This window comes from Lissotriton helveticus, chromosome 7 (assembly GCF_964261635.1).
Source record: "Lissotriton helveticus chromosome 7, aLisHel1.1, whole genome shotgun sequence".
NCBI lineage: Eukaryota > Metazoa > Chordata > Amphibia > Caudata > Salamandridae > Lissotriton > Lissotriton helveticus.
Window position 1 is genome coordinate 1,913,788,070 of NC_136068.1, and position 72,089 is coordinate 1,913,860,158.

The window sequence follows — 72,089 nt, forward strand, 5'->3', positions numbered from 1 at the left end:
TCGCTGAAAAGTCCGCGATATTCATGCATTACTGAGCTAATGCTCTTAGCCATGTTATCCACCTCCCATTGGATAACATGGCTAAGAACTGCTCAGGGCAGGTGTTAGTTTTTGGAGATATTCGCGCTTAGCGCGAATATCTCCAAAAGTTGGTAATAGGAGATAGCGATGTTAGCGACTGTTTCCAGTCGCTAACATCTTGGCACGCCCACTTTGCATGTCATTAGTGATAAATATCACTGACATGCAAAGTGGGGCCCAAGATGGTCGCTATCTCCTACTAGCTGTCGCTAACTGGTGTTAGCGACAGCTAGGTAATAGGGAGATAATTTTATCTCCGCTTTCTTGGCTTTTAAAGCAAAAAAAGCGGAGATAAACCCCCTTGATATGATGCCCCATGTTTTGTTACCTTCAGCGGGAATATTTATTGTAATTTAAACTTTATATCAAATATATATTTCAAAGTCAATAGTGTTTTTCCTTTTGCTCTACATTTAAATATAATTAATTTACATTAATATTTAACATAAAAAAATGTAATTAACTTTTCCAAATGTAAACACCTTTTTAATTATTTCCCCTAACTTACCATAAGGAGGTCTCCACACTGAAAGTGGAGTCTCCCTATGGTAAAGTACAGGGACAATTAAAGAAAAAGCATATTTAACTAAAACAAAATTGTAAAACTATTTTATAGCTAACTAGTAGCCCGTCCGATGTTGTCCAGGTATGAATTGCTGCCGGCCAGTAGTATATTGTTTTGTAGGATTTCGTTTTAATAGCATTTCTTATCTGTGACAGGCCTGTGAAACGCTCCGATTCACAGTGCACTGCTGATGCACTTAAGAGTGCGCGTTCAGTAGTGTGTGAACTCGAGTTTCCCTACTTTATTTTTCCTTGCAATTTTATATAGCGCAAACTCAACAACATGGCATGAGCACAATTTACATTACAGAAGAACACATTCATTTGTGGTAGGCACGGGGAGACAAAGCAATTTGCCTGGAATCAAAGGATGTTGATCTGATGCCGAGATTCGAAAGTAGCTCCCCAGCTCTAAACTTCGCAATGACAGAATTATATTCCCCTCAAACTTAAGTGGGTCCCAACAGATGTTAATTTCTTTGCCCACCTTTAAGTTTAGGGAATAAAAACAGTCCTCTGGGATGATTTTGCTCCATTTAACCCGTCTCCCCTGGTCCTTAACAATTAAGTCTGTAAATGTTTCTGCATTTGTTCCTTTGTTAAATAAAAACAAGTTGTTATTATCTACTTCTAACACTACAGGGTTATGGTCACTAAATGTAGTGTGTACAGCATTATAAAAGATTACATTTTGTAGCATGCCTGGCGAGATGAATATATAATCAATAATAGTATTGCTGTCCCTAGCACTGTAAGTTGGCACCCTCTCATTAATGTCGAAGAACTCTGGTTCATATAAATCGTTCTCTAGGAGAAGTTCTTCTAGGGCAGACCCCTTTACAGAGTGTTCAAAGTGTGAAAATGGCAGCATATCAATGTTTATAGTATCTCTAAACTTGCAATTCTGCTGACATAAATGTATATTAAAATCCCCCATCAGGATAAAATATACAAAAGTGGTTTGACCCTCCTTATATTTACATAAAAACTCAGTCAAGGAGTTAATGTTGTCATTTAGTGTTTGTTCTTTATAGATAAATATATTCAGATGTTTTTAAATCCAATAATCACAATAATTCTTTTAGCCAACACATTTTGTCTCTAGCGAGACTTCTTCAGGGCTAAAGCAGAACATATACACTTCTTAAAAACTGTACATATATACATATATACAACAAACATTACATCATTGACTTTTTCAGTCAAGCCTAGAGTATTACCGAATTTGCTAATCTACATGTTACAATTTTATATAAGGGGATCTGCTGAGGGCTTTTTCACGAGGGGTTTAACCATTTAACCATGGCATGTTTCCATGCCATAGGAACCACGCCACTTTGTAGTGAGTGGTTAAATATATCCGTCAGAACAGACAAAATTGTTTCCTGAGAATATCAGGGGGGCTAGGTCTGGCGGTGACCCTGATTTTACAGTCCTGAGAATTTCCTCTATGGCTTCTTTGTTAATTAGTGGGAAGGCTGACAGTGTGATTTCAGACATGATTGCTGCTACTGGTGTTGAATTTAGGGAGGTGTTTTTGCACAGGGCTAGCAGGATATTTTTCTGTTCTCCTAGGAAAAGGTTTGTAGGCATGTTTCAGAGCTCTTCTGAGTGTGCTGGACCTTCCAGACTATTAACTGCTTTCATAAGACTCGGTGGCGGCTCCTCCATAGGTGCATGGGGGCTTCACCCCTCTGCTTTAACACAGTGTGAGAAGCAGAAAAATAAAATCGTAAAACGACCACTTTATGTTTCTGCTTCATGCACTGCGAGAAAGCAGACGTGCCTGGGAGAAAAGGGAGAGTGCGCATGTCTAGGTTGGTCGGTCCTGGGGCCGACCAAACAGTCAGTACCCACAACAGTGGGCAAGACACTCCCCCCCCTGACCTCGAGCAGGACCGCCCACCCCCTATAACCTGATTTAGCCAGATGTCCATGTAAGGTGATTGTGATAACTGGTTGGTGTGTCAAGAAAAACTAGAATCATTCATCAGCTGATGCCATTATAGGAGGAAGGGTCATTGGAATAGTAAGCTTTTCCATTCAGTTTTGAGTTTTTTGGAAGAACTTGACTGCCTGCTATCTGGTAGAATTGGGTTTCCGAATTTCGGTCCACTGATTGTTTTAGAGTTCTTTTCTTTGTTGAATGTAGGAGAATCCAGCCTGAGGGAGACCACACTGTGGTGAGGGTTGACACCTCTCATGATTATACTGAACAAGTGGCTGCCTACGTAATTATCATATTAAATCTCTACTATTGATGTCATAATGCTTTTGCAAGTGCTTTATTAACCTTCCTGCTTCATAAAATTTGCTTGAAAATGCTCCATTTATCCACTCTTTTTTCAAAATTTTCTTGGGTGGAAAACGCCCCGACCCCCCTGTAGGTTGCTCGGGCTCGCTCGGTAGGCTTGCTCGCCTCAGTGCAACACCACGATATCTTTACGCCTCACCACTTTCAAATGTCACCAGCTGTCACTGATGAGACTATTTACTAGTTTGAATAATTCTTTGAAGATTTGGTGGACATTTTCTATTTTGGGACTGAGTAAGAGATTCTTGCTTCTATAATCGAGCATTGGTATTTTGTCGTTGATTTCTTGTATAATGCCGTGCTGGGCAATTTATATGTTTTTCTTCACACTCTTTACATTTGTTTTGCTTACTTTTTCAAAGGATTTGCTGAGAACCACAGAGTGCATCCTACCAGACGACTTGGCCCCCAGGGCTTCATAGGGACCAGGGCATCCAGGGAGCTTCTGAGCCAGTCCTCAAATCCATTACATCTTTCTCCAATTTCCCCTTCCATACTAGGGATTGAATCCACTAGGAAGCTTTTCTCAACAAATGGTATCTAGTTTCAACCAGCTTTGACTTGCTTAGTGGGGAGGGGCAATTTATCATTTATGCATTTTTGTGTACAAGGAAAAGGGCACTAAGTGGTGGTCCATCCAATATATTGGGATAGGAGCATCCGCTGTGACCTCAGTGATATAACACAGAAGATCGGATCCAGTAGGTGGCCCAATTTGTGGGTTGGTTGTTTTACGAACTGAATCATCTGGGTGGCTGCCATATTATTAATAAGGTTTTTTATGCTTTTACTGCTATTATATAATTTTTTTAATGTAGATTAAGATCAACCAGTAATGTTAAATTGGACTTCTGTAGGCTAAGTTGAGCTAATAACTCTGGGAGAGCTTGGCTAAATTCTGAAGTGGGACCTGGGGAGTGATACATCAATATTACTGAAAAGGGGAAGGTGGCAGAGAGCTCAAGATAGAAGAGCAGACTTTCATTTTGGGGAACTTTTATGGTAGTAAATTGTCATTTTAGTTTGTTTTGAAAGATTATGGACACCCCTCTATGAACTTTAGGGTAGGTGCTTTTGGCACAGCAGATATATCAGTTACAGTGAGTGCATTCCCCTGACCAAGTTTCCTGCAAGATAAACACTGGAAAAATGATCAGTCAGACTAGAGTTAAATAAATTCAGAAAATTCTTGTAGCCATGGATGTTTCATGAGAGGGGCTAGGTTCAAAAATTTGTGTCGAACTTAGCCGTGGCCTGTTGAGAAGGGTAGAACCCGAGCCCGAGTTAGCACTTTTAGGTTTATTAAAATAGAGCCATACCAAGCCAATAACCAGAGGGGGGACATGTTTTTAACAATTTCTTCCTTGGTGGCACTTTCATTGATCCTCCAGAATTGGAAAACAACCAAAGTACCGACCTTTTTAGAATGGTATATAAAAATGAGTTGAGTAAAAGAATATGAAGAAGCTTCTGCGAAAAGGATTGGAGCAAGTAAAAGATTTATCTCAGTATGGAAGTATTTGGATCAGATGAAAAAACATCTCCAAGAGTAAATACACCCAGCTGACTCTATAGTAATGTAGTTAAGCACATCTGCAATTTGGAAAAGTACTGGATAAAAGATAAGTCAATATACTAGATTAATGTATTGTAAAGTATATATGGACAATTTAGTGGAGAGGAAGGGCCCGATTCACAGAACAAACTTAAGACAAAATCCTAAACTTACTACAATTTTGGTATTCACAGAAGGCACTTACTCATTTTGGTATTCACAGAAGGCACTTACTCATTTCGGTATTCACAGAAGGCACTTACTCATTTCGGTATTCACAGAAGTTAGGAGTCCTAACTTTAGGACTCCTAAATGCCTTCTGTGAATACCGAACGTCCTAAAGTTAGGGTTTTTCTTAATTTAAGATTAGTAAAGTTAGGACTCCTAACTTTAGGACTGAGCATTTAGGAGACCTAAAGTTAGGAGTCCTAACTTTACTACTCCTAAACTGAGAAACATCCTAACTTTAAGACTTTCGGTATTCACAGAAGGCATTTAGGAGTCCTAAAGTTAGGACTCCTAACCTCTGTGAATACCGAAATGAGTAAGTGCCTTCTGTGAATACCAAAATGGTAGTAAGTATAGGATTTTGTCTTAAGTTAGTTCTCTGAATCGGGCCCCTTATTTGGGAAAATCTGCACTTTAGCACCTGCACTTTACTATCTAAGAAATGGTTTTGATAATGTCATAATGTCTTTTGGGAGAATATTTTCTAATGGTAATGATTGCAGAAGTATACTTTTTGTTGTCTGTATCAGTATTCCTTCTTAATATACTTTTTTTCTTTGTTTACTCTGCTCAATACATTTTTTATAAAAAAAGAGGTTTCACGAGAGGTGCATGGTTCACATAGGTTGCCCTTTGTCCTCATAACAATCACTCATAAAACATGAACCGCTCCGAATTCTTGTGGGGATTTGTTGAAAAGCAGACAAGGTTGGTGAGCGCAAAGCATTATTGTGAAATAGGTACAGATACCATAATCACCCTCACAAAGTTATCTTAAACTCCTTTGTTATTTTGCTTAATGTGTTTGGAAAGAAAAAATTCCGGATGAGGAAATTCCACTTGGTTTGCAGCAAATCCTCTGTGGCAAGTCAAGACCGATGCTTGAGATCAACTTGACGGCCCTAACAACGTCTTCTAAGTGACCCACAAAAAAATCAATACCTTGGGCACGGAGCTCCTGGTCTACTACCTGAATAATGTGAGAGGAAAGATTCGATTGAAATTTAACCCAAGTTTCATCACTACTCTCCGACATGACAATTAACACTTGTTAATGCATTCTAAAAATATGGGGGCATATTACCAACGTTAAGCAATATTTATCGGTAACGATGCTTAGCAAAGAATTTTTTAACGCTAAGCATCGTCAGAAATTATCGCAGATAAACCTTGCTATTATCAAGGTTTATCGCAAATGCGATAAAAAACGGCCGCAATGCATGAATATCGCTGAAAAGTCCGCGATATTCATGCATTACTGAGCTAATGCTCTTAGCCATGTTATCCACCTCCCATTGGATAACATGGCTAAGAACTGCTCAGGGCAGGTGTTAGTTTTTGGAGATATTCGCGCTTAGCGCGAATATCTCCAAAAGTTGGTAATAGGAGATAGCGATGTTAGCGACTGTTTCCAGTCGCTAACATCTTGGCACGCCCACTTTGCATGTCATTAGTGATAAATATCACTGACATGCAAAGTGGGGCCCAAGATGGTCGCTATCTCCTACTAGCTGACAGCTAGGTAATAGGGAGATAATTTTATCTCCGCTTTCTTGGCTTTTAAAGCAAAAAAAGCGGAGATAAACCGCCTTGATATGATGCCCCATGTTTTGTTACCTTCAGCGGGAATATTTTTTGTAATTTAAACTTTATATCAAATATATATTTCAAAGTCAATAGTGTTTTTCCTTTTGCTCTACATTTAAATATAATTAATTTACATTAATATTTAACATAAAAAAATCTAATTAACTTTTCCAAATGTAAACACCTTTTTAATTATTTCCCCTAACTTACCATAAGGAGGTCTCCACACTGAAAGTGGAGTCTCCCTATGGTAAAGTACAGGGACAATTAAAGAAAAAGCATATTTAACTAAAACAAAATTGTAAAACTATTTTATAGCTAACTAGTAGCCCGTCCGATGTTGTCCAGGTATGAATTGCTGCCGGCCAGTAGTATATTGTTTTGTAGGATTTCGTTTTAATAGCATTTCTTATCTGTGACAGGCCTGTGAAACGCTCCGATTCACAGTGCACTGCTGATGCACTTAAGAGTGCGCGTTCAGTAGTGTGTGAACTCGAGTTTCCCTACTTTATTTTTCCTTGCAATTTTATATAGCGCGAACTCAACAACATGGCATGGAGCACAATTTACATTACAGAAGAACACATTCATTTGTGGTAGGCACGGGGAGACAAAGCAATTTGCCTGGAATCAAAGGATGTTGATCTGATGCCGAGATTCGAAAGTAGCTCCCCAGCTCTAAACTTCGCAATTCTAGAACTTGTGGCAGGAGGTGTGTCTAAAAGTGTATGTCGGTGCTGGCCATCAATGAGAGAGACCTGTGCATTTTTCAAATGGGTGGTGAAAAAATATGAGTATGTTGCTGGAGATGTGGGCCGCCGTGCCACCAATGTACTTACCGGTGGAGGGTAAACACCCATTATTCCACAACTTTCTTTCTGCATACCATCACTCGGCATACTTTCATTACGAAAGTACCATGACTCCGAAATGCCATTATAACGCATGGCATTAAATTTTATATGCTTTTACCACGCATACATTTACAACGAAATTCGTTGTAAATGCATGAATGGTAAAAGCGTGTTTTTTTTTTAAATGTTTGGATAAGGTAAGTATGGGTATAGGGGTATATGTTTTTGGGGTATTTGGGTATTTTAAGGGTTCAGATATAGTTTTGGGTTATGGGATACAGGGGTAGTTTTAGGGTTTAGGGATAGGTATGGGATTGGGGGCACAGGGGTATTTTTAGGGTTCAGGGCTAGGTTTGGGTTTTGGGGTACAGGGGTATTTTTAGGGTTCAGGGCTAGGTTTGGGTTTTGGGGTACAGGGGTATTTAAGGGTTCAGGGGTAGGTTTGGGTTTTGGGTTACGGGGTTATTTTTAGGGCTCAGGGGTAGGTTTGGTGTTTGGGGTATAGGGGTATTTTTAGGGTTCAGGGGTAGGTTTGGGTTTTGGAGTTCAGGGGTATTTTAAGGGTTCAGGGCTAGGTTTGGGTGTTGGGGTACAGGGTTATTTTAGGGTTCAGGGGTAGGTTTGGGTTTTGGGTTACAGGGTTATTTTTAGGGTTCAGGGGTAGGTTTGGGTTTTGGGGTACAGGGTTATTTTTAGGGTTCAGGGGTAGGTTTGGGTTTTGGGGTACAGGGGTATTTTTAGGATTCAGGGCTAGGATTGGGCTTTGGGGTACAGGGTATTTATAGGGTTCAGGGCTAGGTTTGGATTTTGGGGTACAGGGGTATTTTTAGGGTTTAGGGATAGGTTTGGGTTTTGGGGTACAGGGTATATTTATAGGGTTAAGATGGGTTAGTGTTTAAGGGTTTTCGGGAATTTTAAGGAGTAAGGGTGGGTTATGATTATGGGGTGCAGGGGTATTTAAAGGGAGCAGGGTGGGATTCGTTTTTAGGGTGTAAAGGGTAATAAAATAAAATAATAAATAAAAATAATATAAATAATGCAATTTAAAAGAATAAATGTTTTAAATAAACAAAATGTGTATATATATATATATATATATATATACACATCTATATAAATTATATAAATACACATATATACAAACATATATTTGATGTTTTAATAATGTACTTTTACAATGTATATGACTTTACCACACATGCATTTGCGTTATAATGGCATGCGTGATAAAGTCATATGCGTTGTAAATGTTTTAGAAATGGTGTCTTTGCGGAGTAATAGTCCCGCGTTATAAAAATTGCGGATTGATGGTATGCGGAATGTTGGTTTGCGGAATATCATCACATATTCCCGGGGAAGGGATAGTCCCTTTCTTGCTATTTCCGTGGAGGCGGGCCTTGTGTCCGGATGTGCGTGGCGCGAGGCCTGTCCGCAACAGAAGTGGAAAATCTCCAGTGTGCGCTTCAGGCGTCACCGGAAGTTAAGGCGAGATTACATTTCCTGCACAATGGCCCCTGTTTGCGCTCCTTCCGGCCCTTGGGAATAGCGCCATGCCTGACCTCCATACATTAAAGCAGGTGCACGTCACTGGGAGCGCGGGGCAAGCACACCCGGAGCTGGAATGTACAGAACCTGGGAAGAAAAAACAATGAAATATTAGAAACAACGCTCACTTTTTTTTCCGTAATCCCGCGCCCCTCACTCACCCACACCCCCAGCAGACACCCACAGCACAAGATATGAAACATGGCATGAAGGGTGGAACGTACCACACGCCCCCAGCGTTTGTCACACCCCCAGCACATGCCCACAGCACAACGCAGACACGCCCACAAGGCACTACTTTGCTGGCACGGTTCTTTTACCTTTTAAATGTATATGTTGGGCGTCTGCATAGCCTATATTCCTTCTGCTGCAACTGCCCTTTCCAACGCTGTATTGGGTGTTGTGATTGGTGCTGTGGTTCCTGAGATTACCCGCCTGAAAGGTTTGGGCTCTCTCTTTATTATATTGGTATAGATTTGAATGCAATTTAATTGTATATATTTATTTTAAACATACAACATAGGAAACAATTCTAAAGCACTACTAACTCAATATTGCATGTTTTTGTTATTAATTTAAACATATTAAGTTCAGAAAGAAGTTTACTAGGATAAAGGATTACAATAATATGCAGAGTGTAAGAACAGTGAAAGCAATAGGATCATACACAATGTACCAGTTGGATTGAAAAAAACAAATAACCAGGGTATAAAACAAAACAATCAAAGAGTACATATACAGTCAAAATAATCATATTATATACTATACTGCATAGAATGAAATACAAATAGAACTATAGGTTAACATAAAGGATGTCATGGAGGTTTAGTAACTTCTTGCTGCAGAGGATTAGGGGTAGCAGAGTATTTAGCACTAGCGTCAATGAATAAAATAACTGGTGCCCACAAGTCTAAACGTTTGGATGCCAAATGTGATGGGCAAACAAATGTGGTGTCTAGCCTATGCTTATAGCAGACCGCATACCACCATGCTTGATATGAGAGTTTAGTGAAATCTTTCCAGTTCTTTGTAATTTGTTGGAAAACTACTGCTAACAATAGGTCAATTATCTTCAAAACAGAAGATAAGCTACCTAAAAATATATGCAAAATAGAAAAAGGATGATTGGAGTGAAAAATCAGATTTAGTTGTGTCCACACCTTTTCCCAAAAAGTTCGAACAAACTTGCAGGTGAAAAGCAAATGACAAGCATAAGGGATGCCATTTTGTTGTTAAAGAAGATAGATTAATTTAAATATATTAAACAAAAATTATTTTGATGAAGGGAACGTGGGCGGAGAAGGAATTACTGCTCTCACTCACCAGGAACTTCAAAAATACTCCTGCAGGGTGGGAGTAGACTTTTTCTCACTCAGGGGAACTCAAGTTGCTCCTATCCAGCAGTAGGAAACAAAAACAGCTGCTCCCGCCAGGAGGGAATAATGCTGGCTCCTGCAGCACCTAGGATGGGTGCAAATGGGGAGCCGGGTGGGGACGCACTGGCTCCCTCTATTGGCCCCAGCTTCCTGCTTAGTGAGTGCCCCGGTGGGCAAAGAGGCACCCACCTAGAAGACAGACAGCCTTTAGGATGGTGGCCTGGAGCCACTATAGGCTCGATCATTGGGCTGTGTGCCACATCCCCCCGTAAGCGATGTGCAAAGTGGGGCCTGGCCTATTAGAGCTCAGGAAGGAAGGCTGCATTAACCCCTCCTCTTTTGATTGGTGTTCCACCACGGGGGATGGGATCCCTGCGGCCGATTAAGGCTCTAGAGGGGTGCAACTCTCACCCTAACATTTACGTTTTGGCCCCAGTGGATGGTGTCCCCCAAAACACTGTTGCCTTGGGAAGGGGGCCTTGTCCCCTCCCCTTAATTGAAAAAAGTCTTAATGGGATGTGGTCCCCGGGGCCCAAAGAGGCTTGGGGAGGGGTGGTGCGCGCTCCTCTCCCCTTACATAAATGCCCTGGGGATGAGGTCCCTGTTGCCCGAAGTGGCTTAACGGGGGGGTTGCATCGATGTATTAGAGACAGGGCTTGACCAAGTTTTTGACAAAAGAGTATTCTGAGTTCCAAGAGGAGACCAGGGCCTTCCTGCTTGTCGATCCTCCCAAGGTGCATCGCCGGACAGCCTAACATCACAGCAGCTCTCACTGCATTCTTTGCAGCAGCAAATCCTGATCAGCAGATCCTTACAGATGGAATATCCTTGCTTGTAAAGCCCTCATCGGCTACAGTCTGCAGCCTCAGCCAGCTGGAGATTTTTAACTAAGAAGAGACTGAGTCCGAACAATGGAATCTTCACTGTAACTTCGACCAGCAGCTCCAGATGACAATGGTGCCCCATTAGACACTTCCAGCTGTTTTGTCCCGATGTACTTTAACTTCTCTGCCATTTTTCTTTAAAACATTTCTAAGGCTGGAGGAGATTCAAGACTAGGCCCAGTCCACCGCTTGTATCTGAACTGCGCTCCATCGTGGTTGACCGTTAAATTTGGACTTTTCCCTTGTCTCACGCAACCAGATATCCACAGTTGGTGATTTGTTATTTTTGAGAAATTTTTCACTTTAAACTTTAGAAACTCATAGCTCCTGTTTTCCTCGTTGGATTTATGTTATTTTGGTGGCAAATAATGTATTCTTGTCTTTTACTTTCACTGTATTACTGTTTAAGTGTTGCATAAATGCCTTACACATTGCTAGTTCGCTAAGCCTGACTGCTTTTGTGCCAAACTACTAGAGGGTTAAGCACATATCAAGTTAGTGCCTTTTTGTGGTTCACCCTGACAAGGATTGTGGCTGTTGATTGAGTGGTTTTTCAGCCTCCTCAACCAACAACTCAATTTCTCACACCTAACCACTGTGGTACATTTTAAATCCTGAGTTTGTGCTTCTCTATACCAAGCACACTAAAACTGTACTCCCTACCAGTTTGGAAGACATGTGATTCCTACACTTTGTAATCCTCAGTTTTATGTACCAATTTCTATAGATTTATTTACACGTTTGATTTGTTGTCTCTGTACAATGTATATATTTCGTAAAGTGCTCCGACACCCTACTCTTGTATGAGCTGCACTATAAAACAAATAGAATGTATGCGAGAGAGGGGCTATAGAGAGATGGGGAACAAGTTGGAGGGTTGTTGTAAGGGAATCTGAGGAGAAGGGGCATTGGGGACGACAAGCACTAAAACCATCCCTTCAAGTAGCTTACAGACCTTCCAACATGTGAACAGTTTGTGAGGCGGAGGTAGGAAAGTAAGGTCTGCTTTTATGGTTACTTCTTTTACTGGTGTTATGCTGTTTTTGACTAGTCTGGCTGGGATCCTTCCAAACAGGACACCAGGCTCTGTGGTGTTGCCCCTAAATTGAACATGGTGCGTACACTCCAGATTGGCTACTGGTGTACTCTTCTATGTCCCTTGAATGGGGGACCCAGGTACCCAGGGCACAGTTACACCAGGGGTATCCCATGGGCTGAAGCATGTATTATGCCACCCATGAGAGACCATTCAAATTGTGACTGGCGGCATGCTATTGTAGCCTGTGTAAGGAGGTGCCGGCACCACTTACGAAAGATATAGGTTTCCCCTATATCTAAGGTCACTGCACTTAAAAGCTATAAGTCCCCCCTAAGGCAGGCCTTTCAATCCTGAAGGCAGGATGATTGGTTCTAAGCATGAGAGTGCCCCTACATGAGCAGGCCAAACCCTACAACTTTTGGAGTCCATTCTTCCTGGTTGTAAGTGCATCAGCCATTAAGACATATAGAGTGGCTATGCATCATCATTACGCGATGACCATCTCTAAACTGGCTGTAATAAACCCGGTCATGTTTGGTATCAAACATGTTGGAATCATACCCCCACACTGTAAACAGTGTGAGGGTATGATTCCATGCACTGTATAGCTCCTCCGGGAGGCCCTCAGGGCTCCTGATACCAGTCTTCCAGAACCAGACACCAAACTAGGGCTGCTGCTGACCAGAGACATGTTTCTGCCCTCCTGCTACTGAGCCAAGCATGAGCAGGGGAAGGAATAACACTAGGTATTGATGGAGCGAGATAGAAAATGGAAATCTGTTTAAACTCGTGAAGTCACACTTCCATAATATAAAATAATAATATTAATGATTTGTGATGTGTTATGCTAACACAACCTAGATTAAACTTCATATACGGGGACATTAACATGTGTGCTCATAAATGTGCATAATTGTTGCATCTTTTGTTCGTGCAAAAATAATAAATTAATTTTGTCGTTTTTATTTTGTCATTACTAACTGCAGCAGATTTAAAAGAGGCATGTGCTTATTTTGCTTTCCTTGTCTATGCGGTGTCATTTCTACTATTCTAGGTGCACATAAGGTTTCATGGTTTCATGAAGACTGGTAAATATAAAATGCTGCTTTATTTGTTTGCTTTTTGCTAGGTAACATTAGACTAATTGGGAGGGTTAATCAATTAGTAAACGAAGGGTGGAAACAGAATAAATAATATTTCTTACATTAATACTTTTCTTGTGTTTGTTTTATACTAGAAAAATAAGTTGCCTGCTTTTGGGCCTAGTTTGCTCGAGTTTGCTAAAAGATGAATTTAATTTCTGCACGGAGCATGAGATGTCCATTTTAAAAGTTTCCGTCAAAATCACATTCACTGAACAATGAAGAAGCGCTGTCATTATTTTTGTCGGACGTGGCCAAGGTCAGAAACCGGTAGAAAGAACATTTGATAACTTGGCATCCGAGGAAGTGAAATGAAACCAGTGAGTACTTTTGCTCAAATTTGTTGCAAACCAAGGAAGCTTTGGAACACGTACAAGAAAGACAATGGTCCCAAAGAATATGACCGAATGGAAGTTTTGAAATGTAGGTGACATGTCACTTGTCACTCTCGGACCAATGAGACATCGACTTTTGCAGAAAAATTTTCCTTTACTTAGATTAGCTAGCTTAGAAAGGTATAAAAAGTCCATGCCCTAGGGTTGGGCTGGCTGGTGCTTTTCAACTTTCAGATGAGGGTGTCGTGCTGTCGGACTTTGCGTGGAGCACGTAAGAATCCTCAAAGAACTTTACTTTATTTCCATTTATTTAGCTTAGCTAGGGACTTAGGATTTTATAAATTTTAAATTTATAATTCCTTGCTTAAACTGTATTTTTCTTATGATACTTTTCAAACATGCTTGCTATGATTCTAATAAAATTGCATTTATAAAACTATATTTTGAATAATCTAAAATTAGTTAATAAAATCTTACTTTTGAAAACAAGCTGGTCTTGGTTATTCAGAAGCGCAGGTTACTATTAGCTAGATGCCATCGCCATGGTGGTCATTTAAATAGTTAGGATTTGTTTAGATAATGTCATCATTTACCGCAGTTATATATAGGGTGTATATAGTTTGTATATAATTTGTAAATAAGTTGTATAGGTTTAATTTGGCCACCTGATTCAGTAGGTCAAAATATGCCATATTTGATTAATGGGTCCATGAGTTAGAGTAGTATTTTATGGTGATGGTTATAGAGTTAGGTAGCATTGCTTATGGCATATTTCCTATAGGCCGCTGGATCAATTCTTCTGGTAGCAGAGGATTGATGGTTGCTAAGAGTAACCAAGGTGTTATGGTATGGATATAGGATCGATGTTTAACACATGTTGAGTTCGTTCTTGTGCTATATGTAAGTCGTACCGGTACAGATTGTGTGATGAGAAGGTAGTCACACAAGGCATTTGATCTGTTTCAGAGTAGTGATATCGTCGTGTATCACAAGTGATATCGCCGTGTATCACAAGTGTTGTGGCCGTGCAACACAGTTTTAGGGCTAGGTGTGAATCTTGTATAGTGAGGATTATCTAAGAAATTTGAACAGCATGAGAATAGGGACAAAGCGCCTGTTGTAAAACTCACTGTGATAAGAGTATTAGTTATATTCGAGCTTGAGTGAAGGGTAGGGTAATGTCGGTGCATGATTATCTATAAACAGGTGAGAGTCCTGTACGGATAACGTCGTTATTCTATTAACGGTGCATGATTTCTATAAACAGGTGAGAGTCCTGTACGGATTTCATGTGTGTTTGAATTTAGGGATTTTTCCGTGTGATAGTGCGAGTTTGTTTTGTAATTTATGTTCAAGTGGAACTTTCGGACAGTCACTTAGTTGTGCGTTCTGAGGGAAATGAGTTCATAATTACTTGATTGAAGGGTAGAGTAAAAAGATTACTGTACTGGCAATTGTGTATATTCTATGGGAATAGCAGCCTTCTATTCCGAGAATGAGAATACTTGAATGTATGTAAACTATCCTATTTAGAGAAACAGACAGATGAGTCTTTATTGTCATTGTAAAAATTAATTTACACTGAAAAAGTGTTTTCAAAATGGCGCTGTGAAAAGATTTTGTGAAGGAGGGGTAAGTGCTAAGAGTGAGAAGTGAGAAACCGCAGCTGCTGTGTACGTCACAGAGCCGCGCTGGGATTGGGTGATATACGTCACAAGCTGTGTCCTGATTGGCTCTTGAATCTCTGATGAACTGTAAGCTGATTGGTTCTTCGGAAAATCTTCAATTTTATTGGTTGAGTAAAAAAGTGACGTAGCTCAACTCTCATTGGCTTGTTGGTGTGTTTCGCGCACGGATTGGCTGCTTTCGCGGAACATCCCGGAAATATTTTACGAACGAATTTGTTAATTGAATTTAACTCTTAAAAATGAGTTATCATTTTAAACACGTTGAGAAAAAGCCAACGTTGATTCAGAAACTTAAAAATTTTATCTCGCCTGACAAGAAAATTGAAACGCGAGGTGGCAAATTACTTCATAAGTACAAAACACCTGCAGCGTATATGGAAGGTGAATATGGATATCATACTGTTTTGTGGTTTGATATTTGGAAACACTACACTAAGGATGATGGTGTTTTGGCTTGGCCTGATGATGGTTCATTTAATGTAAAAGTTTTGAGAAATTTGAGAGTGAAAATGAATGCTCTTACTCCAAAGCCGAGGCCCACTCAATTTGAAGCTTTAGTTGAATGGGAGGATGAGATGTATCAATTACAAAGGGAAGCAAGTGGAATTAAAAGACCTCCTAAAGCTCCAAGTTATAGAAGAGAAACACATGAAGACAGGATGCGAATGTGGAGACAGGGAAGCATGAGTGAGGGACTCTATTTAATTAGAGAGATGGTTTTAGGTTCTCCTGATGGAAAAAGAACTGAAAAGAGAAATAATGCCCCTGTAGAAAGTGAATCTGAAGATGCAGTTTTAGAGGAAATCTACACTTCAGATAAAAGGAATCAGCCTTTGAGACCTCCAAGGTCATGGTCTACTCCGATGGTTTCTACAGAAACTACACCAAGTGCACCTCCAGTTAATGAAGCTCCTAAAATTTACCCAAATAATTGTGAAATTCTTGAAACTCCAAGAAGACCGGAAATTGAGACAAATGCAAGTGTCCGTAATGAGGGTAGGCATTTTTCATTAATTCCAAGAGAAAGGGAAGCTCCAAAAAATTATGTGAGGGAAGTCAGAAATGTGGAGGCTGGAGATTCTTCTGAGTATTTACGATCAAAAGAAGAATTAATTTGACAAATAACAAAAAGCATGGAAGCTGTGACAGTTCCAGTAACCATTGGTCCTGTTCAGCCTGTTTTTGAGCAAAGAGAAGTTAATAAGACAGGGTTGACTGTTCCTTTAAATGCAGAAATTCAGAAGGTTGCTGAAAAATTTTACTCAGACATATCTGAAATAAACTCTTCAAGATCAAGAATGCCAAATTTAACTTTTAATGAGGATTTATCTCCAAAATCACCGATGGGTGCAGAATCTGATGCTGAGTGTTCTGAAGTCAGAGTGTCAAAACCTAAACTTGATATTGCAAAACTAAAAGCGAATTTGGAGGAATTAATAATTGGTACAATTGGTCCTGACAGTTTAAATTATTATCGAGATGACGAACTACTGTTCATTTGCAAGAGTATTCAGTGGAAAACAAAAAACAAATATGATCAGTTGGATGAACTGGCAGCTGAACTTGAAATTGATTTGAGCAGGCAAAAGAATTTTGCAAAACATTACAGATTAGACTTTTCAGAAAGTGACATTGAGAATTTGAACTCAATGGGAAGAATAATGCACATAAAAGATTTGATTGTTTACATAAAAAAACTGGGAGAATTGAGCAAATGGAGAGTGAAATGGACGAGAAAGAAGGAAGATGAAAAATTGGAAAAATTGTCAAAACAATTTCCAATGAGAGAGATTGCAGGTGGAGGATATGTTCATGTCCCTTGGTCAAGACAGGACATATTGCTGTTCACAAATGATTTTCCAAGACTGAGAGAAAAGCCAGTCGAGTGGTATAGGCAAGTGGACAGGTTCATCAAAGTCTCAAAAGTTCTGTGGATTGATCTGGATGGATTTTTTGACATTGTTGTCCCATCAGATCTTTGGACAGAATGCAAAATAGCCATAAGTTAGCCAAAAGTAGAACCTGAGCGAATTAAAGAAACAGGTGCTCCAAATCCCATTGTAATGGATTTTTATGGAAAAGTGATTTACTGGTTGAAAAACAAAATTCCACCAAAGGAGGTTGATTGGGTTAAGATAGAAAGAACAAACCAGGAAACAAAAGAATCAGTTCATTCATTTTACGAAAGGTTATTGTTGATTTTTAAACAATACAGTGGCTATGAAAAATTAGACGAGAAAGATATGAGTCATTTCGTCTACAGATTTGTTTATGGTCTGAAACCAGAAATTGCAGATATGATCAGGAATAGTATTGTCGGATGGCAAGCACTTTCCGTTGATGACATTTTGAGAAAAGCAAAATACTGTAGTGATGAGTTAGAAGTGAGACAAAAGAAGCTCAAGGAGAAAGCCATGTGGGCTCAGGTAAAAGTGGCTGAGCAACAGATTGCTAGTCTTGGTAATAAAAACACAAATTTTGTTCAAACTACAAATTCGAATCAAGGTCAAGGGAAGTTTAAAAGTAATAATTTTGTCAGAAAAATTAACCCAAGGATTGAAGAGATGAAGCAAAGATTACCTTGTTTTAATTGTGGCGAGATTGGACACTGGAGAGACGAATGTAAGAAACCACCTAGAAATTTAAAAAGTCCATTGTTAAATCCACAGATGCAGAGTGATGTTGACCTGCAGCAACAGCTACAGTTGCAACAGAATTTAAACGAGTTAAATCTTCAGCGACAGCTGCAGCAACAGGTGAATAACCGTCAGAGTCAATTGCCACAGCCTCCTTTTCCAAATTGTGGGGGAACTCAAAAATACAATTCTGGTGTGGGATTTCAAGGAGATGATCAGGTAATAAAATCCCAAAGGCAAAAGGTGCAAAATGTTTCACAACAGTTTTTGTTAACAGAAGGTCAGGAAAGTGATTCTGATGATTATTACTGACGGTGCCCGAGAGAGGAGGAAGAGTGTGTTGTTGGAGCCACTCTTGAGGTTAACCAGTCTGGTCCATTTGTAAATGGGAAAGTTAATGATGTAGACATCACTTTTCTAGTGGACACTGGTGCTACCCGTTCTACTGTTAGATCAGTGGAAATTGAAAACCTACCTCTCTCTGGGGACACTATCCAAGTTGTTGGAGTAAGCAATCAACAAATCAGAACTGATTTGACTGATCCAGTACCAGTTGAAATTGGAAATTTTAAAGACAAACACAGATTTGTGGTTTGTAACAGTAGTCCAGTGAATCTATTGGGCAGAGATATATTGTGCAAGATGAATTGCAGAATATATTGTTCTCCTGAAGGAGTTGAATTACAAACAATGGAGGAAGATGGCTTGTACAGGATGACAATGATGTTAATGGAAACAGAGGAAACAAAATTGTTTCCTGCGTTTGAAAAAGAAAATCTGCCAGAAGAGCTCAAGGAAACAGTGAAATCTGAAATTTGGGATTTGACTGGGAATGAGATGGGTCTGATGAAACATGTCGATCCAGTCAAAATCACACTGAAGCAGGGAATAGAATTTCCTAATATTCCTCAGTATAAAATGAAAGCAGAGACAATTGAGGGAGTTATACCTGTGATTGAAAAATTCATTAAACAAGGTGTTTTAAAAGAAATTGAGAGTAGCCCTTGTAATTCACCGATCATGGGAATTAAAAAATCGAATGGAACGTACAGGATTGTTCAAGATTTGAGAAGAGTTAATCAGATTGTTGTTCCATGTTGTCCTGTGGTTCCAAACCCAGCAGTCATCTTGTATCAGATTCCACATGATGCTGAATGGTACACTGTCATTGATCTTTGCAATGCATTCTTTACTGTTCCTTTACACCCAGAGAGTCAGGAAATTTTCGCTTTCAGATTCCAAAGTAGGACCCTCGCATGGTGTAGAATCCCTCAAGGGTATACAGAGAGTCCTTCAATCTTTAATGAGCTGTTAAAAAGATCGTTGGAAGATTTAGATTTACCTGGCAGGTCCACGTTGGTGCAGTATATCGACGACTTGTTGATTGCTGCTAAAACAAGAGAAAATTGTGTGACAGACACAATAATACTTTTGAATCATCTTGCAGATGAGGGACATAAAGTGTCTCCAGCAAAATTACAGTTTTGCAAACAAGAAGTGAAATATCTTGGTCACAGAATTGCAAAGGGAAAAAGGCAGGTGACAGTTGAGAGAATAAAAATGATTCAAGCAATGCAACCACCAAGAACACAGAGACAGGTTAGGATGTTTCTGGGAATGGTTGGCTACTGTCGACAATGGATAAGTGGATTTTCGGTAATTGCGAAACCACTACAGAGACTGACAAAGTCTGATGTGAAAGATCCAATTATTCTTAATGAGGCTGAGATGGAATCTTTTGAGAATCTGAAAAAGAGCTTATGTCAAGCTCCTGCTTTGGGTATGCCAAATTATGAGAAAGATTTTGAACTGTATTGCAGTGAGCGAGAAGGGTGTGCATTGTCTGTGTTAATCCAGAGACATGGGAATCTAAAGAAACCCATTGCATACTTCTCTGCAGTTCTTGATCCCATTGCAAAAGCATTACCAGGTTGTTTGAAAGCAGTTGCAGCTACAAGTGTCAGTCTTGAGCAAAGTGAAGGAATCATTATGGGATTTCCTGTGAAAGTTTTTGTGCCTCATTCGGTTGAAATATTACTGACAAGAGGTAAAACTCAACATTTAACAAGCAGCAGATTGACTAAGTATGAGAAAATCATACTAGGAGCAGACAATGTTTCCATTTCAAGATGCTTGAATTTGAATCCTTCTACATTACTGCCTGATTCTGAAATTGTTGATGAAAATGAAGTGGAACATGAGTGTTTGGATGTCATGGAATTTTGCACCAAACCAAGGCAGGACATTAAAGATGTACCTTTGCCTGAATCAGATGTTGTCTACTTTGTGGATGGCTCCTGTCTGAGGACAGAGGGAGGTGTTTTGAAAGCAGCATACTCAGTCTGTACAGTTGCAGATGTTGAAGAAGCATCATGTCTGGAAGGAATTCGTTCAGCACAGGTGGCTGAACTGATTGCTTTGATTCGTGCTTGTGAAGTATCAAAGGATAAAAAAGTTACCATCATTACTGATAGTCAGTATGGGTATGGAGTTGTGCATGATTATAGACAGCTCTGGTCTCAGAGAGGCTATTTGACTTCAGCAGGGTCACCAATTAAAAATGCAGTTTTCATCAAAAGATTAATTGACGCTATACAGTTGCCGAAAGAGATCGCAATTGTAAAGTGTGCTGCACACACAAAAGGAGTGGATTATATCTCAAAGGGCAATGCCTATGCAGACGAGACAGCAAAATATTGTGCGAGAAAATATTGTGCATACAATCGGGGAAAAAGTAAAGAATCTGATTCAAATTCATTAATGCTAACAACGGTTGTAGAGACATGGCAGGAAATCAGAGACTTACAAAATGAAGCAGATGATGAGGAAAAAGATTTGTGGTTAAGAGCAGATTGTAGACCACGTGATGAGGATGGAGTGTGGACCTACAAAGATGGCAGAATAGTCTTACCAAATTGTTTGATTGCTGATATGGCCAGATTGTATCATGGCCCAGCTCACCTTGGAAGAGATTCCATGATCAGACTCTTCCGAGAGACTTGGTTCAATACAAAATTTAGAACGATTGCAGAGTCTTTTTGTCAAAGGTGTTTGTCATGCCAACAAATGAACCCAAACAGGAAATCAGTTGTAGGTACAGGGGTAATTGGTCGAGAGGGTGGTCCCTTTACCAGGTTGCAGATGGATTTCATTGAAATGCCCTTACACAATTGTTTGAAATATGTTCTTGTGATTGTTTGTTTGTTTTCAAGATGGGTGGAAGCATTTCCTACAAGACATTGTGATTCAGTTACAGTGGCAAAACTGCTACTCAGAGAAATCATCCCAAGGTACGGTTTTCCAGTCACTATTGAGAGTGATGGAGGAAGCCATTTTGATAAACTTATGAAACTGATATGTGAAGCATTAAGCATTGAGCAGAAAATACACTGTGCATACAGACCAGAGGCATCTGGGGTGGTTGAACAGATTAATGGGACAATTAAAAACAGGATTGGAAAAATGTGTCTGGAAACAGGTGTAAAGTGGACTGATGCTCTTCCACTTGTTTTAATGTCATTGAGAAGTACACCTGATAAAAAGACAGGTTTGAGTCCTCATGAGATACTCATGGGAAGAGTCATGAGACAAGCTTTTGTACCTGTAGGCAAATTGTTGAGCATAAATGATAGTGCTATTTTGGATTACTGTAAAAAGTTATCTGATATAGTGACTTCTGTGTCTAATCAGGTGGGAACTGAAGCACAATCAAATGAGAAAGTTCAGACACATGATTTGAGACCTGGTGATTGGGTCAGAACAAAAGTACATCGAAGAAGAAATTGTCTGGCTCCTAGGTGGCAGAAGCCTAGACAAATAATTTTGGTCACTACAAATGCAGTGAAATGCAGAGGATTGAAAAGGTGGATTCATCCTAGTCATACTATTCCAGTGCCTACTCCTGAGAGTTCTGATGTAGAAAGTGATACTACAGAAGATTCTGATTCTGAAGTAGAAGGTGAAACAAATCCAGATTCTGAAGATCGACAGAGAGGTCGACATCTGGAACCTGTGAATGGAGGACTGACAAGAAAAGACTTGGAAATTATTGAAATAGATTCTGGAGAAGAAGAGAATCCATTAAAGGGAAAAACAACTGAAGATTCAGTTAAAGAAATTAATGGAGTAAATTCTGTTGAAGACAGAGAAGCTGAACCAAAAGAAATTTCTGACCAGGAGAGTATCGAAAAGCAGAAGTTAAGCTCTGAAGTAAGGAACGGAAAACCAAAATCTGGGAAGTTGAAGGTAATTGAAGAGGAGGAGGAAGACGAATTACCAAGTACCAGTGATGGGAGACAAAGCATAGTTCCTGAAGGAGTGAAGCTGCCGAATAGAGAAGTTCCTGAGTCAATCATCGAAGTTTCAGACTGTGATGCTGAAGAAAGTGACGTGGATGGTGAAAGCGGAAGTGCAAAGAAAAGATCTTGAAAGTCAGAGACAAGTGCTTCAGAACCAAAAAGAAAATTTGTGAGGAAAACAGATTTCTGGCCTGGTGGAAGGTTGAGAGTCAGGTTGATCAAAAAACCGAAGGAGCAGGTGGAAGAAATCAGTAGTCAAAAGGGTTCTGAAAAGGAAGTTGGAGTTGGGAGAAAAATTGAAGTAGTGACAAGAAAAGGAAGGAGGATAATAAAGCCAAATCAGAAATATAAATCTCCTGAGTGGACTTATCTAGTAATTCCACCTGTCATTGACATTTACGATAGTAGTCAAGAAGAAGAAATTGAAGAGATTAGTGACAATGATTGAAGTACAGAATTTTTAATTGGGATTTTGGGTTTTTAATTTTTGGCAAAAGGCTGAAGAAATCTTGTTAGGTGACACAAGGTTGAAGAAAATTTGTTTAGTTGAGGAAAACTTATTTTGTGACATAAGGTCGAAGAAATACTGTTAGGGTTTTAAAAAATATATATATATATATTTTAAAAGGGGGGTGTAAATAATTAATCATTTAAATTTAATTTTTAAAATAATTTTTGTTTTCTTTTAAGGCAAAACTAACCAAGGATGCCTTATGTCATGGAACAGAGTACTTCAAGGTGTTCCATTTTTAAGAGATGCTGTAAGATGACTCTGGTGTGTCTGCTCATTTTAATTCTGCTCTGGTTAGTTTTAGCTGTTATTATTCCATTTGAAATTAACAAAGATTTTCACAAAGCCAACATGACAAGCAAAGCTTCAGTTAGTCAAAACAAACATAGTGCAACTGGTAAAGTTATTGATCATCAACCTAACATTCATCAGGACAAATCTATTAGTGATTTTTCAAGCAATACATTCACAAAGCTTTTGAGTGAATATGTCAAGGTAATGGATGCAAAAGATTGCTACGTGTGTGTTAAATTACCTGCTTCTGTTTCTGAGGGAGTGACATACAATATGCTTCCTCTTACATATGGTGTGACATGCAGTGTGTTAGCTAGCTTGTTCTATCAAACTGGACGCTTAGAATACTATTATTCAGATTTTGATGACATTTTTGCAAATTTAAAAATTGAGGGTGCTTTGAATAAGCATAAGAAAGCTAAACAGATGAGGGAATTTTTCCTTGTTACTAATGAACTCACCTATGAGTATGCTTACAAGAACAATTTAACTTGCAAACTAAGTGCTGAAGGAAAGAAGTTTTTGAACCTGGTTGAAGAGAGGAGAGCAATCTACAAGAGAAATGAAATAGTCAAGCAGACTAAGTCCAGGTTCTGGCAGAAAGAGGATGAGAAGCTAAATGGCAAAATGCTTGATAATGTTGCAATTCATATAGACAAACCAATTAGTGGTAAGCTTTGCATTAGAAGAGACAATACACTTTTTGATAACTACTTTGTGGGTGCAAGTAATTGTGAAGATACATATCAGATCATGGGAGGTTGGGGATTCAAAGGTGGAAAGGATCCAATTTTTCCTGGAATTTATTTTGTTTGTGGTGACAAGGCTTACTGCAACCTTCCTGATCACTGGTATGGAACTTGTTATGTTGGGATTGTTTTTCCTAAAATGTTCCATGTGGACAGAGATTCGGAAGGATTGTTCAAAATACACAATTATGTAAATAGGGTTAAAAGAGAAACTTTTACAGAGGTTTTGGGAGATATTTTTCAAGCAGTGATACCTTTTATAGGTATAACCCTGAACGCAGGAAGAATCAGAAAATTGTCCACAATTGTTGACAGATTGTCAACAGATACAGCTGGTGGTTTCCAATTAGTGAATGTTGAGGTCATTGCAATCAGATCCATGGTGATTCAAGATCGCCTTGCTTTAGACATACTCCTAGCGAAAGAGGGAGGAGTCTGCGGCATTTTACATGTGCAACATTTTTGCACCTATATCCCTGACTAAAGTAAGAACATTGAGATGTACATTAAGAACATCACAGAGATGCATTCAGAGATAATTCCATTAGAAGAAGAAGATTTTACAGAAAGACATTCAAAAAGATTTCAATCAATTAAAAATTGGTTCCATGACATTGGAAGTTCAGTTCTTGGCAAGATTTTGGCACCTTTGATTGTGATAATATTCATTTTTGTTCTGACAAAAATCGGTTGTTTGTTGCATAAGAGAAAGAAACAAATGAAGGAAAAGAGAAGAATTTATAAAATCAAAAAAGAAGAAGAAAGGGAGATTGAGTTACAAGAATTACACAGAGCACGTTATGACAATTGCAAGGATTTTGCAGAAACAAATTTTTAGAAATACTGACACAGATGAATTTGAATCATTTTCCAAGAAGCCTAAATTTCCAAATTTTGGGTGGTGGTGTGGTGATTTGTTAATCACCAGATGAGGGAGTTGATGGAGCGAGATAGAAAATGGAAATCTGTTTAAACTCGTGAAGTCACACTTCCATAATATAAAATAATAATATTAATGATTTGTGATGTGTTATGCTAACACAACCTAGATTAAACTTCATATATGTGACCTCCTGAGGCGGAAAGCTGGGAGAGTCGAGCTAGCGATTTTAAAAATTGTAAAACTGTGTAATTTGAAGTGATTTTAAGACTTTTTATTACCATTTTGAGTGTGATAATATTGTGATTGACAACATTCCTACCTCGATCCCCCTCTGCCACGGGATACTTTCGCGTGTGGACGCCCTGCCCTGGGACACGCAGGCCACGCCCACCTCCTGACAGGCCACGCCCCCCTTTTTCGACGAACGTTCAAATAGCGCGCCAAACCAAGCGCGAGGCAGAACATTTGTGACCTCCTGAGGCGGAAAGCCGGGAGAGTCGAGCTAGCTATTTTAAAAATTGTAAAACTGTGTAATTTGAAGTGATTTTAAGACTTTTTATTACCATTTTGAGTGTGATAATATTGTGATTGACAACATTCCTACCTCGATCCCCCTCTGCCACGGGATACTTTCGCATGTGGACGCCCTGCCTTGGGACACGCAGGCCACGCCCACCTCCTGACAGGCCACGAACCCCTTTTTCGACGAACGTTCAAATAGCGCGCCAAACCAAGCGCCAGGCAGAACATTTGTGACCTCCTGAGGCGGAAAGCAGGGAGAGTCGAACTAGCGTTTTTTAAAATTGTAAAACTGTGTAATTTGAAGTGATTTTAAGACTTTTTATTACCATTTTGAGTGTGATAATATTGTGATTGACAACATTCCTACCTCGATCCCCCTCTGCCACGGGATACTTTCGCGTGTGGACGCCCTGCCCTGGGCCACGCAGGCCACGCCCACCTCCTGACAGGCCACGCCCCCCTTTTCCGACGAACGTTCAAATAGCGCGCCAAACCAAGCGCGAGGCAGAACATTTGTGACCTCCTGAGGCGGAAAGCCGGGAGAGTCGAGCTAGCGTTTTTAAAAATTGTAAAACTGTGTAATTTGAAGTGATTTTAAGACTTTTTATTACCATTTTGAGTGTGATAATATTGTGATTGACAACATTCCTACCTCGATCCCCCTCTGCCACGGGATACTTTCGCGTGTGGACGCCCTGCCCTGGGACACGCAGGCCACGCCCACCTCCTGACAGGCCACGCCCTTCCCTCCACCACTATTTATCATGTGTTTCCACCGGAAGCGCAGCGGACGGGCGCAGCGGGGGCGCCGTTTGCGCGCCGAAGGCGCGCCTAAGGCAAGCCCGTCTGCGCCCGTCCGCGACCAGACCGCGGCCGGGGCCAGACATGCTGCTGGCGGTGGTTCACAAGGTGGAAGGCTAGTGTGGTCAGGTGAGGACCTAAAGGCTCTTGCTCCCCCATCCAAATGCTGCCCGCACTCTACAGACCCTCTGACTTTCGCCCCTCCTCAGATATGCAGCAATTGTGAGATAGTTTTTGGCAGCGAAATCCCTGTGAGGCCTCCTAATCCCAAACCCCCACCTCAGATAGGCCTTAGAGCTGGCTTACTGAATTGTAGATCCCTAGCCAAACATGCTGATGATGTTTGGCTTTTACTCGAAGAACAGGAATGGGATATCCTGTTTTTAACAGAAACATGGATGAAGGAAGACAATATGACCTCCATTGCACTGGCAGTCCCTTTGGGATTTAAAATATGCCTCGCCAACCGCTCTGGAACGAAAAGAGGCGGTGGCGTAGCTATTATTTTTAAAGAGCACTTAATATTAACTTCCTCAGCCCCCACGACTATTCAAGGAGTTGAAGGCCTTCACTTCTGCTTTCAGGCGAGCCCTCAGCTTTCACTAGCAGGATTGGTGATATACCGCCCTCCGGGCGGCGTAGATCCCAATCTAATTACCCTACTGGACACGATTGTTCAAAGCTCGCTCCTCCACCCCCATTTTATTGTGGTGGGTGATTTCAACATCCATATGGATAAACCCGACTGTGCTATGGCAGAGCAACTTAGAGCTACTTTAAGCACGGCCAGTCTTAGACTGATCAATGAGGGCCCTACACATACGGGGGGCCATACTATTGATCTTATTTTTTCTAACATCAAAAATGTGCTGCCCGAGGCACCTCTCCCTCTGACCTGGTCAGACCACTCACTTGTCCCATTTACACTGAACTTGGTGCATGACATCACTGCGTCCAGCAAATGTTACTTTTTAAAAAGACAATGGAAAAAGTTGACCCCCGAGACTATGGGCCCTGTCTTGGCTCAAACCACCCCATCTCTGTCAAACAATGCTAATATTGATGCTCAACTCCTCAACGAGTGGGTTGGAAAGATGGTCTCCTCCATTGCGCCAGCCTCCCGAGCACTATCAAAAAGAGACTCTCCCTCAGCACCCTGGTTCTCGCAGGAACTAAGAAAAGAGAAAGCTGTTTGTAAAAAGCTGGAGAGACTCTGGAGAGCAAGTTATGGCCTGGAGGAAAGAACTAGGTATAAGGAAGCCTCTAAAAATCTACGGAAAGCTATTAGAAAAAGTAAAAAACGCTTTTACGCAAACTCGATTCTACAGGCAGAACAGTCTAGTAAACAGATCTTCAAAGTAGTACAGTCGTTTTTTAAACCAAAGTGCATTGAGAGGGAGGTTGCTCCAACAGTTATGCTATGTGAGCAAATTTCCGAGTTCTTCGACCAAAAAATTAAAAAGGTCTATGACTCTTTTGGACCAGTAATAAGAACAGTGAAACAGGACCTCGCGAGTAATAGCGAGCTAGGTGAGACTTTCACCCAGTTCCTGTATATCCCCCTGAGTGAAGTAAGGCAAGAGCTCGTCCGATGCAAATCTGGTTCACCCGACGACCCTTGCCCTGCAAAATTATGGAGCTATATAGCCGACTTCGTAGCCCCTACACTCCAACATATCTGGAACTCCTCCATTGTTTCGGGCATATTTCCGGATGTATGGAAACATGCTACCCTCTTGCCCTTAAAGAAAAAGCCTAACGGGGATCCAGAAGATCTCACTAATCTCCACCCAATATCCCTATTAGCTGCCCCGGGAAAAATGTTGGAGAAAGTCATACAGCGCCAACTGAGTAAATTTGTAGAAGTAAATAAAATCCTACATGAAACACAGTCTGGCTTCCGCCCCGGCTTTAGCACGGAAACAGCGCTTATTGAGGTAGCCGAGTCAGTAAGGTGGTCGATGGATGCAGGGAACTCAGCAATGCTGGTACTCCTGGATCTGTCGGCCGCCTTCGATACGGTGGACCACGCCAGACTACTCAGCCGGCTGGCCGAGATAGGGATTCAGGACAAGGCGCTGGGTTGGATACACTCTTATCTATCTCAGAGAACTCAGAAGGTGGCACTTGGGACGATCTCTTCGGCTCCCAAGACCCTTGGCTGTGGAGTTCCGCAAGGGTCGGCCCTAAGCCCCCTTCTGTTTAACGTCTACCTTGCTCCTCTCTTTACGCTAATTGCCAACTGGGGTGTCAAGGCAATTTCATATGCCGACGATACCCAGTTGGTATTTCCGTATTCCGAGATCACGCAAGAGTCCTTTTCTAACTTCAAAGGCTGTCTCCAAGATGTAGCACATTGGATGAATGCAAATAAATTAAGACTCAATGCCAATAAGACCGAAGTTATCTTTTTTGGCAAAGGTCCCCTTCCCGCGTCAGAACTTTGGTGGCCGATGGAGATGGGCCCTCCCCCCCTTCCTAGTCACACGGCAAAAAATCTTGGAGTGAGATGGGATGATAACATGTCCTTTACATCCCATATCCAACAAGTTGCCGGCTGTTGCATGAGTAAACTGAGAAATCTCCGAAAAATCCTCAGACTCCTTCCAGAGAGCTGCCGAAAAACGGTTATCCATGCTACTGTCACCTCAAGGCTGGATTATGCCAACGGACTCTACCTAGGCCTTCCAAAATACCTGACACAAAAGCTTCAGGTAGTTCAAAATGCGGCTGCGAGACTGTTACTGCGTATTCCACTCAAGCAGTCAATCTCTCCGCATCTCCGTTCCCTGCACTGGCTGCCAGTTACTAGCAGAATAAAGTTTAAAGCACTGACGTTGGCGTTTAGATCCCTGCATGGCTCCTGTCCAGAATACCTGAAAAACCGCCTCCCCAGATACTCCCAAACCCGTGTATTGCGGTCCAATTGCCGTGTTCAATTGGCAGTCCCACGCACGAAAAAGGCTCGACTAGGCGGTCGGACCTTCTCGGCTAACGTCTCCGCTCTGTGGAATACCCTGCCACAAGAAATTCAACAGGCTCCCTCTGAACCCTGTTTTAAGACACTGCTGAAAACTTGGCTCTTTATCCAACCCCGTTAGTTTTTTTCCATTATTAGCCCCGGGTCATCTGTGTTCTACTAGCGCCGGGACACCTCCTAGCGAGGTAGCTGTTGCGCTATACAAAATCCAGTATTATTATTATTATTATTATATACCGGGACATTAACATGTGTGCTCATAAATGTGCATAATTGTTGCATCTTTTGTTCGTGCAAAAATAATAAATTAATTTTGTCGTTTTTATTTTGTCATTACTAACTGCAGCAGATTTAAAAGAGGCATGTGCTTATTTTGCTTTCCTTGTCTATGTGGTGTCATTTCTACTATTCTAGGTGCACATAAGGTTTCATGGTTTCATGAAGACTGGTAAATATAAAATGCTGCTTTATTTGTTTGCTTCTTGCTAGGTAACATTAGACTAATTGGGAGGGTTAATCAATTAGTAAACGAAGGGTGGAAACAGAATAAATAATATTTCTTACATTAATACTTTTCTTGTGTTTGTTTTATACTAGAAAAATAAGTTCCCTGCTTTTGGGCCTAGTTTGCTCGAGTTTGCTAAAAGATGAATTTAATTTCTGCAAGGAGCATGAGATGTCCATTTTAAAAGTTTCCGTCAAAATCACATTCACTGAACAATGAAGAAGCGCTGTCATTATTTTTGTCGGACGTGGCCAAGGTCAGAAACCGGTAGAAAGAACATTTGATAACTTGGCATCCGAGGAAGTGAAATGAAACCAGTGAGTACTTTTGCTCAAATTTGTTGCAAACCAAGGAAGCTTTGGAACACGTACAAGAAAGACAATGGTCCCAAAGAATATGACCGAATGGAAGTTTTGAAATGTAGGTGACATGTCACTTGTCACTCTCGGACCAATGAGACATCGACTTTTGCAGAAAAATGTTCCTTTACTTAGATTAGCTAGCTTAGAAAGGTATAAAAAGTCCATGCCCTAGGGTTGGGCTGGCTGCTGCTTTTCAACTTTCAGATGAGGGTGTCGTGCTGTCGGACTTTGCGTGGAGCACGTAAGAATCCTCAAAGAACTTTACTTTATTTCCATTTATTTAGCTTAGCTAGGGACTTAGGATTTTAGAAATGTTAAACTTATAATTCCTTGCTTAAACTGTATTTTTCTTATGATACTTTTCAAACATGCTTGCTATGATTCTAATAAAATTGCATTTATAAAACTATATTTTGAATAATCTAAAATTAGTTAATAAAATCTTACTTTTGAAAACAAGCTGGTCTTGGTTATTCAGAAGCGCAGGTTACTATTAGCTAGATGCCATCGCCATGGTGGTCATTTAAATAGTTAGGATTTGTTTAGATAATGTCATCATTTACCGCGGTTATATATAGGGTGTATATAGTTTGTATATAATTTGTAAATAAGTTGTATAGGTTTAATTTGGCCACCTGATTCAGTAGGTCAAAATATGCCATATTTGATTAATGGGTCCATGAGTTAGAGTAGTATTTTATGGTGATGGTTATAGAGTTAGGTAGCATTGCTTATGGCATATTTCCTATAGGCCGCTGGATCAGTATCCTATCACAGTGAGCTGTGACCACGTCCCAGACAGAGTTTAGTGTATTGGGACAGGGTGGGGGCGCTTGCCAGCACCACTGAGACTGCATGAAGGGCACATTTTCCTTGCATACTCCAGTTGAAACCAGTTCAGGGAACTGCTGGCTCCCACTCTGGTGCGAAAGACAAAGGACATGGGCATATTCTCTTCACTGTCCAGCCCCTCGTTTGGAAGGGACCCCTAAATCATCCCTACCCTTTCCTAAGGGTACTTAGGGGTTTACCCATGGTTGAGTTTCTATATTTGTCATTGGACAAGATTCATATCTGACACCACTTCATCTTCGACCGTCTGGGCACTCTGGACTTTGTTGGATTTTACCTTGGACACCGAGACTGCAACTGGGAAGGCTCCTGCTGCTCCTGGTCTCATCGTCCTGCAAGTCTGCTGCAATGTCTGTGTCTGTGCTCCATACAGGAAGCACCCAAAGGCCTGTGGACATCAAAGACACCTGAAGAAATCTCCCTTGAGTAGAAGGAGTCACTTCCCTGTGTCTGCAGGCACCGCAATGCAGCTGACCTGTCTGCTGATCCTGGGCTCCCATGGACTGCGAAATGTTCAACAACATAATTGGTGGTGTTGCAACTCCTGTGAGGCATGCACTGTCTTCTCACTGAGTTTAATGCCAGTATCCTTCATTGGAACCGCAGGAACCGAACCACTGTGGACTGCCTCAACTTGTAGTTGCCAAGGCTTGTTGACTCTCTTCACCAGAGATCTTAGGGTTCCAAGAAGCTCCAACCTAAAGCATCTTTTGAAGTCAAGATCTTTGTTCTCACCACATCCTTTGCACGGTGGTCCTGCATCTTTGGTGAGCTGCTCAAGGTCCTCTTGCAACTCCTGTATCTGCGACCTGTGGGTCCTCTTCAGGGTCTTTCTTGACTCCAGTGGCTCCCTGATTGCTCACGGCCTACTCCAACTCCCCTACTCTTGGTGAGTCATTTGGACCTTGCTGGTTTCAACACTGCACTTTTTTTGTCTACCATGTTGTTTGCAGTTGTCAAGGCAAGTTGGTGCTCCCAAGGGACACTGAGCCCTCAGCTCTCAACATGTGGCACAAGGAAGCTTGTGAATGGCTTGCGGTCCTCCTCAGCATTGTCTGGTCTACACAGCTGCAGCTCCAAGGTCATCGTCAACTCTCCAGCATCTCCTGACATCTGTGGGCATTTGTCTTCTGTACCTCCTGAGTCACTCCTGAGTGGCATAGCCTCAACTTGAATCCACCTTTGGGTTCCTCCAGACATTTTCACCTTATTTTTTAGCAGCATGTTCCCGAAGTCCTCCATTGGGTTCGACTGTGGTTTGCAAAGTCACTTCACACCTATGCACCGGCTTCCCTGCTGTAGGTATCTTGTTTCTAAGGGTATCCACAGGTGGGATGACTCTCCAATCCTCTGTCTCCCATGGGGTTTCTTCAGGGTCCATTGGGAAGGGTCTTGTTCTTTAAAATTGCAACTGCAAATTACCCATTGAATTTAAATGAGTGCGCAGTGGTGTTCCCACTCTGAACACAACCTCCGTGGGGTTTCTAGATACTCACCCTGGGTGGTTCCTTGGGTCCCTGGCTCTTCTACGTTTTAAGGGTCCACTCTCATCTTGAGTCATGGTTCGCATTCCCCCATTTTTGTATATGGGTTGGTCTCCCCCTGGCAACCACATTGTATTTGTGCTACTTACCTGTTTTATATGCAAAGTATAGGAGATATTGTTATGTGTTAGTGTGTGTCTTAAAATAAATATCTATTATTATAAATACACTGTGTGTTTTTTTTTACTTAACCCATACCATTAAGATTAAGGTCTGGTAAAACAAGCTGCTTTACACTCCTTTTGGACTAAGCCTGAAGGCTGCCCTCTACAGCTACCACTTAGAGAACTTTCACAGCTGGTCTAAGACCCCTAAACTCACCCTAAGGGTTGTCTGGAATAGTGCAGGGTGCTACGCTTACATAAGTGAGCACCATATACTAAGCTAGTTTCTCACATGGGGTGAAGCAGAGAGATGAGCACAGCCTGAATACTTTAATTCACTACACTCCCCTTTTAACAGCCCAAAAAGCTTGTGAGGCTACGACCGATATCCTCGGGATGTTTCACACCCGTAATGGACACGAGCTGCGAAACATTTAGCTGGAAACACGCTCTCTGCAGGGGTTTCCAGTTACCTGTGAGCACACCCCATGATATTGGCCCTTTATTGGGTGAAGGGAGTCAATATTGTGTGACTGATAGTGGCACCATGTGAGTTGGAAAGTCTGAGCTTAAATAATGGGGTGAAATTGTCGCAGGCATGAAAACGATCACATATGAATACATGTGCAACGTACATGATATTGAGTACAAAACTGCAACTAACCAAGCATGTACAGCGTTGTCCCAGAAAGTATATATGAAAAGCAATTGTAAGGACAAAATAAGGCTGACTGTGACTTGAACAGTTCCAGACACAAAATGTAAGAGTGAACACGACACAAAAGATTTGACCACACACTGAGCCCACCTCCTGTGAGTCTGCAAGGCTGCATAAACATCCTGCTTGAAAAATCAATCAAGTAAACTAAATTCAAAGCCACAATTGAAGCATATAGTCATGTTGAAATGCACAAGCCACCCTGATGAGCTCAATAAACGTGCTGCTCAGTCGAGACAATCCTTTCCATCAGGTCTGCACAATGTGTAATGTGCAAAAAAAATGAGTGTCAGAGTCCTCGCAGCAGGCCACTTCCGCTTGCACCACCCATTGCCAGTGCTGCAAATTATAGTGTCAACCCAGCTGCTAACCATCACAATCCTACAAGTGTGACAATTCTGACTGATCCAGGCGCCCAGCCCCATAAGAATAGCTTTGGCAAAAGGTATTAGTCATTTTTAATATATATTGAAATAATAAACAACTTTGGTTGTGCTCTTCTCCAAATTGGACAAACACTGCCACCATGTTGCAGATTGTCATAAATGTCAGTGCCGACAATTAAGTGACAGTGCCTAACACCAGACACCGCCATCTCAAATAAAGCACTGGGCCTGTACCAGCTCCATGATGCTCACCTCAGTCCCCATTTGAGGTTGATCTTCCTGACTCCAGGCCATTAAGGACAATGTTGCAGTTCCTGAACTTTTACAACACATCACTCATTTAAGATGCTAATTGGTAAAATGAAATCAAAACATGACTACAACATCCAGAATGCATTAGGCTATCGCACAAAGGTCCAGGGCTGGAAACGGTATTAATGACAGTCTGGGAAGGGGTGATCACCCACTCTCTCTCAATATTTGGCTTCTAACTGGACAGTAATTGGTGGTAGCACAGCTATTATCCTTGGTCTGATGTCCATCATTTGGCCTAATAGTTGCAACTCAGGACTTTATTTTTTTAATACACTACAAAGCAATGCCAACAATTTATCCAGATCAATGCTTTTTAATTCAGCTACAATATCTTTTGCTTTTCATAATCTTGTGTTTGCTTTTTCCCCAGATCTTCCTTTATTCATTGAACAACAGCACAAATCAGTGTAATTATGGAAAAGGTGAATCAGACTCGCTTGAGTGAATTTTTAATTTTGGGATTATCGCAAAATCCTCAGCTTCAAGTTCCAATTTTCATTCTCTTCTTACTCATGTATTTATTTACTCTTCTGGGAAACCTTGTCATTATTACATTAATATGCCTTGACACACATCTTCAAAAGCCCATGTATTATTTTCTGATTAACTTATCTTTCCTAGATATTGGTTTCACAACGGTCACCATCCCAAAACTGCTGGCGGTCTGCCTGAAAGTCAAGGAATCTGACAAATCCATCAATTTCTCTGCATGCATTCTTCAATTCTATTTTATTGCTTCCTTCATCAGCACTGAGTTTTACTTGCTGTCAGTCATGGCCTATGACAGGTACCTTGCAATTTGCAACCCCCTGCGCTATGCATCTATAATGAACAAAAGAGCCATGATTTCATTGACTGTAACATCCTGGACAATAGGCTTTCTTGACACTATACCACATGTTGTATTGGTAGCAAATTTATCCTTCTGTGCATCGAATGAAATCAATCATTTCTTTTGTGATCTCACTGCTCTTCTGAAACTATCTTGTACAGACACATATTTCATAAATATCGCAACTATCGGAGGAGGTATTGTAGCGGGACTTGGGCCTTTCATCTTAACAATAACTTCCTATGTGCTAATCATCTCAAATATCATGAAAATTCCCTCCAACACAGGGAGACAGAAGTTGTTCTCCACATGTTCCTCTCATCTGACTGCAGTTTTTTTGTTCTATGGAACTGAGCTTGGTGTTTATTTGAGACCGACCTCAAGCTATTCTTTGGACAAAGACAAGATATTTGCTGTAATGTATATGATTGTCATTCCAATGTTGAATTCAGTTCTTTACAGTTTGAGAAACAAGGATGTAAAAGGTGCTTTGAAAAAGTCTATAGGGAAACTAAGGCAGACAAACTCTGTACTGCAGTAATTTAATCATTTCAGCTGTACGTATAGAAAATATTTTTATCTCTGGCAACGCCCCATGAATTAACAGAGTTTGTTTATAACATCAATACTACATTTAAAGCTCTGTGGACATTAAATGTGTCTATACTTATCAACAAATAGGTGGGCACATGATGACATGAAATAATTAATGTATTTGTACATATAAATGTAAACTAAGATCTTGTTTTATGGCATGTGGCGTCACACCTGCGGAGTTTCCCATTCCTCAGCTAAGAAACAAATCATACAAAAGGAGGCTATGGAGAAAGAGGTTGAGAAGACATATGCTCCCAAAATAAGGTACCACAGCCAAATACTAACTGATTAATGTGACATTTAAGATCAATTTTCACTGCACAAAAAAGGCAAAACTTGAGTTGAAACACTTCCATCAAATCTCCTTGTTACCCTCATGTAAGAGGGCTTCAAATCCCTTGAGGCCAGGAAAGTGATTCCTCCCAGGGGATTTGAAATCTATTATCCATCGGATCACATGGATTGGTCAGCACCATTGGGGCATTATTAGAGTTGTCAACTAGTTCCACCCCATGGGATGAAACCTTAATAGACATCACTTTAGTGGGTCCCTGGGTCAGTGTTTTCCCCCTTCCATATTTGCCATGCCAATGGACATTTATTGCCCCACTGACCCATTAGTTTCCCAGTAAGGGGGCCAAATATTGATTATAGATCAGGGAGAAATATGCTGCTTTCCCCTCCATACTCCTAATTGGCTTTGTCCCTTTGATAGTTCCCATCAGCAATGATATTCAATCACGAGGCGCTGTGGCCAATATGAGCTTACACTCTCAATATTGTTCTTCGGGGAGCCAGACAACTTCAAATTAATTAACTGGGTCTTTAAGGGACATTTTTGACACATAACGAGCTGCTTATAATTATATGCATTTTCATATAATGAACTGTTGCACAAATCATTGAAGGGCTACGTGCCCTATTATAAGACGTTTGGACAAAGTCTTCCCATCACTTCATTCCATGCTGCCCTATATCTGTGGACCCTAATTGAGTCTAGCAATGAACATGGAGCACTTTCAATAGGACTTGGATTATTTTTTATTGGAGTATCTAATGCATTCTAGTTAGCACTTTCAATTCACTTTGGTGTCACCTGCTGGTTTTTTAGCATGGCAAACAGTCAGAGGATGTCATGTACTGTCATGTCATCAGATTAAATGTCATAAGCTGTCATGTGATGTCATTCAGGGTGAAAGGCACATGATGTCACTTCTGCATTAGGGTGAATTAATGCCCATGTAGGTGCTCCCTTGCTTGCCCTCACCAAGTTCTGAAACTGTCAGAGCAAAGGAGAACTGCAATACCATTCTCACACACCCAGATCAGTGATTGAGACCTTGGGGAGGGCCCAGGGATGAATTCTTGAGTGTATCCTGTGGACGCATGCCTGCTTGCATGTACACTGCTGGATTCCCAATCAAGCATGCTCTTACAGCTGTAGTAAAGTTGTTTTATTCCAGAGGGAGGACAGATCTAACAACACGCCTTGTGTGCCGTTTGCCGCTCTCACCAAATACATGATACATCTATAACTCCACAGATCCTTTAAACAAATGAACCAACACTGCTGTTAGTTTGACTGATGTTCCCACTCATAATTTTCCAAATTTCTTATTCAGGACTTTTATCTTTAATGAGTCCTACTAGTCCTGCACTGAGCCTGGTGGCCCCAAATCTCACTGTAATGTACTGGTCTTACATGTCCCGACCTACCAATCCCAGCATTGAGTCTAGGGTTGACTATGTACCAATATCCTCTAGTCCGTCTATCACTTTTATCAACACGTTCTGTGCTTGCGTCGGCCAACGGCCGATGCAAGCACTCCGTCCCTGGTGCTGTGTACAACCGTTGACCGACACAGCCCCGCCCACCCTTTAGGACGCCCGCACCACAGTGAAATGTTCGCCGTGGTAAACGGGTTAAATTATCCCAAGCTTTGGACATCACTCCACCTTTTGGTGTCCTGTGATTTTTGAGGTGACCAGAAAACCCCTCAACAAATGATGCACCCTTGCCCTCTTTGCCTTTTTGGGGACTGAAGCTAGCCAGAAGTACCTCTTCTATTCTCTAAATTCTGTCAAAGACCTTTTTAAAATGTTGTCTTAAAGCGTGACCAGTCGTATAATAGAGAACTATCCTCATTCACTAATGGGATGGCCCAAGCGGCTGCATCACCGCTTAAGTATGAGATCAGAAATGTAAATCCTGATTGAGCATCAGGAAAGGCCTGGGGATGCACTATAAAATGTAAATGTATTCATGTTAAAAATATCGGAACCTTGGCTGGGTCTCCTAAAAATCGCTCCAGGGCGGCTAACGGGACAGCTGCTGGTATTGTCACTGAAACGGATGGGCGAGTCCTGTTGCGCCTATCAAACAGTGGCATAGAAAAGTGCAGGGTTTCCAATCTGGTTTGCATTTGATTGACCCTACTAGTCAGTTCAGCAGTTTCTGCCTGTGAGGCAGTAATTTAGATTTTTAGATCGACTAACATGGAACAGAGATCTTCCATGGAGGCTGTTCTGGTCGGCACTGTTCGGGAGGACTGTATAATTCTTGGGACCGTTATTCTGTCAGGGCTGACTTTGGTTCCTCAGGAAAAGTGCCGCCCAGAAGCCCACCATCCGGCAGCCCTGACTCTGTTTGGAAAAATCCACAGAGAATGACCAGGTGAGAGGAAGGGAATTAGGGATGATAGTTCGGGGAAGGAGACCTAAAAAGCAATACAAAATTCTGCAATAAGCCCCACTGCTTAATCACCAACTGAGCATGGAAACGCAGGTCTCAAGAACGGTCGCTACCTGCTCTGGCCTTCTGCGCTCACTGCACAAGGTCTTGCCTTTGCTACCTGCCTCCGCCAGAGCATTAGTAGTCAGGTGTACTATTCTTAGTCGCCTCGACTACTGTAATGCCCTGCTGCTTATATCTCCTGCGACACTACTGGACAGACTCCAACGAGTGCAGTCGGCAGCAGCCAAACTGGCTCTTCGATGGACCAGGAGATCCTCGGCCACCGCTGCACTGGCCGAGCTGCACTGGCTGCCCTTGAAGCAACGCGTTGCCTTCAAGGCTCTCTGCCTGGTCTTTAAGGCACTACAAGGTGCAGGACCCAGACCTCTTCAACGTCTGTTCTCTTGGTACACCCCCACCAGAACACTCAGGTCCACAACTGCCTGCCTTGTGAGAGTGCCCAGATGTAAGAAGGCCAGGACGGGGGGAAGATCGTTCAGAGTAGCTGCAGCCAAGCTGTGGAACAGTTTGCCTGTCGATATCCGCCAAATCCCCCATCTCCTCCCCTTCAGGAAACGAATCAAAACATGGCTCTTTCCTTCACCCCTTTAATAGACCGGCCAGCCATAGTCATTTCCCCCCCCCGGCAATAAACTCCCAGGAGTAGCTACCAGCGCCAGGATACCTGCCAGGTGACAGCCGCGCTTTATAAATATTTTAAATAAATAAATAAATACAACAGGAGATGTAGATGAACCCAAGTTCGATGTACCTTCTAGTATTTATGAGTACTGTGGATCATAAGGTTGATTCTGTCCTGACGCTAAAATCCAATAAAGATCACAACTTCCTGAGTTCTAAAACATTTATTATTAATCTCACACAATTTTGCAGCCAGAATTTCACAACATGTAGTGATGATGTCACACAATCATGTTTACACTTATTTAAATGTTAACTTCACATGTTCTTGTATATTAGATTTTCTCAACGTTTGTGTTAAAGTCACACAAGCGTATCCACATTATTTAGTGATAATTAACCCCTCAGTGACCCAAAGTCTATATCAGAAAGCACAGTTAACAGACCTTCCAGAATGCTGATGACCTGTTTAAAAAAACTTAAGAAATTGGTAGCATTAATAGTCTTTTACCACTGATCAACTGTCTCTAGTTCTGGAGTTTCCATTTTCTTGAAGAATCCCCAATGGAAGGAAGGCTTGCACTTGTGAATCAAAGCATCCAAAGTGTTTTTTTTTTTTTTGCATACCAATTTCAGGGGCTGCACCACTCATCGGCACGATAGAAGAAAGATGTGTTAGCCGCTCTTTGTTATTCCTACATGCCCATCTTATTTTTTTTTTATTTCTTTTTATTATCATGAAAAACATAAACAAACAAGGCAATAAAGACAATACAGCTAGATATGCGCTCAGAGAGGAAGGAAGTGCATTACAATTTGATACAAATCATCAGTGCAAGGGGGGGGCAGAGGGGAAATCAGAGTCATTAACATTAAAGCTGAAACATCGTTAGGAATGTCAGGTCAGGGGGAAAGCGGAACATCCGGAGCATCCGCGAGGGGAGGTGTACATATATCACCCCGGTAGGAGTTCCATTGGCCCCAGATTTTACCCCACTTTGTAGGTCTGCCACGCGCCACATACACCGTCTTTTCTCTAAACATACACCAGTCCATGTTCTCCTTCCATGCCAGGACTGTGGGCGGTCTCTGGGAGCCCCACAACTGCGCAATATTTCTCTTGGCAACCATATTCCCATGGGTCCCCAACTGAGTCTGCGCCACATCATAGTCAGTCGGTTCCCAAACATTCAGCAAACAACGCCTAGCTTCAGGCAACAGCGCGATACCCGTGACCTCTTCCATCACAGCATGTACTCGACTCCAGAACACTACCACTTCCGGACATTCCCAAATTATGTGGAGGAAAGTACCAGTTAAATCGCATCCACGCTTACACAATCCATCCACAGAATATCCCATACGAATCAGGCGAGGGCCTGTCACATAAATCCGGTGCAGGATCTTGAGCTGTACGAGGCAGAGACGAGCCGGAATCACGACCTCCTTCGGAGAGGATATCGTCGACTGCCAATCCTCATCATCCAACTCCAAACAGTCACTGGTCCAAGCCTCTCTAAGTTGGACCAACAAGTCAACTCGATCATTAATCAATTTCTTATATATCAGAGAAATAGTGCTGTCGGGAACATATCCGTCAAGCACCCGATCTTCAAGTGGGGATGATTCCGGGATAACGATACCTGCAGGAAAGACCGAACTCAACGCGTGGCAAATCTGTGCATAACGAAAGAACTCCTTGTCCCTCAGCTCATACTCTATTTTCAACTCTTCAAAGGTCTTAACCCTATCTTTGGCCCAGATATCACTCACCCTGCAAATACCAATCATATCCCACTTCTCGAAACCTTTCGTCTTCCACAGGCTGCCCAGTCTTTCAGATGCATATAGCCGGGTCGCTCGAGTCAGTCGATCTCTCCATCCCATTGCCGCATTCGCACATTGCCACACTCGTACCGCTATCTTAGTGGGTCCCGAAAGTTTCTTCCCAGCAGATTTGGAATAAAGCGCCCTGTTATAATCGCCAGCCGGCAGCAGCCACTTATCCATCTCAAACGCAGGATTTAATGCAGGACCGTACATTCCATGATTAATTGCTCCCAGCTGGGAGGCCCAATAGTATCGCCTTATATCCGGAAGTGCAATACCACCGTCATACCAGGGAACCGTAAGCTTAGCGAGGGCGATACACGAACGCCCGCCCCATATCAACTGTCTCTGCAAACTTTCCACCTCCCAAAAATAGCTCGTCGAAATGACATCAAATGTGTTCTGAAGCGGGTATAAAAACCGCGGCAAAGACATCATTTTGAAAAGAGCTGCACGCCCAAGGGGGGACAATGGCAGTCTGCGCCAAGCCACAATGTTGGATTTTAACCATTGGAGCGGGGGAAGCAGATTACAATCATAACGGACTACGGGGTCGAACGTGATAAAAATACTTAAATCCCATCTGCGCCACTTGTATGGGACAACCGCGCGGCAAAGAAGGAGTGTCACCCGAGAGTACATAGACACAGGACTTGGTCCAATTAATCACAAGGCCGGAGTTCTTCCCGAACGAGTTCAACACATCAAACAATACAATCAACGACTTTCGAGGCGACGTGAGATACAACAAATTATCGTCTGCATGAAGATATTCGGACCTCAAAATCCGGGGTCCACCGAATACCCCTCATCGATGGCTCCCACCACAGTCAAGAAGCCAGGGTTTCCAAGGCGAGGGCAAAAAGAAGCGGGGACAACGGACACCCCTGCCGCGTGCCCCTCCCAAGAATAAAGGACTTAGAAACCCGACCATTCACCACAATCTGAGCCAGTGGTTCCTCATACAAAACTTTCACCCAGCCGATGAAACCAGGACCAAAACCGAACTTTGCAAGAGCAGCCCAGAGATACAGCCATTCCAATGTATCAAAGTCCATCGTAGCATCCCGGGAACCCAAGATGGCCGTTTCACGCAGTGACGCTGCTCTCGCAAGAACGCCATGCAAGCTCCACAAGTTCAATGCTGTATTACGATGTGGAATGAAACCGGACTGATCCGGATGGATCAGGTCGCTGATCACTTTTATCAAACGGTTTGCCAGCAATTTTGCGAGGATCTTGGGCTCCGCATTTAGAAGCGAGATAGGCCTATAATATGCGCAGCGATCCCGCGGCTTCCCTTCCTTATGAATCACCACAATGGTCGCAAGTCGCTGATCACGAGGGAGGGAGCCAATGTCTCGTGATTCCAGGAACATAGAACAAAGGTACGGCACCATTTTGTCAGGACGCAGCTTGTAAAGCTCGATGGGGAGACCATTATGGCCCATATCTTTCCCTGAGCGCACGGAACGAATAGCAGTTGCCACCTCGTCAACAGAGAGTGCTGCATCCATCAGTTCCCTATCTGAATCCGACAGGCAAGGCAACACAGTGTCTCGTAACAGCAGATGAGAGTCTTCCTCTGGTCTATCGGACACTGGGGAATACACGTTTTGAAATTGTTCCGCAAAACACTCCACAATCTCGGCAGGATCAGTCACTCTCATTCCATCCACTCTCTCAACCACAGGGACCACATGACTCGCCCTCTCCTTTCTATCTAACCAAGCAATCAATTTCCCAGCCTCATCTCCCACATCATATAAACGTCCCTGCTGCTCTCTACTCATAACTTTAGCAGCATCCGTTACCAACGCCCTATAATCAAGTTGTGGAGGAGTGTGGCTCACTGATTAGAGTGGCAGACCCTGATGCAGAGGTCTGGCCCGGGACCAGGGTTCAATTCCCGACGCGGCAGGGTCCTGAGCCCAAAATGTCCACGGACTCGATAATTCTCGCCTCGGTGCCTATTCTAATCATGGGGTCCTACGCTGCAACTCTGGGCAATAGTTGCTTAATCTCCACTATGGCGGCCCACCCGCTGCGGGATGCCTGGCTTTCACCCTGGGGATACCCAGTAGGGGATATCTCACAGGGAAAAGCCAGTACGGGTTCCCAAGGCAAGCGCCTTGATGCCTTCGGGTGATACGTGCGCTATATAAGTCGCAATACATTTACATTTACAAGTTGTTTGAGACTGAGGAGATGAATCTTGTCATGAGTGATACCCAACTCCAAATCCCCTTCCAGCTCAGCTATTTCAGTTTCGAGGCGGACTACCGCCTCGTTTTTGCTTTTCTTGGCGCCAGCAATTAACGACAGCGCTTGGCCATGGATAACCGTCTTGAAAGCCTCCCACAGCGAAACAGAAGAGGACCCAGACCCCACATTCTCGGCAAAATAATGATCCAGAGACTTGACCAACTCTGCCCGGGTTTTGGGGTCACGGAGATACCAAGGATTGATCGGGGCTTCTCGGCCCTCTGCCCCCATCTTTATGTCCATCAAAAGCCACAGTGGGGAGTGACCTGAAATACCCCTAGCCAGATGTCTGACTTCCCTGACTGAAGAGACCTGCGCTGCCGGCATCAGGACATAATCAAGTCTAGAGAGACTACCATGAGCACCAGAGTGGAAGGTGTATTGCGACTGTCCCGGATGCAGTAGCCTCCAACAATCTACCAGTCCCAGCGTCTCCAGAAAGCCACTCAACCAAGACTGTGATCTTGTGAGATCTCTGGGGGGTAACGGTCCTCCCTACCGGAGACGACAGAATTGAAATCTCCACCCATCACCAGGATGCCTTCCGGAAGCCCCAAAATTACTCTCCCCAAATCAGCAAAGGTCGTAGTCTGCAGGCCATTGGAAAGCAGTGAGACAGTTTTCCCCTCCCATCTAGCAGTGAGAGCAGCATAGCCCTCCCCTGTCGTCAAGGATTATGTCGTCTACCTCCAGGGGGAGGGAACCCCTGACTAGGATACCCACCCCCCTAGAACCAGTAGTGAATCCAGAGTGTGCCACAAGACGATAACCTCGCCGATTCATAGCATGGCATGTATTTCCGATCAAATGTGTCTCTTGCAGTAACACTACATCAGGGGGAGGCGTCTTAGTAGCTGCAATACTACGCCACGTTTTATCCTATCCCCCAACCCGTTAACATTCCAGCACAATAAATTCAACCCCCTACCCCCATCCCAGGAAATAAGTGCAGAATCCACCCCACAGCGAGCACCACACCCAGGTCCAAATGTCAAACAATGCGTTGCCTTGAAACAAAATGAAACACACCCAAACCCCCCAACCCCCAACAAATACGCAAAACACCCCCCCACCCTGCACCCCTGCGTTAGACTCAAAAGCCACCCCAACTTGCAGTGTGCCTGTCGCCCTAACATTAAACTAGTCTACAACATGGAACCCGGAGGAGGAAAGAGTCTCACCCCCCGCCACCTCTGGGTATCCCACCACAAGTAGTGCAAGTGTAAAAGTCATCGAACCACAGCTGCCAGTTGTGCACAATGTCCGGAAATCAGAAACCACTGCTCATTCCTACTCCAATGGGCCGCTTTCGGCTCCTTCGGAATGTTCTGAGCGATCACGCTGCATAGGCTACGTATCGAGCCAGTCACTCACTCTCTCAGGGCGGTCAAAGAAAAATGTCCGATCCTCGTACTCTACTCGCAGCCGAGTTGGAAAAAGCATTGCGTATTTCATGCCCCTGTCTCTCAGTCGTCGCTTCACCCCCTGAAGCCCCATCCTTTGTTTCTGAACGAACTGGGTGAAATCTGGGTAGAAGCTCACCGTAGTATTTTCAAACTTCATAGGGCCGCCCACCCGCGATGCCTGCAGGATAGCGTCTCTATCTCTAAAGTTAAAAATTCTGGCGATGATAGGATGCGGAGGGGCACCCAGCTTTGGCTTACCCCCTGGCACTCTGTGCGCGCGTTCCATCGCAAAGAAGTTTCTCAGGCCTTTGGGGGCAAGATGATTTAGGATAAGGTCCTCAACAAAGAGATCCACGGCTGGTTCTTCTGGTTTTCAGGGACCCCAATAATACGTACGCTGTTGCGTCTGGCCCGACTTTCAAAATCCTCCAGCCGGCGAGAAAAGAGATCATTGGAGGATCGTAGATTGCGAACCTCTGTCTGTAAATCGGACACATCAGTCGTAAGGCTGGAGGTCTTCAAATACAAGGATTTGACTTTTTTTTCGTTAGTCTTTGATATTGTCGCCCTGATCAAGTTGACAACGATTGCCACAGTGTCAAGCTTTAGGGCCAGAGCCTCATATTGTTGGCCGATAGAGGTCTTCATACTGGCAATGGCGCCCATGACATCGTGCAGGGTCAAATCATGGGCAGCTGCTGAGTCGTCTCCCGCATCTCCCAGGGACCTTCTCGTACCACCTGGGGATCCCTTAGGATGAGTGTAGCGATCCATGATATTCGATTGGATAGCGCCCCCTCGGTGAATGGTCCTGGTCTTCCGTTTCTCGCTGTCGGGTTTGCCCACCATCTTGGGTGTTGCGCCCCTGAGGGGCCTTCGAGACCTAGTAAAAATGACTCCTCTCGATTCACCCACCGGGATCTCCAAAAACAAGTTCCAGCCAGATGTCACATGACCAGAGACACTCGGTGGCGATCATACAGTGGAGTTGCGGGGTCAGACTGCAACCCGGGCTGCCAGAGCGGTCTTGAGACAGGAGAAGGCTGAGGAGCCAAAAACGAAAACAAAAGTTAACTCCGGGGTTGTGAGCAGGACCCTGTAGGCCGTTGTTGTTCAACTACTACCTGGGCACCACATTGACTCGAGCCCCGGGCAGTGCCGTGGAGCAGGCCACAAAAATTGCAAGTGTCGTAGTTGCGGTTCCCGGAGTCCAAATTGATTTCTGAAAGCAGCTATTATATCAGCTGGGTTGCGTCTTCAATAACCCGTCGTCGTTATCAGGATAAACTTCAGGATAGATGCGGGAGATGGTGAGGGTCTCGGGAGCCCTGTGCTCATGCGGCCATCTTTGTTGCGCGCGAAGCTCCTCCCCCCTACATCCCCTTCTTGATGGCTAGACCAATCAATACCTCTTCAATAACAGGCACACATTAAGGGATCACCGCAACTTAAATACTGACTGTACCAAAAAGGCTGCCACGAGTTTCAGCAATCTCACAAGTCTTACCACACCTCGCGAGAGTTTCTCCATAGTGGCCAACATGAAATGGTCAAGGGGTTACAAAAATATAGAGGGCTAAGGAGGACCACTTCAACACAGTTGCTGCAAATAGAGCCACTACCGGTGGCCGCGGAACAAAGGAATTTTGCCACATCGCTGGGAGACTCCCAGGCAATGTGCAGACACAGAGGCCACCACCTGAGAGGAGGACTCTGCCCACGATGGGAGATGGGCATGGTGCCTGCAGGCCATGATAACTGGTGACAGTCCCTCTGCAGTTCAAGGGTAAGGGTAGGAGATTCACACACCTTATTTTTCTTTGGATGATAGGAGGCCTGGGAGAAGTTCACTGTCCTCCTCCACTCCTCATCTTTCACCAGCAGCATGGTGACCTTGGACCGTTTGTAGTGGGGTTTGAGGGGATTCACATGGAATAACCTTACTGGGTTTCTGGGGATGTTGAGGTCCACCAAGTAGGAGGCTTCCACTCTCTCTCCTTCATTTCATAGGGCCCATAGGTCTTGGAGAGCCCTGGACTCTTCTGACTCTACAACCACACTTTCTGGCTAGGCTGAAACGCCATCAGAATGTCCTCCTGGATATACCAGAGTTAGATGACCTCCTGGCTGGTTTCTAAAGTTATGGAAGTCTTTTTCCAGAACTTCTGCATCTGGTTCCTTAAGGTCAGCATGTAGCTAACCACATCCTGGGGGTTTTCTTGGGAGCGTGCTCGCACCCCTCCATAACTAAACTGAGGGGTCCCAAACAGGGTTCCCATGGTGGATTTCTAATGGGCTGAACCCAACACCCTTCTGTGGTATCTCACTCTAAGCAAAGAGAAGGCATGGTAAGAAAACATTCTACTTCCGCCTCATGGGCTCAGGCAGACCCATAATCATGCCCTGCAGGGTATTGTTAAATCGTTCAATATGCCCATTGGTTTGGGGATGGTAGAATGTGGAGAACTTGTAGGTTATCCCACACTCTTCCCACATGGACTTTATGTATACCGATATGAAGTTATTGCCACTGTCAGACACACGTCTTTCGGGAACCACACCTATTTGAAAACAGCCATAAGGGCCACAGCCACTGCAGGTGCAGTCACAGTCCTCAGAGGATGGCCTGTGGGTACCTAGTGGTATGCTCCACCAAACCCAGGAAGAACCTGTTGACTAAGGCAGTTTTGAAATCCAAGGGTCCAACAATGTCGACACCCACCCTTTCAAAGGGGATGCCAATGATAGGTAAGCGATATGAGGATGTCTTCATCTAGGGCAAATAGTAGCGGGAGACAACCTGGCAAAGATATTGTCTTGACCCAGATGTCCTGCATGGGTAATATATAGAGACAGCCCCAGTATAAAGGCCCTACGGCATTGGGGGACCACCAACCCACATCTTGACCCATGCACTGGTGCTTTAGGCTCACTACGCAGAATGTCATTCTCCCAATAGAATATGTGATCTCCAGCGGTGTCACCAGCTGCCTAGGCTTCAGCTTTCCACCTCAGGTCCTCCAGGGTTGGGCACTATATGTGCTTTACAGAACTCCTGTCTGAGGGGCCAACTCCCAACTTGCCATCCAGCAAACTCAGACAGGTCGCCCAAAGCAGTCGCTAACACAGCAATCACCAATTTGCAACGCAAGTGAAGTGATAAAAAAAGTCGTGCTATGCGCGATTATTGCTAGTAATTAACACCTGCTTGAAACCTGACTTTCTCTGTATTCCTCAATGGGAGGTGGATTATCAGGCTAAGTCCACCATGGCTTTAATGCGTGAATTTCGCTGGATTTCCAGCGATATTCAGGCATTTCACTGCTATCGCTGGATTTTTTATCACAGTGGAGATAAACGTTGCTAATAGCATGTTTTCACCGCAAAAATATCAAGCGATAGGCAGCGATAAAAATAAACACGCTAAGCGCGTTTTGCGATAAATATCGCAACTTCTTGCTATAATGCCCCATTGTTTTATTGTCATTTTATTTATCATCTGCTGGCACGGGCTGTGGGGCGACGTTCCTCCCCCATTTCGGAGGAGCCGCCCGTGGTAGCCGGTAGTCCCTACATTTTGGGGCAACACTGAGCGTGGGATTGACGTTAAACATCACATCAGGAAAACTTGGTCAAAGTGGGGACCCTCCCTCGTCTATGTGGCATGTCTTACCTGTCCAAAGCCCAGCCTTGGGCATGAAGCAACCTGTATGTGTGAATATCTGACGTATTTATTCAATGCATTCTTATTTTTAAATGATGCTTTTGTTACACTAAATTCCCTGCATCCTTAAAATATCTCTGCGTGGTTCAACCCCCCATTACCTGACAGCTGTCTATTTAATATAGCTGCGAACTCGTGAGAAGAGTTGTTTGAGCTTTGCTTTAAAATATATCTGGCACTAACTTATTTATTAAATTTATTATTATTATGGATTTGGTTACACTAAATTTCCCTGCACAGCAGATAGGACAGCCGTGTTGATGTTTGCATCGGTGCATACTGTTTCTTTCAAAAATCGATCACAAATATGCATTTCCTTGAAATTGATAAATGAAGTTAAAAAATAGAACATATTTAAAAATGTAAAATATGAAAAAATCCACAGAACATGAACACGGTTTGAAACTTGCCATGGTGCTCTGAGACCTTTTCAAGTGCAATTAAAAGCTCTTAGCTGATAATTGCCCCGTGGACTCTTTCTCTCTCACCCAAGCCCTGGCAGGTCCCATCACTGCCTGAACAGGCCTCAGGGGACCTCCCTGTGCCTTTAAAAGACTCTGCATCTAGAGTCAGACAAGGCACCAGAGGGAACACAGGACCAGTGGATGTGCACAGCGGATAAGTAAAGACATGAAACATTGCTTTATTGTTCAAACAATTCCTGCTAAAACTGTGAATGCTATTCCTTGTGTCGGCTGTAAATCTATAGGGGATAGTCACAGATGTTTAGAATTAGAATCCTTTTCAAATACCTAGACACAGTATTTCTTTTTTTTTTTTACACTGAGGTAGTTTGACTGACCAATTTGGATGAATAAAAACCTGAGCACTTGACGAGATAATTACCAGATGTGATGCGATTATCACGGTTGTAATAATTTTAAATAATCTTTAATAAATTATACCTGACTTGATCAGATTCCGCGCTTTCACAGAAATTGCAATTTTTTCTGCGTGCAGTGAGTGAAGCTGTGATGGTTACAGACAGGCCTGTTTATAAGTAAGTGTGTGATACTCTGATGTGTAGCCACAAAGCGCCCACAGGCCACTCACAAAGCACCCACAGGTCACTCACAAAGCGCCCACAGGTCACTCACAAAGCGCCCAAGGTCACACACAAAGCGCCCACAGGTCACACACAAAGCGCCCACAGGTCACTCACAAAGCGCCCAAGGTCACTCACAAAGCGCCCACAGGTCACTCACAAAGCCCCCACAGGTCACACACAAAGCGCCCACAGGTCACACACAAAGCGCCCAAAGGTGACTCACAAAGCGCCCATGGTCACTCACAAAGCGCCCACAGGTCACTCACAAAGCGCCCATGGTCACTCACAAAGCGCCCACAGGTCACTCACAAAGCGCTCAAGGTCACACACAAAGCGCCCACAGGCCACACACAAACCGCCCAAGGTCACTCCCAAACCGCCCAAGGTCACACACAAAAGCGCCCAATGTCACACACAAAGCGCCCAGTGTCACACACAAAGCGCCCAGGGTCACACACAAAGCGCCCAGGGTCACACACAAAGCGCCAACAGGAAACACACAAAGCACTCGTCCGTGTCCTTGGTAACACCTGTGCCTGGAGCTCGTGCTCGCAGGCACCTCTCATCTTTGCTTCCAGAGTCACAGCGACCACTGCAGCCCACGGAGCACTTTCTACAGCGCCTTGTCGGGTTGTTATTCAGTGTGAAATCCTGAAGCACCATTTCCCTGAAGTTCAGGGCACACACTCACTGTGAAACTCCAGAGTGCTTGGCCTCTCACATGAATACCATGAAATCTAAAACTGTATTACAGCTGTCTCATAAGAATGCTGCTACGATCCTTGCACACCTGCTCGCTGTGACACCCAAAGTGCGGGGTCTCTGACTCACTAGAGGGTGGTACAATCGTTGCACACAAGCTCCCTGTGAAACCCCATAATGCAAGGACTCTAAATTACAAGGAGGGTGTCAAGATCCCAGAACACACTCTGGTTGTGACATGAGAACCATTGGGTTGGATAACAATACACATCTGTTATTCAGCGCCAAGATACCCTTGGGTGAAGCTGCGTTTTACAAATACACATGGTATGTAATAAAGTACATGAGGGTGAAATGCCCGAGATGTCTAAACTCATTGCAAACGCTTAGTTCATATTTAAATTCATTCTTTTTGCCAGGGACGCCCTTTACACCTTCACCGTCGAGCGGGTGCACTTTGTATCCTCCTTGTGATTACACGTGCAGGCTTCCCGGCCCTTCCTCACACCTGAGATCATTTCCAGTGCAGGTAACGGATTAAAAGCCAGTGTGTGTGTTTGCTGGAGGGGGTGGAGGGGTAGAGGGGGAGGGAGCGGGGGAGGGGGAGGTTCAAGTCTCATTAAAATGCTGGCGCTTTTCTGCTCCATCGGATTGCTGGCCCTGTTTTTACTTTTGTGCACAAAACTTGCACTTCTCACACTGTCATCGGTGGCACTTTGGGATGTCACAGCCAGACCGTGTTCAAGAACCGTAGTGACATGACTGCAGCTCAGGGACCCTGCACTGTGGGATGTCACAACCAGAGTGTGTCCTGGGATCTTATCACTATCCTTGTAATTTAGAGTCCTTGCATTATGGGGTTTCACAGGGAGCTTGTGTGCAACGATTGTACCACCCTCTAGTGAGTCAGAGACCCCGCACTTTGGGTGTCACAGCGAGCAGGTGTGCAAGGATCGTAGCACCATTCTGATGAGACAGCTGTAATACAGTTTTAGATTTCATGGTATTCTTGTGAGAGGCCAAGCACTCTGGAGTTTCACAGTGAGTGTGTGCCCTGAACTTCAGGGAAATGGTGCTTCAGGATTTCACACTGAATAAGTGTGCAAGGATCAGAGCACCATTCTTGTATGTCAGAGACTTTTACCTATTGAATCTCACAAGGAGTCTGTGTGCAAGGATCAGAGCACCATTCTTGTATGTCAGAGACTTGCACTAGGGCTATGGTTCGATAAAAGTCTGAAATGGAATACCCACCTAGAGGCGTCAAAAGTAAGAACCTCTGCATCGATCAGCGGCCTGAAATTGTTTAACAAAGTCTATGGTGCAATGACCCACAGACCAGTGCTAAAAGCATATTCGGCTATTGTACCCCCACAATTTTTGTATGGTGCTGAACTGTTATTTTTAAGGGGCAAGGAAAACTGGGATGTTGAGGAAGGTAAAAACCTAAAAAAGCTATTTAGTCTCCCCATGTCAGCAATCGTTCAGGCCATGAGGCTGGAACTCGGCTTGACTTCATGGGGTGTTCAAGTAGGTATGGCCCTATTACGCTTCTGGCAACGCTTAGATATAGGCGTAAACACTAAAATATCTCAACTGTGTAAAAATGAAATACAGAACAGCGAACTAAAATGGGCAAGGGAGACCAGGGGGATAATAACAAAGCTATGTAATAAGATGGGAGTTAATATATGCCCCACTGTCTAGGTGACTAATATCGACAAGAAGACACTCAGCTTGATGGGGGTGGAAATATCCAATGCACCGGATCAAAATTACCTTGTAAATAAAATCTCGATACGTTTCATGGCTGCTACATGGAAAAATAATCAATGCTTCCCTTATATTGATAAGATACCAGACTGTCAATTACGAAAGGAAGTTCTGAGGGTAAGAATTGGGGTAAACCCTTGTTATATGAACAATCTGGTAAATAAGATGGGAGGCTTTACTTGTTCTGTGGGTACTCAATGTGATCTGCCGCATATTTTATTTGATTGCCTGAAGTTCCTGGACTTGCGTATTATGTTTTTAAAACCAATATTTATGAAATATAAGATTAAAACTAGGACCCAGGCTGCGATACTGATGACCGAAATGGCCTATTCAGATATTGCCGTGGCTATGGGGAAAATTATGCAAAAAGTGAAGGCTGTTTTATACCTTTTTAATGAATTTTAGTCAATCCTCAAGCAATTTGGGTAATAGTGGGGATTTTAGATTGAATCTGTTTTTAGGATGTATTTATGTGTGCTAATGAAATGTTCTTTTAAGACGAATTTTTAATCAATGATATGTATTGTTTGTGGACCAACGGTCCGAATAAACATGAAATAAACTGAACTGAATCTCACAAGGACTCTGCGTGCGAGGATCATAGCACCATTCTTGTATGTCAGACAAGCTGCACTATTGGATTTCACAGGGAGTTTGTGTGCGAGGATCATAGCACTAAGCTATGAAGATATATATATTGTTGCACGTGGTCAGGTACTCTACTGTTTCTTTCTACCACAATAAAGCTGTTTAACCTCTAAATACTCACAACTGAGATGTAACGCCAGCCGAAGAGGGATTTATGCAACTCATCAGGCTCTGTGATGATGCTCGTGATTGGTAAGTTGTCTGTGGAGCAAGTTTCCCTCCTGGATAATCGAAGGAGGGTTTAGTTGACACGCATCTGGGGGTTCCGCCTCCATACACTTGGGTCTCAGTTCAATACCACTGTGGATACAAAAGCTCTGTCATTCCATATTTGAAATCAGGATACCTCTTGCTTATCTCTGAAAAGTCATTTAATATTCTCAGAAAAAGGCTTCAAATGTCCTTTGCTTGTGCAGTTGTCTCATTCTGTTTCCTTTCTCCATGGGGGCCTGAGCCTCTTATACATCAAGAACCTGTGATTGTCCTGTCCTCAACAGTGTCAACGCTCACTAGTTTTGTGTTCACTTTCAGCTCTGATCTGATATAAAGGACCGCTTAGCTTTCCTTCAAGTGTGTGCTGGAGAGCAGGGAAATACAGCCTCGAGAGGGGGTAGACTTGACATTTAATCAGGCCAGAGTATCCATTAATGTCGTTAAAATATCTAAATGATGTGCGGGTGTCGTGTGGGATGCAGCCGTATTTCATCTTCGTAGTGTATTTTCCCGCTCGTTAGTAGACTTGCAAAAGTGTATAGCAATAGCAAACCCCACACAAGGCATCACAGCGCTCACGATACTCAGGGCCATGTCTAAGACAAAGTGGCGAGTGTGTCGTTAGCCTCCTGGGCTTACCGACACTCTCCGCCACTTTGGAAACGTAAGGCGGCACTATATTTACAACAACGTGGTGTAGTCTTGCGTTTCCTCCTGTGATGGAGCTAGGTTTACCATCTTAGCGCCAACGCAGGCACCCTTGCACCAGTGTGCAAGGGTGTCTGTGTGCAGGGGAGGATTGGTAATGTGTAGGAAGGTGTCCCTTCCTGCACAAATCACATTTTGTAACTTTCATGTGTGCTGCTTCATGCATTTTTTTAAAGGTTTGTTTATGGGGAACGGACACCTTCCTGTACATAAACAAACCATGGCATTTTGCTTTTTCCATGTGTGCTGCACGAAAAAGTATAAATTAGGAAAAATATTCCATTGCCACCTTAATCTCGTCGACTACCTTCACAATTACTGTTGGCCTAGTGTTATCGTCCTTCAAGTTGGCAGCTACCCAACAATACTCACTCCCACTCCAGGATTGCCTCTATAGGATTTGTTTTTCAATTTCCTATAATGTATTGCTTAGAAAGTACTATGGCCTTTGTGTTACACCTGTATTATACCTCCCTTATTACACCTCTGTAAATTGTGATGTTAATTGACCAACTGTATTTCTTTCTAGCTTCAATTCAACTCCTATGGTAGCGCTCTCGTATAACTTGCTGTTTTTCTTTTGTATTTTTTTCCCCTCATTATTATTATTTGACATTATTCTTGTGATCATTATTATTTAATCACTGCGTTTATTATTTACATGTTCTTTTTTTATAAATTCAATAAAAACGATTTGAGTTAAAACGCTGATTGGGCGCTCAAATAATTGTTTTAAGATGGGACAAACAGAAATAAAGAGACCCTGCTGTGAAGCTAGGATGGCCCCAAAATCTGCCTGTTTGGGTGTCAACAGTGTTTCATGTTTATTGTTTGTTAAAAGGTCATTACCAGGACAGCAGGGATTTGAGCCCAAGGAAAAATAGTAGAAGTCACTGGAATAACCACAATATCAATATTGACTTCTAACCTAGATAACAAAGATATACGAGAATGCAATAATTGGATACAGTAAACTGACTGAAGGTGAATTACATGTGTAGAGAAATTACTTACAAAATGAGGCCACTATGAACCTTTGTTACTTTTTATTTGTTGCTATTGCCTTAGATTCTCAGTGGCTGGCATAATCTGTACGGTTTTGTGAATTTTATGTTACACTTGTTACTTGGAATTCACGAAAATTATGCCATATTGCAGAAATACGCACCATGCCTGAAAAAGTTTGCTGCAAGCATGCAGAAAAAAAATGTAATGCCACAACCAAAGTGGATGTTGCTTGAGTGTTTTACAAGTTATTTTTTCCCAAAAATGTGTCACACTCTGATGCATTTTGCCGTGAATTATAGCACTGACTGAATTGCATATTGTCAATTACTAAAAAAATTCTATAATTTTACTAAAATTTTGCATAATTATGGAAGAGGAAATCATAAAAATTGTACACACTCTTAGGGGCATATTAGCAACAAATAGTGAATATTATCGCTAAATGTGCTTAGTGCATTTTTTTTTAATCACCCCCTATCGCCAAATATTATTGCAGAGATAACGTGCTATTAGCAACGTTTATCTCTAAAGTGATAAAATATCCGGCGATAGCGGCTCAATGCGTGCATTAACGCTAATGGGGACTTAACCGGAATATCCACCTCCCATTGGATATACAGGTTAAGTCATGGTCTGAGCAGGCATTAGGTTCTGGCCATATTCGCGCTTAGCACACATTTTTTTATCGCTTTATCTGTCTTGCTTTTAGGCGATAGCTGTGTTAGCGCCTGCTTTTAGTCGCTAACAGGTTGGGTACGCCCACTTTGCATGTCATTAGCAATAAACATCACTTACATGCAAAGCGGGCCCCAAACCTGTAGCTATCGCCTATAAGCTGTTGCTAACTGCTGTTAGCGACATCTTGCTACTAGGGCGATAAAAATATCACAGCTTTAGCGGGAAAAAGTCCTGCTAAAGTGGCGATATTGCCCTTGCTAATATGCCCCCTAGTTCCTAGGTGCCATAATGGCAGCCCTGTGTCCTATAAAATGAAATGAAATGAAAAATTACACTTGTATAGTGCGTAACTACCCGGAGGCCTCGCAGCGCTTAGATGTTATCATGCACATTTCTCTGTGTGGTACCTTGCATTTCACGTTGATGTTGATATGTTTGAAATGAAAACACACATATTCAACCTCTAAAAACGATTACATTTAATATACCACAAAAAAATGGTTGTCATGATTTAGGACGTAAACTGTCTTCTGAACTGCTGCGGCACAGAACTTTAACGGGTATATCATAGTAAGTTTCAATCAATCCCAATTCCCCAAACCCTACCATCTTGTCGGGGGTATTTCAAGATCAGCCTGGAGTTGTGATGCCCCAGGTGGGCTAAGAGCATCCGTGATGCTACAGTCCACGAGCCCCCCATGAAGCTCAGCGCCGGGCATGGGCTGGTGTTCTTCCACTATGCTTAGGATATGGCATAGGTAATCATCCGATGCACATACATATGGGGTGGGCTGCCTCCCCGTAAACATTTCAATAATATTGTTAAAATGTTATGCACTGCATATCACACATCCTGTTTCTTTGTTACCTGCATAATCTAGTCATGTGTTCATTACCAATCCAGTGAATACAGAACACACTGCTTTTTAAAAAAAATAAAAGGACTGCAAATTGGATATCATCTTTAGTGCCCCATGCCTCTACAAGTGTTTTTTTTTTTTTAAGTAATAAAAGGAGTGTGTTTTTTAAACATGTGATGCACTCACTCCAGAGGCTTATGAACTTCACTTTGCTCCAGCTGTCTGTTGCAGACATCACTCAATGTAATACTTCACCTGTCAGCCCTTGATCGTGATTGGATGGCTTTTGTGTCAATCTCAGTTACCTTACTCTTATTGGTTGCTTTCCTGCTTCTTCTTTTTTTGACCTGCCACAGGACGTTTTTGGTTTCCACGTTGGTATATTTGGCATTCTCTGTGGATATTGTGTGGTGACGTTTCTGCGGTTCTACACGCAGAAGCTGAATTTACAGGTAAGATCCAACTTGTTATTCTTGCAGCCTACTAACATAATGTCTGACCTAAATGGTTAAAAAAGTGCACCTTTCCGATTGCTGCACTAACACTTCTTCGTTTATTCCATCTGCAGTAAGTCGAAAGGTACTCTTACCAACTCTATAAGAGTTGTGGAAATATAAAATGAGTTCTCAAAGCGAGCTAGCAATTCAAATAATTACATAGCCACATCTGAACATTGTTGGAGATAATCAGCACTTGAAGAAGGGAGCACACAAGCAAATAAAAACAGAAAGAGGTATTGGTAAGAAAAACGTCATGGCAGCACTAACAGTTCTCATTAGTTGTGTATGTAGGAAGTACAAAGATAACTGAACTCTGCTTGCACAGGGAACTTAAATTAGAAAGAGAGATGACAACGCTTACTATAGCCTTATAGCCCCTGAACCCGGCCACGGAACTTTAACAACTGGTATAGCCCGAGGCAGAAGGGCTATCAGGCTATTAGCGCATTCCACTCACTGAGGGTCTAAAATTAAAAAGGGAGAAACATGAAGACAAACATTGGACTGCTGGAGCTCCGGCTTACACCAGCCAGAAGCAGCCCAGAGCTACTCCATTGTCTTCAATGGAGCCCTCAATATTCCAATGTTGTAATAACAATTAACTATAACTGATTACACAGCGTCTAAAGACTCGGACTGTGGCCTTGAGGTCCACTACAGACCCATCCAGAAGCTTTGCCCAAATAGGAATCATGCACACGAGAGTGAAACAGAATCAGCCCCTCGTGCTCTATCCTTTCTGATGTTACTCTGATGTGGTTACCCTCCTGTTACATGGAGTCCGCTGGTACTCATTTGAATAAGGTGACAAGAAAATGCTTTACAGAATCATCTGACTGCCATGAGACATCCTCTCAAACCCCATTCTGTTACAGTTGTGCGCACAATTCCTAGTGGCGCAAAGTTTATTGGCATGCCTATAGTGGCGTTTAAGACCTAGGGCCATATTATCAAGAAAAGGCGATACATTATCGCCGCTTTTATCGCCAGGAAACTGCCGCTAATGCAGCGATAATGGGCTTGATAATATGCCCTTGTGAATTCCCATAGAAACCGCCAGAAACCGGTCCTGGGAAGCTTGATTCCGGTCCAAGGAAGACATGGCTTGGCAGTTCGGGCTGGACTGTTCCCATGAGGCACAGGGTCAGACTGATTTGCATATGGCCATGTCTGAACTGGGGTGGCGGAGTGAGCTAAAGAACAGTGATGGATTAAACCCAGATCAGTTGACTGGGGGTGAGTGTTTGTATTGTCAACGCTCCGTCCATTATCACCTTTGGTTTTCCTTGTTCGCCCTGAATTCCCATAGAAGCCCGGGTTCTGGTGTTAACCAGAATTCACTATTCGAACTGTGGGCCTCATTTACAACATAATGACACAAGCTATTTTGCTCCTCCGAGCATTTTAATAGCGCAAGGATGGGTCATATTTTCAACAATACAACGCATCCCTGTGCTTTTCCCAGTGCTGGCGCACAAGTGGCTAGGTTCGGCATGCCAAGTTTTGTGAAGATCTGTGCTGGGTAAAATAAGCGGTGCAGAGCATTTTCTCATTTTACCCTCCACAGGAAATTTTGCTCACACCTATAGCCTGAACATCTGAATGGATATATACCAAACCTTCTATGAAAGTCGAGCCAGAAAGCGGACTTTTGTTGGTTTGGTGAAAACCCTTTCAGTAGTCTTTGAGACATGAGCATTTTAAAAACTATCCATGTGAGCTGTAAAGAGTTAGCACCTTTGATTATCTCTGCTGTTTGGGGCTCACAAATAATTCATGAGTTTGGGTTATAAAAAAAATTAATAAATTTGATTGGAGGAGTGAGCCTTTTTTTCTGGTCATCCTTTTTGGATCCGTGGTTTCACAATTTAGGACCATGGATCAAAGATCTCTGATTGGCTGTTGCCACAATCCCTACGTCCTGACAAAAAAGGGCACAAAGGTAGCAGTATATGCACACCATACACCCAGACCACAGTGAGAAACCCACCAAAACGACCCCTTATTTGACATTTTTTTAAGCAAATTTAAAAAAAAGTCACAGGATTCATGAGCCAGGTTTCTGACAAACGAATCCCTAACACCTAAAATTGAGACTGTGCCAAAGCCCCTACAGGTGTGTGCAGCAGGGATTGGCTGCCAGCAGTAGGTTGGTTGCAGGGTTTGGCCGCGGGCATGTCCCTGTGTCCAGCCTCCATTGTGCACCACCAAAGGCAATAAACAGCGGGTGTTGGACACCCTCGGCTGTTTAGGCATCCAGGGCAGCTTGAACACAGACCCTGTACACAACCCCCGATGAGCACAGCCAAAAGGCTATATGTAACAGTGGTTCTTAAGCAAGTAATTTATAAACAAGCACTGGCAAAGTCAATAGATCTTACTTTCATTTTCAGTTATAAGCTAGACCCATTTCCTTTGCACTGCTTTATGTCAGGTTTGTGTCATGGCCAGCCCTTGATCTGTTTTAAGTCTCCACCTGTAGTCCAGCCGGATTTGCCTCACCAACCATCATGTCACTACTGGCCCTTGAGTTTGGAGCACCATGGGAAGAATGTCACTGGAGGTCTATTATGTTATACTTCTGAATTTACATATAAAACTACTTTAGGCAAAGAAGCACTATTGTATTTATAGTTGCAGCTATGGTAAGCATGGAAGTGATGTTGGTAGGAGTGTCTCAGCCCTCGAGCGCCTCCCATTGTGTATTGTTTATGTTGCAGCTCAAGCACCTTTTATTGTTGTCCTTCTGTGGGCTCTTCTCATTGTCTGTCTCCATTGTAGACATCAAGTTTTATCAAGATCCCATGAGATCTCTGCAATTCTTGGTGGCCATCTTGGGTGTGGCTGGTATTGTAAACCACACCCAACGCTTTGATCTCTGCTTTGTCTCGAGACCATTGAATGGAGAGGACCTTGACTTCAACTCTGGCGTGACTCACGTGGGAAGTTTCCAGATCCGCTCTTCACCACTCTTTAATACTCTTCACCACATAGCATTGGAGTTTTTGTCAGCTTCCTGCACACTCTGCTCCGCGTGCAACCTGTAAGATAAAAGAAATCTTTGAAATAAACCAAAGGTACCGAGTTTCAATAAATGAAAAGATCAACATAGCATAAGCCAAATGCCTAGAGCAATTGGTAACTAATACTAGAGGCAATTAACTGTCAAGAAATAAACATTTAGGGACATGCTATATGACTTACGGTCTGATTAAGATCTCAGTGGATGGGTTACTCCGTCACATCGATGAAAATATCCTATGGGATTTATATTTCAGCAGACGGGATATCGGTCACCATTCTGACAGAGTAACCCGTCTGCCAACATCTAAATCAGGACTTTAGTTCAATAATACTTATTTAAAGAGATGTTGAGATAGGGAAAGGAACCAAACGGAATAACAAGCACACTTCTCATCAGTACAAATTCTACAAGTGTAAAGAAACACCTTGGAATTAACTGATAAGGGGCTTGATGAAAGAATTTAAACTCAGAACAATTGCAACTAGAATTCCAGAACCAAGAAATATATTATTGTTTATTGTTGAGAATGAGAGAATGAATATCCAATGCACATAATTTGCAGATCACTGAATATCAGTTTATGTGAAAATGGGTGTGGGAAGTTACCGACTGACCACTCAACACTGCATACCGACAAAAATGCGTAAATCCAAATATTGGTGCAGATTTCCTTGAGAAAAGCAAGTTGATTTGCAGGTATACCTTCGAGGCAAGTGAAGGGTGGACATGCAGTTTGTGAAGGCGTCTATGGATTTTTGCACTAGTAAGACTCAAACTGTTTCTCCTTTCTCTTCAAAGTTGGGCAGCCAATTGAGGAACACACCTACAGCACCATCCAGCCAGATCCTCTTCCCTAGTCCTGATCAATCCTCCTTGATGTTCATATCCCTACGGGTAGGAGAGAATAGGCATAAGGAGATGGGTCCTATCGTCCCTGAGAAACCACTTTGCGCAATAGTAAGAGCTTGAGCTGTCAGTCTTGATATTTTGCCACAATAATTAAATAATAGTCTTTAATTAAACGTTCATAGGTGCCATTGGGTCCTGATAGATGGAAGACCAAAAGAACTTTGAGAACAGAGAACCAATAAGTTCTCAAAACACCTCGCTTTTAGAAATCAGGAAATGGGAGGGTGACCTTTTCTAGTTCTTGCTCCATGACTATAGAACATTACTGCCTTTGACCTGAGACAAATGGAAAATGCAATATCTTTTAGAAAAAAGCAGATCTATTTATTTTGTTAGATCATTTCATGCATATAGTACTTTTTGGGCGTTCTTGCTGTTGGTAATACCCTCGGTGTCACAATGCCTTGGGTGTACATTTGCACTGTATATATAGTTGCTTCCATTGTTGATTCATTGGGAGACGTCTCTATTCTCGATGTCATTTCACCTACAAGTGTCGATCCCTATGAATGGGACAGTGAGGTCTGCATCTGGTATTCCGCAATCCCCCCATTGCCTTGCACTAAGAGACCTTTATTTATTTTTAGTGTTTTCTATAGCGTGAACATGACCCTGCACAGGGTATCAGAGCACTTTACAATAGCATATAAACAACATTCTTACCTTTACATGTTGCTGGCCATTGGTGATTGCGGTATTAGCAATTCCGTAAGGGCTAACATAACCAAAAAGTTCACAGATAGATTTCCATAAAATCTTTAGAACTTAAATGAGATAAAAACTAGTATAACATTCCAACCTAGTACAGTGAGTTGCTTGTGTGGAAATTCTGTCCGCCAGGCAGAATTAAATAAATGAAGTACAGTTTTAAGAATTTAAGGGAGAAATTTCCTCATATAAAACGACTTTGCTTCCTTTTAAAATTTTGCGATGGTTGGAATTCTTCTCAAGTCCGGGGGGAGGGCGTTCCAAATTCTCGGCGCCGCCCCTGAGAATGCTCGGTCATAAGTTATTTTCTTATGGAAGCGCGACGGTTTCAGTAGTAGATCAGCATTGCTCCTGGAGGAACGGTACCCTCCCGACATTGTGAGTTTCTTGGCAGTGCCGGCTCCCCCCGGTTGTGGTGGCATTCAGATGGAGGGGCACATAACCCATACAACTAAGGGTACCCATGCAGAATGCCATGCTGCTGTCTTGCTGGACATGTTGAAACAAGCCTTGCGACAAATTTAAATCAGCATGTTAAATAAACATAGACTGGAGCAAACACCCAATTTGATATTTTATGATAAGTGTTCCTGAGGAGATTTGTAACTACAACCACAACTCCTGGAAAGATATTTGTAGAAACAATATTGTGGTCCAAATATTTATGTCAGATGTTATTCTTATTCTGATGTGCAACAGTGTCAATAATTGCAAATGTGCATGAGTTAATGCTCTACTTTGTTAGTGCTGTGTGCCTGCTGTTGTGTTATATTTGGATTAGGAATGTACCACACCCTCCGGCAACCCTCACTGTACAGGGGTGCCCCCGGTTTCCCACACCTGATGGGGGTCATCTTAGATTTCTAGTGCTGTGTTTATGTTTCTGACTCAGCTGCTCTGTGCAGCATAGTGCAGCATAGTGACTCCACCCTGACACAGGCCATAAGAGGAACCAAACTACATTTCAGTGTCTCTTTCAATCAGAGTCTGCAGGGTCGACAATGGAGAGTGGGTGGGTGTCCCTCATTGACATCTAGCTGCATGTGCAGAGGACTGATTATCTGAAACAGGGATGTAAGGCAGACACCTGCAGCCTTTTTGGTGCCACATGGCTGGGGGGACTTCAGGGAGGCACACACCTTTATATTAAAATAAATATGTGTGAACCTGTCTTCCTTGAAGCCAACAAGATTAACAAACTTCTTAGGTCTTTTTGAGAAAAATGAGGTCTTAGTTTTATTTATATTAATTGTAAGCTTTGTACTTTTAGAATATGCATAAAGAGTTTCAAGTGTTTGCTGCAAGCCCATTGATGTATAAATCATGAGGCAAGGTCATTGGCATACATTAGGCACAGGACATGCTGACCTCCAGTTTTTGGGTAGAAGGAATTCACTAAGGGTAGTTTGCTTGGACGGCCAGAGATCAAGAGACTTAAAAGGAAGGGGGATAGGTCACATCCCTAGTGAAACACATTTTTTAACAGGGATTCGATCGGATAGGGTGCCGTTCCTATCTAGGGCTCCGTGGACCTAGTATCGCAAGTGGAGCCTTTGGATTGATGACATCTCGCTCCTCCCTTTCGTGGCCAAAGAAGCAGAGAAAACAGTCAACAGGGAACTGACAAGATTAATCGAAGACAACGCCCTTCTCGATCTTTCCCAATCCGGATTTCGAAGCAACCACAGCAGCGCGACCACCCTACTTGCCACCACAAACGACATCCGCTCCCTCCTGGACTAAGGACGCATCACGGCCCTCATCCTACTCATCCTATCAGCACACTCGGCGCCAGACGGCATGACGCCGGCACACATGGAACAGCCCTAGACTGGATCTGATCATTCCTCATCAGAAGAAGCCAAAAAATCAGACTGCCACCATTCCTCTCCAAGCCCAGAAAAATCACCTCCGGAGTCCCACAGGGGTCATCACTGAACCTGACCCTTTTCAACATCTACATGACCCCCCTAACCACCATTGTCCGACAACACAGCCTCAATATCATATCCTATGTCTATGACACCCAGCTCATCCTCTCCCTCATCAAAGACCCCACCACTGCCACACTAAACTTCCAGAAGGGAATGCAGGATGTTGCAGTCTGGATGACACACAGCTGCCTAAATCTCTAGGCAGACAAAACAGAAGTACTCATCCTCAGAACCTCCCCTTCAGCATTGGACAACACCTGGTGGCCGACCGCCCTCGGAAGCCCACCAACCCCAGCATACCATGCCAAAACCTCAGCATCATATTCGACTCATCCCTCACCCTGAATCGACAGGTCAATTCCGTCACCTCCAGCTGCTTTAACATCCTCCACATCATCCGCAAGTCCTTCAAATGGTTTACACCTGAATCAAGAAAAACAGTCACCCACGCACTCATCACCAGCAGACTGGACTATGGGAACTCACTCTACGCTGGCATAAGCAAGTCCCTACTCCACAAACTCCAGACCATTCAAAACACCGCTGCCAGACTCGTCCTTGGTATCCCCTTGCAGGAACACATCAGCCAACACCTACAAAGTCTCCACTGGCACCCTGTAGAGAAAAGAATCACCTTCAAGATCCTCACCACGCCTACAAATGTCTACATAACACCGGACCCAAATACATCAACAAGAGAATCAACTCCATGTTCCCAAAAGAAATCTCCGATCTTCCAACCTCGCACTGGCTGAAACCCCATGCAGCCACAGAGTCAGAGCAGGTGGAAGATCCTTCTCTCACATTGCAGCCAAAACCTGTAACGAGCTACCGGCCGACATCAGACGTGTTCCGTTCCTGAACATCTTTAGGAAGACCCTCAAGACCTGGCTCTTTGACTAAACAGATCTGCGGACCCCCCTCAGCGCCTTGAGACCCTCACAGGTGAGTAGTGTGCTTATGAATCCGTGATTGATTGATTGATTGAGCATGTTGGAGGGTAGTTGTAAGTGAATCTGTGGAGGAGGGGCCATGGTGCAGAGTCAAAAAAGATTGTTACCCCTGGCACTACCAGCACTAAAGCCATCCCATCAAATAGCTTACAGAGCTTCCAACATGTAAACACTTTGTGATGAAGGGGTGTGGCCTAGAGCCGAGCACAGCCTGGAACACTTGAATTCACTATCTGCCCCTTTTAACACCAAAAAAAGCTTCTGAGGCTGCCACCGATGTCCTCGGGAGGTTTCACACCCGTAATGGACATCGGCTGCCAAACAATTATCTGGAAGCATGCTCTCAGCTGGGGTTTCCTGTAATCTGTGAGCCCACCCTATGAAATCGGCCCTTCACTGGGTGACCGTGTGAAGGGAGTCAATATCGTGTGACAGACAGTGACACCATGTGAGCTGGAAGGTCTGAGCTTACCTAATGGGATGAAATTGTCGCAGGCATGAAAACAATGACATACAGACACATGTTCAATTTACATGATATTCAGTACAAAACTGCTATTAACCAATCATGTACATCGTTGCCCCCCCAGAAATTGTAAGGACAAAATAAGGCTGACTGTGACGTGAACATTTTCAGACACAAAATGTAAGAGTCATTACAACACAACAGATGTGCCCGTGCACTGGGCCCACCTTCTGTGAGTCTGCAAGGCTGCTTGCACATCCTGATTGAAAATTGAATCAAGTAAACCAGATTCAAAACCACAATGGAAGCGGATAGTCATGTTGAAATGCACAAGCCACATTGATGAGCTCAGTTGTAAAAATATCAATAAACATGCTGCACAGTAGAAGACAGTTCTTTACATCTGGCCTGCACAGTGTTTACTGTGTAAAAAAGTTAGTGTCCAGGTCCTCATCAGGCGGCCACTTCCGCTTGCACCGCCCATTGCCGTTGTCAATGCTGCCAATTACAGTCTCAGCCCAGCTGTTGACCATCACAATCCTACAAGTGTAACAATTCTGACTATTCCAGACCTCCAACCCCAAAAGAATGGCTTTGGCAGAAGGTATTAGTCATTTTTAATGTATATTGAAATAATAAACAACTGTTGTTGTGCTTCTCTCTAAATTTGTTTGAGTAATTGATAAGTTGTTTATTGTTTGTTTATTTAAAATCTTTACAATAAAAATCTCTAAAAAGTGCAACACCGGTAGTGGTTGTTTAAAATATCAATAGAAATGTGTACTTTAGACGATCAACAGTACTTTACAATTTTAGTACATCAATGAGAAACAAGGAAATAAAATTGATTAGTCAAGAGTCCTTGGAAAGGCAGGGCAAGTGAGGTTAGTGGTGTCCAAGGAGGTGACTATTTGACGGGAAACATCCTTTACAACGCAACTTTTACCACGCAGTGCCTTTACAACACAACTTTTACAACGAAAACCATTACAACGCATTGCGCTGGGGGCTCTCTAGGATAGGGAATAGATTTAATTTACTATCCAACACCTTCCCTAGTGTCCACGGGGACTGGAGTTGGAATAGTAAATTAAACTATTCACTATCCAGCGCCCAAAAGCACTATGCGTTGTAATGGTATGCGATGTAAAAACCGCGTTGTAAAAGCATGCGTGGTAAAAGCATGCGTTGTAACGTCATACATCCCTATTCGACTATTTCCTCAGTCAGGGGGCGATGATCAGTCTGTTGTTAGATCAGGTTGGGGTGTTGCCCTTGGCCTTGTTTTGTTGCCTTTATGAGTGTCTTTTCCACACTTTGAATGTACTTGACTGTTCTGGCAATGGAGCTTGTGTTCGATGAGTTGAAACAGGTCAGGGTAGCTTGCCCAAAAGAAAGCAACGGGAAGCCGCCCAGTCGGGAAATTCTTTAGAGCTTCAGCAAGGTACTGCTAAAGTGTCAGTGATGTGTAGCTGTTCAATACGACCCAGGCATATCAGTGTTTAGCTAGGGCTGCCCTGTCTTCTAACAATGCTAACAATTTAGCAAATTTTGATACCGTCTTTTTGAATTGGTCTAGGCTTACTGAGGTGAACCACAATTCCATCAGGCCTAGCAGTTCGATAGTGTCGTTGACATATTTGTGAAAGGTTGAACGTGGCTTTTTTGCAATCTCCTCCCAAATGTAATTAATGGAGTTGTGCTCCGAGTTTTTTAGCTTATAACAGAAGGAGGCAAAAGCTGCTCCTCTTGCGTGGGACTGCTTTGTTAGCCCAAACTCGAGCCAGATTTGTGCTGGTGAGGTGCTTTGGGAAGATGAAAGATTTGCCAAGGTTTTATCCAGGACCAGGATATCTCTACCTCTCAGTGCTTCACCACCATAGGCAAGGGTTGGTACTATTTTTGCTTTGGTGGTTTCAAGAATCTCGTGTTCTACTTAGTATCACCAGGTTGTCTGCCTAGAGTACGTTAGATAGGTGAGCAGACCCTAGTTTTGGGGCGTTCAAGTTTGTGGAAGAGATTGTTGGCGGAAGATCAGCAAGAAATAAGTTGAATAGCAGCAGTGCTAATACGAGCCCATGTTTGAGCCCTCTAGTTGTCGGGATGTCCCTTGAAAGAGTGTCTCTGTTCCTCAGTTTTATCCTTACCCAAGTGTTGGAATATAGGGTTTCTATCGCTCTAGGAAGGTAAGGTGGGATTTGCCAGGTCTTCAATTTTTCCCATAACCTGTTCCAGTCCTATTGGTCAAAGGAGGCCTGAAAATTGATGTAACATAGGTTGAGGGGAAACTTTGAGGCTTTAGATATGTGTGAGAGGGCCATCATGTTTGTTATGGTGCAAGTATTCCTGGTGAACCCTGTTTGGTTATGGGGAATAACAAAGTTTGAGTTGGTCCAGTCCCTATAGTGCTCAAGTAGGACTCAGATGTCATATTTGGCCTCATTTTTGATCAGGGCTATCAGCCTGTAGTTTCCTAGGTCGAGTTTGGTCCCTCCTTTAAAGATTGGAGAGATGATGGAACCTCTCCAGGAGGGTGGGATTGGTGCCCGTTTAAGTTATAATTGAAGAGTGGCCCCATTGATTCTGCCCAATTAGTCAGGTTGGTTTTGTAGATTGCTTGGGGGATCGCATTTGGCCCTGGAGTCCCGGTATACCGCCCCTCAGTAATCTGTCACTGCACCTCTTGGGCTGGATTGAAATGGGCCATGGCTTGCCTGACCCCCTCATCAGGGCCAGTCAGTGATCCGATCCTGAGTTATCTCATCCGTTATAATGCAGGTTTGGACTTGTGTCTGCTTGAGGGTTGAAGTTGGCTAATAGAAAGGCATCCCAGTCAGGTTCTGGAACATTTGAACCTAACTTTTCCGCGTGTGGGATTTTTCAAGGAGTTCACTGTGTGCCAGAAATTTCTTGCATTGTTATGCTTGATTGCCCACATTGCACTCCTAAAGTCCTGCTTTGCTTCTTTCAGGGTGGCGCTGTTAACTTCATTTGAGGGGTTGTGTTGAACTTCCCTCAAAGCATTATTGACTTCCCACTTTAAGGGGCAGATTTACAAGAAAGTGACGCATCTCTAGAGATGCGTCATTTTCCCTGAGCCACCCTGAGAAACCCTTGCGCCACCATGGATGCGCCGTATTTACAATACAGCGTACCATGGCGCAAAGATTGACAGATGTGTCAGAAATTCTGAAAGTTATGCATTGCTGGAGTTGTTTCGCAAGTACAACGCAACTCCAGCAATGCATGGGAAGGCCTATCCTCATTGTGCTGTGTCACTCCTTACGTCTGCTCCAAGCAGGCTTAAGGTTTTGACGCAGTGGCGTCCTAGAAGGGGTGCAGTGACATCTTGGAGATTTCACTGCCTCATATCTATGAGGCTTTTATGCATGGGAACGCCAACCCTGCATACTTTATACCTGATGCAAGTATAATGTGATGCAGGGCTTTACAACGTGTGTCACGTTGTAAATGGGCCGCATTTTTACGTCGCTGCTTCGTCTCAAAAAGTGAATCAATGGCGGCACAAAAACTATGTAAAGGGCTTGTAAATCTGTTTACGTTTAGCCAATATACAAATTATAGCCAGGTAAGAGGGGTTGTCAAGGCTGCGCAGTTCCGAGGTTTACTTTGGTGGAGAACTGTTCTGTGTAGGTGGCGGTAAATTCAACTAATTTGTCCGTGATTGAGCCATGGAATTGTTGGGATTTTTCCAAGTGGCGAGTTGCTCCGTGTTCCCGTCTTTCGATTGAGTTCGAGATCCACTTAATTCTTTTTAAGTAGATTGATATATGATTCTTGCTACATCTGCTGAAGGTTTATTCTCTGTCGATGACATAGCCAGTGCCAGCTCCTGGTAATGGCTTTTGAGCCCATTTTTATGAAAGAGCTAAGTGTAATAGGTGAAGAGACACCGCAGTGTGGTCTATTAATAATCTGCTGCATTGAGAATGGAATGAAAAAAATGGAGGGATATCAGCGTTAATGTGGTCATTTAGAACTCATAGCCCCAGATGCCCCAATTTCCCAACTAGGGATTTACCCTTATGGTCCTTCCTTGCAGTGCCTAGTTGGGATTGTTTAGGAATGTCCAACTCCTATTCCTGAACCTTGTTAACTTCACTTTTGATGGTGTGGCCTAGAAGTGTCATGTTGAAATAACCTGTCATTATTAGTGGGATTTCTGGATCATCACCTTTCAAGTCAACAATGAGGTTTATTAGCTGTTTTGACAGCTCTCTGCAATATTTCTGTGTTGGTGGTATATAGATGTTTATCAACGTGAGGTGCTGTTCTTTGCCCTTGATTGTGAAGGTTAGATGTATTGTCTGGAATCTGTCATGTTCAGTTGTTGGAGCATTGAAGGTCATTGTGAGTGCTGTTGATAAGTATACTCCCAGGCCACCTTTCCATCATCCAAATGTTGCTACTCTGTTAGCAGGAATCAGGGCGTGAGTAAATACCGGGATTGAGATTGGTTCTGGTGCCCAGGTATCCTGAAGTACTAATTTTGAGAAAGATTGAACATAACTCAGTATGACGGGATTGCTGATTTTGGATTTCAGTCCATGGGTGTTCCATGAGCAGAGTCTTAATTTGGAAGAGTTGGAGGTGATCTGTTTCGGTCCACTGCCCAAGGTGGTAATTAAGTCCATTGTTGGTCGCCAGTTGATGGTGCTCGTGTCCCATCCCCATTCATTACTTGTCTCCCCCACCCTCTGATGATCTGGGGGTGGGTGTATTGGTCTGGTATTTTTGTCTAGGTTAAGGGAGGCGCCTGTTGCGTTCTTGAGGACAGAATATGGAGCTTGTATAGTCTGTGTTTTGTAGTCAGTACGTTTTCTGTCCATGTGAGCGGTAGCGGGTACCCAGATTCAAGATGGATTTCCACTAGAATCCCCCAGTTCATTCATTCATTCTTTGCTTTCGATCTGTATTTTTTTAGCAATGTCTGCAGATTTCCAGGTGACCTTGGTTGAGTCGCTGTGTTGCCCTGGGCCAGGGTCAATGAATTTGACTAATTCAATTTAAGCTGATGGAACCCATGCTAAAGTCGGGATCTGCCTCAGGAGTCTAAGTATATTTCTGAGATTTAAGATATCTTCCTTGCCCTGTGAGCGATATTATGGGTAAAGCAGAGTAATACTTGTGGGCCCCTTGGGGCGGTTTCTTTGGGCATTCCTCCCTAGCTGCTCCATGTGGCTTGGGGCCCTACCCTCTTGGCGATCAATTACATGAACAGGGTCTTCGGTCTGTCTTTCAGACCCAGGTGGTACCTTCCCGCTCCTTTTAACCTCCTCTGGTGCAAATAGATTTTGAGGTGGGTTGTTAACCACAGGTGTTTGAGTGGGTGCTGTCCCTAGTATGCTGTTGGTGATCATCATTGTTGGACCTCTGTACCCGCTCCTTTTTGTGGTGTGATTCTCCGGAAGATTTGAGTTGATAGGATCTTGACAGGCCTGTGGTGCTTGACGAAGATTGAGCCCTGTCCCAGTTTTGCTGAGGGTCCTTACTAGATGGGGTGTTTGGCCATGCTTGATTGAGCACAAGGATGAGGTGGAGTTTGTGTTTAATTTTTGAGTAGTGTGTATTCCAGGTCCTACTCCACCATGCTGAATGCCCTTTTCATCTCCTTGGCCTTCAGTGATGATGGGTATTGCTCTACTCTCACACTCTTTGTCTTCATTGGTGTTCCTTACGTGTGTAGTGCGATCCTTGACTGCGTTTGGTGGGTACATCTTGGGTGAAAGGAAAGAATCTATTGAAGTCATTGTAAATTTTAACCCTTGGTGTTGAGGTGTTATACTGTGATTAACTTGTTCACAGGAGGGGTTTCTAGGGGATATCCCAGCTAGCTTCAGCATTTCTTGTGTTGTGCTGAGTAAACAAAATGTGGTCTGTCAGCCAAGTTAGTTTTGACAGGTTTTTGTTTCAAGATTTTGTTTTTTGCTCCTTTTTGGTTTTATACTCTTTCCTATTGTGCCGGTGGGTTCATGGTCCTCTTTTTTAGTTAGATGGTGTTGCAAAGGGGTGGTTGCTTCTCCTGTAGGTTCAATGGTTGTTTAACCTTTTTTGTCTGGCAAAGTCCTTGTTGCCTTATCTTTGCTTGCAAAGCTGCTGTTCCCTATGTGAGACTCGTCCTGGTCCATTCCTTGACTAACAACTGGAACTGGCTGGATGTCTGTTGTGAGACGATAATCAGTCCCCTCTCGAGGTTGGACCGCTGTCTGTTTTTGCTTTTTTTGTGGCTTTCAGGTCCTCTAGGACTTCCCCCAAGACTTTGGGGAGGGAGCTTAATTTCTACAGAATTGGGGTGAGGTTCATTGAACTATCTTGTGCTCTTTTAATAAAGTTTATAGGTCGGCTGTTTTCTGATCTATCCCAGACACATAAGTTGCAACTGCGTTCAACACTGCAATTTGAATGTCCATTTTGAGTGAGTGGTATATTAGCGCATTGACAATTGTTTGGATGTTCCAGAGCAGAGAGGACCAGGTGCCTTTAACCAGTTTATCCACTGGTTTCCAGGCAGCTGAGAGATGCGGGCTTCCCTGTGTGGGTTCAGTTGTCTCCTGTCTCTCTGTATATTCAGTCTCGTCCACTGATTTTCTGCAGTTTGATACATGTGGCTCCCCTGTGTGAGTGCAATTCCTTCTGGTGCATCTCTCCCTTCAGTGTGATACTTAAGCCAATCGGCCTCGGGTCTGTAGAATGCTAGGAGGGCATCCCATTTGTTGTGTGTGAGGTCCGAGTAGTCAGATCCTGATTCTACTTCTGAGTTAGTGCCCATTTGTTAGATCACTTCATGATTTTGACTGGTTCCATCCTTTCTTTTGCTCACTGTTTTAGGACTTCCAGGGCTTGTCTCATCCTTCGTATTTTCCTTGGGTGAGTCATGAGTCCATTGGAGGGGACTTTGCCATGTGTTTAGTCCTGGCCCTGGGTTTGATTGCTGTTGGTCAGGCTCATAAGGACATACTTCTGGACTCCCGGGGAAGATTTGTAACCTCAGGCTGCTGGAGTCCGGGTAAATGCCCAAGGCTGCCACTACAGGACTGCTGTTACCATCGTCCTTTGTGGCCCATTCTTTAGTATTAAAATGTAAACTGGTCTTGCATCGTGGACTTTCACTTAATGCTAGGTCTCGTTTAATAGGGCAGACCTTGTCGCCTGCGTGATGGCTCAATTGTTCTCTGGTAAGGGTGTTCATGAAATTTTGATTTTCAGTTGAGGATGGGGATGAGTCTAGGTCTTGATTGAAGCCAGTTGCTTGTTTGGCGATTGGTTCATTACTATTTTAACAATTGTCAGTGTAAGTGGAACGGGGAGCCCAATGGATTGAGGGGTGGTTGAGAAAATGGCGCCCGCTGCGTCTTTTAGTAGCTGGAATTTTTCTGTGATCCTGGGCTGGTCCCTAAAAAGTCCCTGAGGACGTAGGGTCTTTGTTGACACTCACGAGAGGTGGAGAAGTGTGGCTCACTGGTTAGAGGAGGCAGACCCTGAAGCAGAGGTCAGACCCGGGACCAGGGTTCAATTCCAGACGCGGCAGGGTCTTGAGCCCAAATGTCCACAGACTCGATAATTCTCGCTTCGGTGCCTACTCGAATCACGGGTTCACACTCTGCAACTCTGGGCAATAGCTTGCTTAATCTCCACTACGGCACCCCCCGCAGCGGGATGCCTGGCTTTCACCTTGGGGATGCCCAGTAGGGGTTATCTCACAGGGAAAAGCCAGGACGGGTTCCCAAAGCAAGCGCCTTGAGACCTTTCGGTGATAAGGCGCTATATAAGAACCTTTGACATTTGACAGAGGTGTTGTGCTGGCTGTGGTCTTTTTCCGTCTGTTACTACCTTGTTGAAGTATCCTTCTTTGCTTCCCTGACCTCATAATGGAGTGGTTCCTTGTCACCCTTCAGTTGAAGCTTTTCCTGTTGTCTCTGCTGGGGGCAATTGGGGCAGCCTCTGCTGCTCTCTATTCTTTGTTAAGCCATACTGTCCAGTACATGCCTGCAGCCCCGGTTTGGATGATTCCTCAGATGGGTTGACAGGGTGGTGAATCTGTATGGCTATGGAGCTATTTCTTGTGGCTATGTGGCTTGAGGGTTCCCCTAGTAAGCAATGTTAGCATGCTGTGGGGGCGGATTCAAGTGGGGGCAGGTTGTTGTGGTGGTGTTGTGTTGTAGCGGTGGTGTAGTATGAAAAGAAATGGTCACAGTGGAACTATATTCAACATAGGATCCAACACCACCTTAGTAAATCAATTTATTCATA

The 72,089-nt window shown here is 43.2% G+C and overlaps 1 protein-coding gene across 1 annotated transcript; it reads left to right on the forward strand.

Moving 5' to 3' along the window:
* Nucleotides 1-34,065: 34,065 nt before the first annotated feature.
* Nucleotides 34,066-35,025, forward strand: LOC144769931 (olfactory receptor 5AR1-like). The gene has a single exon (XM_078654123.1). The coding sequence runs from the start codon at nucleotides 34,066-34,068 to the stop codon at nucleotides 35,023-35,025; it is 960 nt and encodes a 319-aa protein (XP_078510249.1).
* Nucleotides 35,026-72,089: the final 37,064 nt, after the last annotated feature.

Bases quoted from the DNA above. Each gene is read 5' to 3' on its own strand.
- LOC144769931 (XM_078654123.1), top strand. From the start codon at position 34,066: ATGGAAAAGGTGAATCAGACTCGCTTGAGTGAATTTTTAATTTTGGGA.